The sequence below is a fragment of the Thalassophryne amazonica genome, chromosome 15, assembly GCF_902500255.1.
Source record: "Thalassophryne amazonica chromosome 15, fThaAma1.1, whole genome shotgun sequence".
Classification (NCBI taxonomy): Eukaryota; Metazoa; Chordata; class Actinopteri; order Batrachoidiformes; family Batrachoididae; genus Thalassophryne; species Thalassophryne amazonica.
Genome location: NC_047117.1, coordinates 40,207,081 through 40,279,169, shown reverse-complemented (window position 1 = coordinate 40,279,169; position 72,089 = coordinate 40,207,081). Strand labels below are relative to the sequence as shown.

The following is a 72,089-nucleotide window of genomic DNA, read 5'->3' as shown; positions in this document are numbered from 1 at the left end:
TGCAGAAATGACTTTCTTACAGTGAGTTAAATGAATCCATGTACTTCTTTCCCCAATTTTCAAAGCTGTGGGTGTTGTGAGTAGTACTTGATGGGGCCCTTCCCACTTAGGTGAATGCCAGTGTTTTCTCTTGATGCTTCTTATCAACACCCAGTCTCCAGGTACCACTTTAGGGTCATCCTGTGGAGAAATGGGATCATCAGTGTTTGAAACTCTCCCTCGTCTTTCTAACATCTTCCTCATGTAATCTGCCAATTTGGCTTCCTCAGGTACATCCCAAATTTGCCCATAATATGGCAATCGGTATTTTCTGCCAAACAATGTTTCATACGGTGTCAACCCCATGGTACTAGTTATGTTTATATACATTTTTACCAAATCTACACAATGTGTCCATGGTCTGCCTGTTTCCTCCATTGTCTTCCTAAGTCTGTTTTTTACTGTCCCATTCATCCTTTCCACTAATCCGGCACTTTGTGGATGATAAGCACAATGATTTTTGAGATTAATCTGTAGCGCTTCTCCTACGTATTGCACTATTGTATTAACAAAATGCGCTCCATTATCTGAATAGACTGTTTCTGGTATTCCAAATCGTGGAATGATGTCTTTGCACAATGCTTTTGCCACTGTAAGTGCATCTGCATGTTTTGTGGGGAACAATTCTACCCATTTTGAGAACGCATCAATTATGACTAAACAAAATTCTTTTCCTTCATGTTTACTCAGCTGTATATAATCCATATGAATCACTTGAAAGGGATATTGTGGTGTTGGAAATTTGCCTCTTTGGGGTCTCAAATTGCCTTGTGAGTTGTGTTTTGCACATGTCATGCATGCTCTACAATGCTGTTTTGCATATGCATCGAACCCATAAAGACAAAAAATAGATTGCAATTGCGATATCATACCCCCTGATGAGACATGCGTCACGCCATGGCTCATAATAGCTGCCCATTTAAACATATTTTTTGGCAATATGGGTTTCTTTTGTGGTCATAAGTACAAATCATTTGCGAATGTAGCTCCTTTGTGTAACCACATCTGCCTTTCTTTCTCAGGTGCCTGCTGTTGCATCTCAGCAAGCAGTATGTGAGCTAAGTGCAAATCTGGAGTGGTTTCCTGTACAACAAAAATAGAAGAAGCTGCTGCTGCTGCCGCCTTCGCAGCTCTGTCAGCAAAATCATTTCCTTGTGAAACTATATCAGAGCCTTTGGTGTGAGCCGCACATTTGCATATAGCAATTTGTTTAGGCAATTTCACAGCTTTCAGTAGTGCAGTTAGGAGAGTGGCATGAGTCACCGGCTTTCCAGATGATGTCACCATTCCACGCTCTTCCCACAGTTTTGCAAACACATGCACTGTGCTGAAAGCGTACTGGCTGTCTGTATAAATTGTTACAGCCGTACCTTTAAACAGATAGCAAGCTGCAGTTAAAGCAACTAATTCAGCTGCTTGTGCTGAAAATGACGATGGCAATGAAGCAGAATCCAATACTTCTGAATTTGTGACAACAGCATATCCAGATTGTGTTTGTCCATAAGCATTTTTAGTGGAAGAACCATCCACATACACAATTGTACTGTTTGGGATGGGTGTGTCCTGGAGGTCTGGGCGTGCTTTCATACAGACTGTTGCTACATCAAGACAATTGTGCGGCTCACCATCCTCAGGTAAAGGTATCAATGTGGATGGATTCAATGTTGTACAGCGCTCTACCGTAAGGTGTGGTTGTGATAATAGCAAGGACATGCACGAAAGATGTCTTGCTGGGGACAAAAAGCTCATGTTTGTCTGCAACAGGAGTGCAGAAACTGCATGTGGAACTTTCAATGTCAGCTGATGGAATAGAACAACATTACTGCTACTTTGAACAGCCATAGAGGCTGCAATTACAGCTCGCACGCAGTGAGGCAATGCACTTGCTACTGTATCCAATTTGGAAGAATAGTAAGCCACTGGTCGTAATTTTGTACCATGTGACTGTACTAAGACACTTGTCATGAAATTATTTTTACAATCAACTGTTTGAGTAAATGGTTTACTATAATCTGGTAGTGTCAAAACTGTAGATGACACTAACGTTTGTTTTACTTTTACAAAAGCTTCCTCAGCTTCTTTGTTCCATTCCAACACGGTTGACATTGAAATAACATCTTTGTACATCAAATCAGAAAGTGGACTAGTCAATTCTGCATAGCAGGGAATCCATGCCCTGCAGTAATTAGTCAGTCCAAGAAATGACATCATCTGTCTTTTAGTTTGTGGTTTCGGAGCATATAAAATCGCTTCCTTCCTGTCAGACAGGATAGTACGCCCTGTGGCTGATAATTCATGTCCTAAATATTTTACGTTATCCCTACACAACTGAACTTTGTTTTTACTCACTTTGTGGCCATTATTAAATAAGAAACATAATAATGCTACCGTGTCAGTTATGCAGTTTTCTCGTGTGTCAGAGGCAATCAAAATGTCATCAACATACACTAATAGTTGGCTATCTGCCGGTGGAACGAAATTGGCTAAACATGCTGACATGACTTGAGAATAAATAGTTGGACTCTCTGCGTAACCCTGCGGTAATCTGGTAAATGTATATCGTTGTCCTTTAAAGGTAAAAGCAAACCAGAATTGACTATCTGGGTGTACTGGCACAGAGAAAAATGCATTACTTATGTCAATTACTGAGAAACTATTAGAATTTGGTCTCAGCGAATTTAACAAGGTGTGTGGATCTGGAACACATGGTGCTCTTTTAATCACAGCAGCATTTACTGCCTGCAGATCTTGAATCATTCTCCACCCCACTGAGGGCGGAACCTTTTTTACAGGAAATATGGGTGTGTTACATGGTGAATCTGGGCATGGCACTATTACTCCTGCTGTTAACAAATCCTCTATTACTGGCCTGATTCCTTCAATTGCATCAGGTTTCAATGGATACTGTCTTACACATGGTCTGTATTCTGTTTTTGGTCTTATAACTACAGGTTGTGCATTTTTAATCAGTCCTACGTCTGAAGGACCTGTTGTCCACAATCCTGATGGTACTGAAGAAAGAAGATCATCTTCTTCAGGACTCAACTGAAACACTCAGGATTGTGAAGTGGACACATCAATATGTGTTCCGGCTGTCAGCACTAATGAGACATTAACTGGGACTTTATACAATTTAGTTGATGGGCTGAACTCCGTTCGTGGTCCAACTCTGCTCCAATCAGTGGCTGACAAAGCTGTCATGACTGTCAGTCCCAAATCTTGCCATTCTGTCAAATATGGTTTACAAAGTGACACATGTAATGGCATACCTGTGAATCTCAATTTTAAAACATCTTCAGTGGCACCTGTCACTGTTATGACAGCTGTTGAGTTGCCATCATGAATCAAATCTGTCATTGTCAGCTTCACAGGTGAAATGTTTTTCAATTTGTTTTCATAGTCACCATCCGGACCTGGAGTGTCTTTGTGCCACATTGTGACATGCAGGTCAGGTGGCGTGTATAATAAATGTTATTGTGCTGTTTTGCACCTGTCTTAACGTAACCCTGAGAATGTATTTGTTGTTTAATTTTGTTTTAGCACTCTGGGGTCAGTCTGAACTGGGAGCGAAGAGCTGGATGTACTTGTTATTATTACACTGATAGCACGACTTTGTTTTCGTAGCCACTAACGACTGGGAGTGAAGCATGCTGGGATCATTCTGAACTGGGAGTGAAGAACTGCTTTTATTATATCTTTGAAATAACTTTCAGATGCCTGTTGATTAAAGAAATTATGTGCGCCAGGGAGGTTGAGTTGGCCACTCACCCTCCCTTCGCGGACACACTAGAAAAAAGGGAGTAGAACCATGCTTCAACAGAGTCTGCTGCGGGTTAACGTACGAACGCCCAGCCGGTTGACAGGCGCACTCTGCTGAAGGTGTTGGCTCTCCACCTTAAAGGCGTCACGGTAAGAGAAAAATGCGCTGCAACCACTTGTGTTTGATGTAACTGCTTTTGTGGGGAATAAATATACGCCTTTTTATTCTAGCAAAATGCAGTCTGTGTGATCATTTCTGTGTGCCGATCTGACCGAACCTTGTGTTTCAAAACATTTTTGGCGTTGTCGGCATGATACGGTTACGCTCAGACTACACACAGAAATGTCTTGCTTTAGATTGGGAAAGAGAGATGCGGAGGTGGCATCTCAGCAGGAGTCTTGCTTTAGATTGGGAAAGAGAGATGCGGAGGTGGCATCTCAGCAGGAAGAAGTGGTCCCGGGGTGGGATGGGATCACTTTTAAGGAAATAGGCCAGCTTCTACGGCGACGTGGGGGACGCCCTGGGCCGTGGACTGGAGCGATTCCCACCGCGACTCCGCCAGTTTTATGTGAAATGTTAAAACGGGTGGAGGTTAAAGAGAAAGCTCCGTTGGGAGGTATTCATGAAATGATGTGGATTTGTGCAGAAGCCTGGAAAGAGCGGGTTTTAACTTTAGATACAGTCCGCTCATCAGAATGTGCTAAATCACAAAAGGTGACAAGATTAGAACAACAAGTGAAGCAATTGGAAATTCAAGCCGAAGAAATAGACGGTGTACCAACTTCCTTCTTGGCTGAAAAATGTAAACAAAAAGGATTGAAAGTGACTTGTGTGTCAGGGATGCGCCCTGATATGTTTGAATTGGCCTCATTGTTGAAAGAAATTGTGCAGGGAGAAAAGAAAGGAGTGAAACCTAGTGCCCCTCCCCTACAGGAGGAGGAGGAGGAGGACTCTGATGATGATCAGCTGCAAATAGCTGCAGTCCGGAAAGGAAAGAAAGACAAAAAGAAGGGGAAAAAATAAAGAAAGGCGTTCTTGGAGCTTTGACCCTTGCGAGGAAGATTAGGATGATGGTCAAACTCTTGTGGCCCGCCGAGAATTAAAACAATGGTTCACAAGTGATATTAGACCCCATGTGTGATTAGAAATATTTTGGAAAAAATCAGTTCAAGTCACCTCGGCTTTAGTGGACACAGGAGCGGAGGCCTCATTGATTCATGGAAATCCAGAGAAAATGAAGGGACCTATAGTTCCCTTAACTGGATTAGGCGGACAATTGGTGTATGGAAAAAATATATCGATACCGCTTAAAATTGGAAATATGCCAATTAAAGTGTACACTGTAATAGTGACTCCAATTAATGAATGGATAATTGGCATGGATATTTTAGCTGGAATGACTTTGCATTTAGAACAGGGTAAATTTCAATTTGGGATAGCAAACATAAGAATGATTCTGGTGGGAAAAGTAAAAATGAAACCTTTTCCCATTCCAGAGGCTACATGTGTGATTAATCAGAAACAATATTGTATTCCTGGAGGACAAGCAGAAATTACTGCAACCATAAAAGACTACTTGGAGGCAGGAGTTTTGAAACCAGTGACAACAAAATGGAATAATCCATTGTGGCCAGTCCGTAAATCGGATGGTACATGGAGAATGACTGTAGACTTTAGAGGTCTAAATAAACACACGCCTCCATTAACTTCAGCCGTGCCTGATGCTGTGAGCATAATTGAACGAGTGCAACATCACAGCGGCACGTGGTATGCTGTTATAGACTTGGCTAATGCATTCTTTACTATACCAATCCCAGAGGATAGGATGGAACAGTTTGCATTTACGTGGGAAGGACGGCAATATACATTCACAAGATTGCCACAAGGATATTTACACAGTCCCACTATTTGTCATAGAGTGGTGGCGGAGCATTTGGAACAGTTCCAGGTTCCAATGAGAATGATGATCTCACATTACATTGATGACATTATGCTTCAAGGAGATACAGAAGCAGAAGTAGTGGAATATCTACCGAAATTAGTGACTCATATGAAATCATTTGGCTGGGAAATTAATCCAGCAAAGATTCAGGGACCAGCTCAAACAGTGAAATTCTTAGGAATAGTTTGGAATAAAGGAGAGAGGGAAATCACACAAAAAGCTAAAGAGAGAATAGCTAACTTTCCAGTACCTCACAGTAAGACAGATGCACAACGATATATTGGTTTATTTGGATTTTGGAGACATCATATTCCACATTTAGGACAGATTTTGCAGCCTTTATATCGATGCACTAGAAAGAAAGAAGAGTTTGTATGGGGAGAGGAACAACAATGCTCATTTGATATGGCAAAGGAAGCCATACAGCAGGCTGTGTCCTTAGGAAAAATGCAATCAGGACCAGTAGAACTTCAAGTGTCTGCTCTAAATGATTATGCTAATTGGAGCTTATGGCAAAAACAAAACAGGATACGAAAACCTTTAGGATTCTGTTCGAGAAAACTCCCGGACGCAGGTATGCGTTATACACCTTTTGAAAAACAGCTTTTAGCATGCTATTGGGCGTTGATTGAAACTGAATCACAAACGGTGGGACATGAAGTAATGATGAGGACACAGATACCTATTCTCTCATGGGTGATGAGTAATCCCACCACTCACCGAATAGGGACAGCTTAGGAGGCTAGTGTGATAAAATGGAAATGGTATGTGTCAGAGCGTGTAAAACCAGGTGAAAAAGGGGTGTCATTGCTGCATGAACAAGTAGCTGATGCTCCTGAGGAAGATGAGGAACCTTTTGAAGTTCAACCATTGGAGGAATCTCCTGTTAAAGCAGGAAAAAGGTGGGATGATTTGTCAGATGATGAGAAAAGTCGAGCATGGTTCACTGATGGTTCCTGTCAATATCAAGCAGGAAAAAGGCGATGGAAAGCAGGAGCTTTTAACCCACAATTAGGTCAGTCTCTGGAAGAATTAGGAGAAGGAAAAAGCAGTCAGTGGGCGGAGTTGAAGGCCGTGCATATGGTGGTCATGCAGGGAGGACCACAGGGCCTCCATATTTATACAGACTCATGGTCAGTGACCCAAGGACTACTTACCTGGATGCCTACATGGCATGCCACTAATTGGAAAATACATTCTAAAGAAGGTTGGGGAAGAGAATTGTGGGAAGACATTTGGGAAAAGGCTAAAACAATTCCTATTACTGTGATGCATGTAGATGCACACACTAATGGACAAGACTCAGAAGCTTTATATAATAAAGCTGCAGATCAATTAGTAAAAGTAATGATTGAATTAAGACAATCCAGCCCAGGATTGGCTAGATGGGCTCATGTCAAAGCAGGACATTGGGGGGTTCAAGGTACCCTAAAATGGGCCAGAGATCGAGGTATTGATCTAAAATTGGATGATGTGAAAACAGCAATCACTGAGTGTGAACAATGTCAACACCACCGGAAGGGTGTTCCTCAACATTTGCATGGGCAGTTAAATCGTGGTAAAAGTCCCGGTCAAATTTGGCAGTTAGATTTTATTGGACCACTGCCCATGTCTAAGGGATGTAGACATGCATGCACTGCTGTAGATACATTTTCTGGGGTCTTGGTAGTGCATCCATGTAAATTTGCAAATCAAATGGCCACACTTAAGTGTTTGAAAATAATACAGCAGTATTATGGTTTGCCAGTACTCATTTTACAGGAAATAAAGTGAAAGAGTGGGCCCAAGAACATCATGTTGAATGGATTTATCATATTCCCTATTACCCGCAAGCGGCGGGGTTAATAGAGCGAATGAACGGGCTTCTTAAAGAGACCCTACGGAAGCTGTCAAAAGATCGCACTATGCGACATTGGAAACAGGACTTGACTACTGCTGTGGATCAGCTGAACAATCGACCTTTAGGGTCGGGATCCACACCCTTGATAAGAATGATTTCAGGAGAAATGATAGAGCATACTACAGAAAGCATCAAAATGTGGAAAATTGATCCACAAGCGGAACTACCTGTCAGAGCAACTCCAGGCTCAGCAGGACTAGACTTAAGAACATTGACTACTGTCACATTGGTACCTGACCAAATTCAAGTGGTAAAAACAGGACTAGGCCTACAGTGTCCGAAGGGCACATATGGGCATGTCCTGCCACGTAGTGGTCTATCACTCAAAGGGCTTACTATTCAAGCCGGAGTGATAGATGCAGATTATCAAGGTGAGATTGGAGTGGTTTGTAGATTGTTTGGAGAACAACCCCTGATATTGAACAAAGGGGACAAAATTGCTAACCTTGTGAAATGGGGTTGGTACAGGCCTCAGATCAAGCAGGTGCCAAAGTTTGGGTGAAACAACCTAACGGACCGCCTAAGGCGGCAGAAATTATAGCTCAAGGGAATGATGCAACTGTTAGTATACTCTATCAGGGTGAAGAAAAATGGGTAAATGTGCCTGTATCAAAGTGTTATGTAAGAGAAGACTAATCGTTGTCATTCTACCCGTAGTTACACTTGTGTTGTCTAGGCTCGGATTGATGCCCTGCTGGGAGTTGCTGATCGGGCGATCGAGGACCACAAGAGGCGGGCGTCGCTATGGCAACCAGTGGAAGCCCCGGGATTGGAGGTGTCGGCTGCTGGGTCATACTCCTCCTTGTAGGTGGTGCCATGGTCTCCGGTTGTTGGGGAATGACGGAAGGACATCAAGTGAGAGAAGTCCAACCACGAGTGGAGCTCGTCTGGAGAAATCTCACTAAAACAAGTCAACAGGACAATTTTACTTGTGCCACAAGCAACAGTGAAGACAAAGGTATATTGGCAAGTTACCTTTCCAAAAATTCCAATTTGCAGAAGACGTCGAAGGGCGTGGTATGACACTCTATTAGGAGGAACAGGAACTGTCCTGGGGGTGTCGAATACAGTAGATAATGAGGTAACCAGAACACTCGTCCCAAGTAGTTCATCAGGTTGGAGAGTGGATGCCCACAGCATTGGTAGGACTAATTTGTGGCAAAAGAATTTCAAATGGCAATTGGCATTCAGCGTATAGTTACAACGGGGAGCTATCATGATTGGAGAAGGATTTGGAACATTAGCAACACCTTATGGTTAAAGCTACATCCAGAATATACACAATGTAATGAAACAGTATGTACTGGGTATTGGACCCAGTACAATGTGACACAACCAAAGGTTGTTTGTAAATATCAAGTGTTACCTGTGATAACGACTAATGGCTATTGGTTCTTGCATATGGATGGAGAGTGGTTAGAACCAAAAACTAATACGACTTTTGATACCAAAATGTGTGACAAAACAGATAAAGGTATGGCCTGTGTGCTGCAAACGGGATATGCCAATCCATGTCTAACCGACTCAGAGGTTGTACTTTGTGACTGGACTAGGGAAACACCAAGAGAAATGTTGTGGCAGATTGGCCCACATGCTCTGTGTGTTGCAACAATGAAAAATAATTCACAAGTACCTTCGGTTCCGTTTACTGGCTGCCTGAACAATGTGCACTTATGGCATTGGGGAAACCGGACGTATCGTTTGACTAATTATTCTGTATCGAGTCGGCTGACTTCGGTACAGTGGGATGTATTGCATTCCCCATGGAGTCTTTCCCTGGAGCGTTTCAAATGCGCATTGGAACAATCTACGGAAATTCAGCAATTAATAGAGTCACTTACGTCCAACATCTCCAGTCTCATGGTGTCTACATTGATAGCTAGTGACCGGGTAAAACATGTGGCAAAATTAGTACAGCAAGCATCAGCACATCATTGGTGGGATATCTTTTCAGGGATGTCTGTCACTGCCAGGAGTACCTTAGTGCCACCTTTGATACTATTAATTATAGCAATATGTGTGATGACTTTTTGTAACACTTTTACATGTATCTATGTTATACGTTTAAGGCGAGAGGTGGAATGGGTAATATTTCAACGAATGCGATGAAATTGACACTGTTAATTCATGATCCTTTTGGAGTAAATCGGGTTTTGTATGAGTATATTGTTTGGGACAGGTATAATCACGACTATATTACTCAAAATTTTGTTTGTGAATCACTAGAAGAAATGTGGGAAATGCTATGGCAGGACATAATCGTTGGAATAGGCTGGAGCCCAGCCTTACCTGAATCTGTTGGTGGTTACATAAATTGACTGGTGCAAAACACCAAGAGTGGAATGTATAATAAATGTTATTGTGCTGTTTTGCACCTGTCTTAACGTAACCCTGAGAATGTATTTGTTGTTTAATTTTGTTTTAGCACTCTGGGGTCAGTCTGAACTGGGAGCGAAGAGCTGGATGTACTTGTTATTATTACACTGATAGCACGACTTTGTTTTCGTAGCCACTAACGACTGGGAGTGAAGCATGCTGGGATCATTCTGAACTGGGAGTGAAGAACTGCTTTTATTATATCTTTGAAATAACTTTCAGATGCCTGTTGATTAAAGAAATTATGTGCGCCAGGGAGGTTGAGTTGGCCACTCACCCTCCCTTCGCGGACACACTAGAAAAAAGGGAGTAGAACCATGCTTCAACAGAGTCTGCTGCGGGTTAACGTACGAACGCCCAGCCGGTTGACAGGCGCACTCTGCTGAAGGTGTTGGCTCTCCACCTTAAAGGCGTCACGGTAAGAGAAAAATGCGCTGCAACCACTTGTGTTTGATGTAACTGCTTTTGTGGGGAATAAATATACGCCTTTTTATTCTAGCAAAATGCAGTCTGTGTGATCATTTCTGTGTGCCGATCTGACCGAACCTTGTGTTTCAAAACATGGCGACATCTTTTGTTCAGGATGTTTCAGTAGGGCTGTTGCTTGCAAAACGACATCTTTACCCCATCCTGCAGCATCTTCTTCAGAAATGTCAAATGTATAGTAATAGTGGAATGTGGGGTCATCGCTTTCTTCTCTCACCATGTTAACACCACCTGTGCGCTTAACAACTAATTTCCCTTGTTCCACAATTATGGACAAGCCCAATGCAGTCAATCCGTCTCGTCCTAGCAGATTTACGGGACACTGTGGCATGTTCAACAATGGCATTGTACACGCCATTCCAAAGGGATCTTCCAAGGTTATGGGTTTAGTAATAGGGACGTCTGATGTTTGTCCATTTGCAGAGCGACCCCTGAAGGTTTCGTTGCTTAGTTTATGGACAGGTATGTTGTTATTACATGTGGTTCTACATGCTCCTGTGTCACAAAGAAATACCACTGGTTGTCCATTTACTAACAAAGTCACTTCCGGTTTTGGTACTGGATTTCCCAGTAAGGCACATAAATCCATATCGCACTCAGATTCGTTGTCTGAAGTGGTGCCATGGATTATGGAATCTAGTCATTGTGGATACTGTGGTTGTGGAGGATTATTCCGTTGTGGAATTCTTCCTGCTGCGCCATCAGCAGGTGGATTCGAACAATTTCTAGACATGTGTCCCTCTCTTCCACAGTTCCAACAAATCAGGGGACCACGTGGTGGCCCTCCCTGTCTGCGCTGCTGTTGCGGTTGCCATGGTCCTTGACGTTGTGGCTGTCCACCTTGTCTGTTCTGCCATGGCTTTTGGGGGCGTTTCCACTTCTTCTGCTGTCTTAAGTTACCCTGTTGGTAATACACTCAACAAAAATATAAACGCAACATTTTTGGTTTTGCTCCCATTTTGTATAAGATGAACTCAAAGATCTAAAACTTTTTCCACATACACAATATCACCATTTCCCTCAAATATTGTTCACACACCAGTCTAAATCTGTGATAGTGAGCACTTCTCCTTTGCTGAGATAATCCATCCCACCTCACAGGTGTGCCATATCAAGATGCTGATTAGACACCATGATTAGTGCACAGGTGTGCCTTAGACTGCCCACAATAAAAGGCCACTCTGAAAGGTGCAGTTTTATCACACAGCACAATGCCACAGATGTCGCAAGATTTGAGGGAGCGTGCAATTGGCATGCTGGCACGGGTGTGGATGGAGTTTCATCAGTTGACTTCCTGTTCCGGAGCACAGCGGTGTTCTGCTGTATCTGTTAGCTGTTTGAACTGAGCTGTTTGAGTTCTTTGAATTAACAGTCTTTTTCAAGACTTTTTTACTTTTTTTTACTTTTTCACCATGCTCCAACGCCTAAGGAAGACCTCTAACGGTCGAAGCATCGCGACGGAGCTCTTTTATCAGCTGGCCTTCATCAGCGTTGGCAGGCTAACTAGCTTGCTAACGCTTTCGTTTTTATTTTTGTTTTATTTTTTAGCACTGTTGTCGTGCTGCTCCACAGCTTGCCTAGTGGATTTTTATTTTATTTTAGCACTGTTGTCGTGTGTTACCTGTGCTGCTCCACAGCCTGTCCAGTGGATTTTTATTCTATTTTTTAGCGCTGTTGTCGTGTGTTACCTGTGCTGCTCCACAGCCTGTTCAGTGGATTTTTATTTTATTTTTTAGCACTGTTGTCGTGTGTTACCTGTGCTGCTCCACAGCCTGTTCAGTGGATTTTTATTTTATTTTTTAGCACTGTTGTCATGTGTTACCTGTGCTGCTCCACAGCCTGTTCAGTGGATTTTTATTTTATTTTTTAGCACTGTTGTCATGTGTTACCTGTGCTGCTCCACAGCCTGTTCAGTGGATTTTAATTTTATTTTTTAGCACTGTTGTCATGTGTTACCTGTGCTGCTCCACAGCCTGTTCAGTGGATTTTTATTTTATTTTTTAGCACTGTTGTCGTGTGTTACCTGTGCTGCTCCACAGCCTGTTCAGTGGATTTTTATTTTATTTTAGCGCTGTTGTCATGCGTTGCCTGTGCTGCTCCACAGCCTGTCCAGTGGATTTTTATTTTATTTTTACCACTGTTGTCGTGCGTTACCTGTGCTGCTCCACAGCCTGTTCAGTGGATTTTTATTTTATTTTTAGCACTGTTGTCGTGCGTTACCTGTGCTGTTCCACAGCCTGTCCAGTGGATTTTTATTTTATTTTTTTACCACTGTTGTCGTGTGTTACCTGCGCTGCTCCACAGCCTGTCCAGTGGATTTTTATTTTATTTTTTTACCACTGTTGTCGTGTGTTACCTGCGCTGCTCCACAGCCTGTCCAGTGGATTTTTATTTTATTTTTTGGCACTGTTGTCGTGTGTTACCTGTGCTGTTCCACAGCCTGTCCAGTGGATTTTTATTTTATTTTTTTACCACTGTTGTCGTGTGTTACCTGCGCTGCTCCACAGCCTGTCCAGTGGATTTTTATTTTATTTTTTGGCACTGTTGTCGTGTGTTACCTGCGCTGCTCCACAGCCTGTTCAGTGGATTTTTGTTTTGTTTTTTGGCACTGTTGTCGTGCGTTACCTGTGCTGCTCCACAGCCTGTCCAGTGGATTTTTATTTTATTTTTTGGCACTGTTGTCGTGCGTTACCTGTGCTGTTCCACAGCCTGTCCAGTGGATTTTTATTTTATTTTTTTACCACTGTTGTCGTGTGTTACCTGTGCTGCTCCACAGCCTGTTCAGTGGATTTTTATTTTATTTTTTGGCACTGTTGTCGTGTGTTACCTGTGCTGTTCCACAGCCTGTCCAGTGGATTTTTATTTTATTTTTTTACCACTGTTGTCGTGTGTTACCTGCGCTGCTCCACAGCCTGTCCAGTGGATTTTTATTTTATTTTTTGGCACTGTTGTCGTGCGTTACCTGTGCTGCTCCACAGCCTGTCCAGTGGATTTTGATTTTGATTTTATTTTTTTTTTAGCACTGTTGTCGTGTGTTACCTGCGCTGCTCCACAGCCTGTTCAGTGGATTTTTGTTTTGTTTTTTGGCACTGTTGTCGTGCGTTACCTGTGCTGCTCCACAGCCTGTCCAGTGGATTTTTATTTTATTTTTTGGCACTGTTGTCGTGCGTTACCTGTGCTGCTCCACAGCCTGTCCAGTGGATTTTGATTTTGATTTTATTTTTTTTTTAGCACTGTTGTCGTGTGTTACCTGTGCTGCTCCACAGCCTGTCTAGTGGATTTTTATTTTATTTTTTACCACTGTTGTCGTGTGTTACCTGTGCTGCTCCACAGCCTGTCCAGTGGATTTTTTTTTAGCACTGTTGTCGTGTGTTACCTGTGCTGCTCCACAGCCTGTCTAGTGGATTTTTATTTTATTTTTTACCACTGTTGTCGTGTGTTACCTGTGCTGCTCCACAGCCTGTCTAGTGGATTTTTATTTTGTTTTAGCACTGTTGTCGTGCGTTGCCTGTGCTGCTCCACAGCCTGTCCAGTGGATTTTTATTTTTATTTTATTTTATTTTTTAGCACTGTTGTTGTGCGTTACCTGTGCTGCTCCACAGCCTGTCTAGTGGATTTTTATTTTGTTTTAGCACTGTTGTCGTGCGTTACCTGTGCTGCTCCACAGCCTGTCCAGTGGATTTTGATTTAGCACTGTTGTCGTGCGTTACCTGTGCTGCTCCACAGCCTGTCCAGTGGATTTTTATTTTGTTTTAGCACTGTTGTCGTGCGTTGCCTGTGCTGCTCCACAGCCTGTCCAGTGGATTTTTATTTTTATTTTATTTTTTAGCACTGTTGTCGTGCGTTACCTGTGCTGCTCCACAGCCTGTCTAGTGGATTTTTATTTTGTTTTAGCACTGTTGTCGTGCGTTGCCTGTGCTGCTCCACAGCCTGTCCTGTGGATTTTTATTTTTATTTTATTTTATTTTTTAGCACTGTTGTTGTGCGTTACCTGTGCTGCTCCACAGCCTGTCTAGTGGATTTTTATTTTATTTTAGCACTGTTGTCGTGCGTTACCTGTGCTGCTCCACAGCCTGTCTAGTGTCGGATTCCCTGTTTGGGAATCCGCTAGCTTAGCGTAGCTACTAGCTCTTAGCCGTTTTAGCATGGCGGCTTCTCCTGTCTCTCCCGTACTTTTCTGCTCTGGGTGTGAAATGTTTAGTTATTCCTCGGCCTCTTTTAGCAGTAACGGTACTTGTAATAAGTGCAGCTTATTCGTAGCTTTGGAGGCCAGGCTGGGCGAATTGGAGGCTCGGCTCCGCACCGTGGAAAATTCTACAGCTAGCCAGGCCCCTGTAGTCGGTGCGGACCAAGGTAGCTTAGCCGCCATTAGTTCCCCCCTGGCAGACCCCGTGCAGTCGGGAAGGCAGGCTGACTGGTTGACTGTGAGGAGGAAGCGTAGCCCTAAACAGAAGCCCCGTGTACACCGTCAACCCGTTCACATCTCTAACCGTTTTTCCCCACTCGACGATACACTCGCCGAGGATCAAACTCTGGTTATTGGCGACTCTGTTTTGAGAAATGTGAAGTTAGCGACACCAGCAACCATTGTCAATTGTCTTCCGGGGGCCAGAGCAGGCAACATCGAAGGACATTTGAAATTGCTGGCTAAGGCTAAGCGTAAATTTGGTAAGATTGTAATTCACGTCGGCAGTAATGACACTCGGTTACGCCAATCGGAGGTCACTAAAATTAACATTGAATCGGTGTGTAACTTTGCAAAAACAATGTCGGACTCTGTTGTTTTCTCTGGGCCCCTCCCCAATCAGACCGGGAGTGACATGTTTAGCCGCATGTTCTCCTTGAATTGCTGGCTGTCTGAGTGGTGTCCAAAAAATGAGGTGGGCTTCATTGATAATTGGCAAAGCTTCTGGGGAAAACCTGGTCTTGTTAGGAGAGACGGCATCCATCCCACTTTAGAGGGAGCAGCTCTCATTTCTAGAAATCTGGCCAATTTTTTGGGATCCTCCAAACTGTGACTGTCTAGCGTTGGGACCAGGAGGCAGAGCTGTGGTCTTATACACCTCTCTGCAGCTTCTCTCCCCCTGCCATCCCCCTATTACCCCATCCCCGTAGAGACGGTGCCTGCTCCCAGACCACCAATAACTAGCAAAAATCTATTTAAGCATAAAAATTCAAAAAGAAAAAATAATATAGCACCTTCAATTGCACCACAGACTAAAACAGTTAAATGTGGTCTATTAAACATTAGGTCTCTTTCTTCTAAGTCCCTGTTGGTAAATGATATAATAATTGATCAACGTATTGATTTATTCTGCCTAACAGAAACTTGGTTACAGCAGGATGAATATGTTAGTTTAAATGAGTCAACACCCCCGAGTCACACTAACTGTCAGAATGCTCGTAGCACGGGCCGGGGCGGAGGATTAGCAGCAATCTTCCATTCCAGCTTATTAATTAATCAAAAACCTAGACAGAGCTTTAATTCATTTGAAAGCTTGTCTCTTAGTCTTGTCCATCCAAATTGGAAGTCCCAAAAACCAGTTTTATTTGTTATTATCTATCGTCCACCTGGTCGTTACTGTGAGTTTCTCTGTGAATTTTCAGACCTTTTGTCTGACTTAGTGCTTAGCTCAGATAAGATAATTATAGTGGGCGATTTTAACATCCACACAGATGCTGAGAATGACAGCCTCAACACTGCATTTAATCTATTATTAGACTCTATCGGCTTTGCTCAAAAAGTAAATGAGTCCACCCACCACTTTAATCATATTTTAGATCTTGTTCTGACTTATGGTATGGAAATAGAAGACTTAACAGTATTCCCTGAAAACTCCCTTTTGTCTGATCATTTTTTAATAACATTTACATTTACCCTGATGGACTACCCTGCAGTGGGGAATAAGTTTCATTACACTAGAAGTCTTTCAGAAAGCGCTGTAACTAGGTTTAAGGATATGATTCCTTCTTTATGTTCTCTAATGTCATATACCAACACAGAGCAGAGTAGCTACCTAAACTCTGTAAGGGAGTTAGAGTATCTTGTCAATAGTTTTACATCCTCATTGAAGACAACTTTGGATGCTGTAGCTCCTCTGAAAAAGAGAGCTTTAAATCAGAAGTGTCTGACTCCGTGGTATAACTCACAAACTCGTAGCTTAAAGCTGATAACCCGTAAGTTGGAGAGGAAATGGCGTCTCACTAATTTAGAAGATCTTCACTTAGCCTGGAAAAAGAGTTTGTTGCTCTATAAGAAAGCCCTTCGTGAAGCTAGGACATCTTTCTACTCATCACTAATTGAAGAAAATAAGAACAACCCCAGGTTTCTTTTCAGCACTGTAGCCAGGCTGACAAAGAGTCAGAGCTCTATTGAGCTGAGTATTCCATTAACTTTAACTAGTAATGACTTCATGACTTTCTTTGCTAACAAAATTTTGACTATTAGAGAAAAAATTACTCATAACCATCCCAAAGATGTATCGTTATCTTTGGCTGCTTTCAGTGATGCCGGTATTTGGTTAGACTCTTTCTCTCCGATTGTTCTGTCTGAGTTATTTTCATTAGTTACTTCATCCAAACCATCAACATGCTTATTAGACCCCATTCCTGCCAGGCTGCTCAAGGAAGTCCTACCATTATTTAATGCTTCAATCTTAAATATGATCAATCTATCTTTGTTAGTTGGTTATGTACCACAGGCCTTTAAGGTGGCAGTAATTAAACCATTACTTAAAAAGCCATCACTTGACCCAGCTATCTTAGCTAATTATAGGCCAATCTCCAACCTTCCTTTTCTCTCAAAGATTCTTGAGAGGGTAGTTGTAAAACAGCTAACTGATCACCTGCAGAGGAATGGTCTATTTGAAGAGTTTCAGTCAGGTTTTAGAATTCATCATAGTACAGAAACAGCATTAGTGAAGGTTACAAATGATCTTCTTATGGCTTCGGACAGTGGACTTATCTCTGTGCTTGTTCTGTTGGACCTCAGTGCTGCTTTTGATACTGTTGACCATAAAATTTTATTACAGAGATTAGAGCATGTCATAGGTATTAAAGGCATTGCGCTGCGGTGGTTTGAATCATATTTGTCTAATAGATTACAGTTTGTTCATGTAAATGGGGAATCTTCTTCACAGACTAAAGTTAATTATGGAGTTCCACAAGGTTCTGTGCTAGGACCAATTTTATTCACTTTATACATGCTTCCCTTGGGCAGTATTATTAGACGGTATTGCTTAAATTTTCATTGTTACGCAGATGATACCCAGCTTTATCTATCCATGAAGCCAGAGGATACGCACCAATTAGCTAAACTGCAGGATTGTCTTACAGACATAAAGACATGGATGACCTCTAATTTCCTGCTTTTAAACTCAGATAAAACTGAAGTTATTGTACTTGGCCCCACAAATCTTAGAAGCATGGTGTCTAACCAGATCGTTACTCTGGATGGCATTTCCCTGATCTCTAGTAATACTGTGAGAAATCTTGGAGTTATTTTTGATCAGGATATGTCATTCAAAGCGCATATTAAACAAATATGTAGGACTGCCTTTTTGCATTTACGCAATATCTCTAAAATCAGAAAGGTCTTGTCTCAGAGTGATGCTGAAAAACTAATTCATGCATTTATTTCCTCTAGGCTGGACTATTGTAATTCATTATTATCAGGTTGTCCTAAAAGTTCCCTAAAAAGCCTTCAGTTGGTTCAGAATGCTGCAGCTAGAGTACTGACGGGGACTAGCAGGAGAGAGCATATCTCACCCGTGTTGGCCTCCCTTCATTGGCTTCCTGTTAATGCTAGAATAGAATTTAAAATTCTTCTTCTTACTTATAAGGTTTTGAATAATCAGGTCCCATCTTATCTTAGGGACCTCGTAGTACCATATTACCCCATTAGAGCGCTTCGCTCTCAGACTGCGGGCTTACTTGTAGTTCCTAGGGTTTGTAAGAGTAGAATGGGAGGCAGAGCCTTCAGCTTTCAGGCTCCTCTCCTGTGGAACCAGCTCCCAATTCGGATCAGGGAGACGGATACCCTCTCTACTTTTAAGATTAGGCTTAAAACTTTCCTTTTCGCTAAGGCTTATAGTTAGGGCTGGATCGGGTGACCCTGGACCATCCCTTGGTTATGTTGCTTTAGACGTAGACTGTGTTTCATAATTATTGTATGGCCTTGCCTTGCAATGTGGAGCGCCTTGGGGCAACTGTTTGTTGTGATTTGGCGCTATACAAGAAAAAAGTTGATTGATTGATTGATTGATTTCTCTACCATAAGCCATCTCCAGCCCAGGACCTCCACATCCAGCATGTTCACCTCCAAGATCATCTGAGACCAGCCACTCAGACAGCTGCTGAAACAATCGGTTTGCATAACCAAAGAATTTCTGCACAAACTGTCAGAAACCGTCTCAGGGAAGCTCATCTCCATGCTTGTCGTCCTCATCAGGGTCTCGACCTGACTCCAGTTCGTCGTAACCGACTTGAGTGGGCAAATGCTCACATTCGCTGGCGTTTGGCACGTTGGAGAGGTGCTCTCTTCACAGATGAATCCCGGTTCACACTGTCCGGGGCAGATGGCAGACAGCGTGTGTGGCGTCGTGTGGGTGAGCGGTTTTCTGATGTCAATGTTGTGGATCGAGTGGCCCATGGTGGCGGTGGGGTTATGGTATGGGCAGGCGTCTGTTATGGACGAAGAACGCAGGTGCATTTTATTGATGGCATTTTGAATGCACAGAGATACCGTGACGAGATCCTGAGGCCCATTGTTGTGCCATACATCCAAGAACATCACCTCATGTTGCAGCAGGATAATGCACGGCCCCATGTTGCAAGGATCTGTACACAATTCTTGGAAGCTGAAAATGTCCCAGTTCTTGCATGGCCGGCATACTCACCGGACATGTCACCCATTGAGCATGTTTGGGATGCTCTGGACCGGCATATACGACAGCGTGTACCAGTTCCTGCCAATATCCAGCAACTTCACACAGCCATTGAAAAGGAGTGGACCAACATTCCACAGGCCACAATTGACAACCTGATCAACTCTATGTGAAGGAGATGTGTTGCACTGCATGAGGCAAATGGTGGTCACACCAGATACTGACTGGTATCCCCCCCAATAAAACAAAACTGCACCTTTCAGAGTGGCCTTTTATTGTGGACAGTCTAAGGCACACCTGTGCACTAATAATAGTGTCTAATCAGCATCTTGGTATGGCACACCTGTGAGGTGGGATGGATTATCTCAGCAAAGGAGAAGTGCTCACTATCACAGATTTGGACTGGTTTGTGAACAGTATTTGAGGGAAATGGTGATATTGTGTATGTGGAAAAAGTTTTAGATCTTTGAGTTCATCTCATACAAAATGGGAGCAAAACCAAAAGTGTTGCGTTTATATTTTTGTTGAGTGTATATTTCATCATCTCCTTGTGCTACATACACTCCTTTGTCGCTGTTACCTGTCTTTTTCTGCTTTAAGACTTCTTCTGCATGACAACAGTGGGTGTGTGTTTCTTCCAATGTGCCTGTAGGCAGTCCAATCCAATGTTTCTGTATCCAAGCTTTTATATCCTTGTTGGATTGCTGGATCAGAGCGTTTTTCAATTGTTGTTCATACACTGGTGTTCCTGGCATTATGCCACTGTGGACCTTAAATACACTCTCAAATCTGCATCTAAACTCTGTCCATGGCTCTCCTTCTTTCTGAGCTGTCCTGGTAATTTCAGTATAATTTATTTTTGGTCCTACTGCTAAGTCATAATGCTGTGGTTCGTCCTCTACCTGAGGATATAATGATTTTCCAGACGGTCCTGCCGCCTGTTTCTGAGGTTCTTGTAGTTCTTGTTGTACTATTACATCTTCCTCTGCTTTCCCTACTCCTTTCTTTTTCCTCATTTTTTCTAGTCTCCTTTTCTCTGCTTCCTCCTCCCAAAACGCCACTAAATCTGCCCCTATTGCTGTTTTTTTTTTTTTTTTTCTCTCATCACCTTTATGTTCCTTTTCTAACCTTTCCTTCAACTTCTGAATACTAGTCAGGTTCAGTCGTCCGTCAAAGTCATGTTTATTTATCCAGGTCTCCAATTTCTTTGTTGCTTTTGGATGTTTTGCTTCCATAAATTTCCAGTCGTCAGTTGATAAATTTTCCTTATTTTTAGACGTCTTACCCCCCATTTTTATTATCCCTTGTTATAATTTGGACTTCAGACGGGGGCACACCTAGGGTGTTCTAAATCTGAAGTTTTCACTTTCTTTGGACGTGACAATTAATTTGCCGTCGTGTGGTTGATTCCTTTCACCTCCCCGTAGGAAGCGGAATCACTTGCCTTCACTTCCACACACAGTTGTCACTAACGTTGTCCAAAGTATTACACTCTCACACTTTTATTCTCAAAAACCGGTATTACTTCGTATTTAAAACAGAGGAGTCCGTACCCTCCTTCCGGAATTTCACTACGTGCGTCCTTCGCTAACCGTAGAGGAGTCCGCCCTCCTCGCGGAGTTTAACTGCTTTACATTAACAGACGATTCCACGCCATCGTTTACGGAGTTTAACTGTTTATGTGATCACACTTTTATTCCCTACCGGTACGCGTATATAAACAGAGGAGTCCGCACCCTCCTTCGGAATTTAACTACGTGCGTTCCTCGCCATCGTAGAGGAGTCCGACCTCCTTACAGAGTTTAACTGTGTTTCATTAACAGACGATTCTGTATCATCGCTTGCGGAATTTAACTGTTTATGTGATCTGATCACCACTCACTCAGTACTGTTACAAAGAAATTCTACTCACTGACTCGACTTCCTGTCTGTCTTCTTCGGGAAAATCTCGTCAACCAGACGATGCCACCGGCGGTCGACAATTGCAGACACGATCAATCGATCAGACCTTGGCCAAGGATTTACGTCTGGACTTGGCGACCCCCGCCGGACACCTCCGGTATTGTTGAGATCCCGGACGAGCCCCCAGTCAATGTTGGGTATTTTCTCCTCCAAACATTCTTAAAACCTTTAACAAGACAAACAGAGTCAAGAACCACCAGTGAGACAGAAAGTCAAATTTATCTCGCGAGGAGTGCAGTCAGGCTGTACACCAAAGCTACACTAAAGTCTGGCCTGCGCTCCTGCTCTTTTTATTGGAGAAGCCCTAACCACATCATAAAACTTGTCCTAAGGGTGGGGGGGACAACGCAAGACAAGTTTCTTCCCGTGACATAAACACATACGTCAATAAGTGCAGCTGTAAGGAAAAACAGTTTCTTTCCTTTAATCTTATCGTTGAAGGTCAGCACATCCCGTTCGTTTGTTGCACTTATCATCTGTTCTGCATCTGCCTAGAGTGTCCTGTTCTTCACACTAAGCATCACATATCACAAGGCCATAAATTCACAACGGTCAAAATAACCTCCAGTTCTTTACTCCCAGTTCAGACTGACCCCAGCATGCTAAAACAAAGTTGAATAATATGTGCATTCTCAGGGTTATCTTAAGACTGGTGCAAAACAGCACAATAACGTTTTCATAAGAAAGAAGACAAAGGTACAAATGTTTAACAGTGATAAAAATATATATATATATAAAATCTTTAACATTAATAATTTCCAACACAGTCAGCCCAGGAGTGGGCCACAGGTCCTTAAACAGTTTTGTTGGTATAGGATCGAATAAGCAGGTTGTGCTTTTGGTAGACGTTACGAGTTTCGTCAGCACACCTAGTAAGATAGTTTTAATTTCTGCCTGTAGGTAGGAATCAGGTGGACCATGGTGTGGTCAGAGTATCCCAGAGTGACATATGCGGCATTATGATAAGCATTATTCATAGTTGTGTAACAGTGATCCAGAATTCTGTTCTCTCTTGTCAGACATTTGATTAGCTGTCTGTATTTGGGAGGTTTGTGGGAGAGATTTTCATAACAACCATGACGACAACAACTAAACAGTTAGTTCTCTTGACACTCAGTATCTGGTTGAAGAGTGTGCCTTGTCCTTTGTGCACATTCGCCAGCGGTGTGATGTAAGTATGAGCCAGGATGAAGGAGGTGAACTCATGTGGTGAGTAGAATGGTTTGCAGTTAATAAAAAAGTTTCCAAATCAGGAGAGCACTACTGTTGGATCACTGTTATATTGTTACACCAGCCACTGTTGATGTAAAAACAGATTACACCATCCTTCGTTTCGCCGGAAAGTGCTGCGTCTCGGTCCGCTCTGAAAACTTGGAAGCACAGAGTCTAGTATTGATCCACAGAGCCACGTCTCTGTGAAGCACACATCAGCAGATGTGGTGAAATCTCTGCTTTTCCTCACCAAGCAGAGTTCAAATAAATTGGAATTCATACAGTTTATTTTGCAAAGAGTGCACATTGGAGAGGAATATTCCTCGTAGCTGTGTACAAGTGCTCCGGCTCGTCTCCTCCTCCTGCAGCATTTCACTGCATGGGCCAAGGTGAGGACACCTTTGGCCAAAATGCCCAATAAGGCTTGAGGAAAAACAGGAAACAAATCAGCTGGTACTATTCCCCTAATCTTTATGAGCACAGTACAAGTGAAAGAAATCTGGGAACCGTTGCATGACACAGGAGTAACACACAAAAATAAAGAAATGCGCATCAAAACATAGAGGCAGCCGTCCACAGTGCCATCTTGCGTCTTTACCATCTCTGATGGTACAAATTAAAACTCTAATGGTAAATTTACTGAATATGTCTTGGACTTTATTTACATCAATTATGAAGAAATACAAACAGTACAACACTCTATGATAAATCTGCACGGAGTAGACAGTTCTCAAAAACTGAGTGAGGAAAGCCACCAAGACACCCAGGCTTATGTGGCTGTGATCGGAGAAATTGTACACAGTGCAAATTTTGCATTTTGCATCATCACGCTTAGCTTCATGGTGGAGTAGAGCGGAGAAGGATATTCTTTCACCAAAACAGATCAAATGTAGGCTTTCATCTCAGATGTACCTTCTGGCAATTTGTAGCTAAACTTTCAGGTCTTATTTTTAATATTTAAGAAAATCCTCATCTATACCACTTCATCATGACGCCACCACGTTTCAAGCCCTCGTTAATGGCGTCTTACGGAATATTCTCAATCGCTTTGTGTGTGTGTTTTTTATCTTGATGATATTTTGATTTTCTCTCAGAATCTGCAGCCTGGTTCTTAAATGGATGTTAGAGAACCATCTTTTCGTTAAAGCCGAGAAATGCGCCTTTCACCAATCCTCCGTATCCATCATGGGTTTTGTTTTCCAGCATAATCAAATCAAGCCTGACCGCTCGAAGATCACCGCTGTTTCTGAATGGTCTACTCCCTCTACTGTTAAACAACTGCCGCAGTTCTTAGGTTTCAAGAATTTCTTTCATAGATTTATCTGCAATTTCAGTCTGATAGCTGCTCCCTTTCACAAGCTCACTTCGTCTAAGAATTTGTTCTGCTGGACCCCTGCCGCCAACCAGGCTTTTCAGACCTTAAAACACCGGTTCACCACCGCACCAGTCCTCATTCAATCTGACCTGGATCGCCAGTTTGTTGTGGAGGTTGATGCTTCCAACATCGGGCTCAGAGCCATCCTCTCCCAGCGGGCTGAGGGTAATAAACATTTTGTGCTTACTTTTCACAGCATCTGACTCCTGCTGAGTGCAATTACAATGTGGATAACTGGGAACTCCTAGCTGTGTAGGAGGCACTGGAGCAGTGGAGGCACTGGTTAGAGGGTACATCTGTTCCTTTCATAGTGTGGACTGATGACAAGAATCTTGCATATATTCAATCAGCTAAACATCTCAACTCACAACAGGTCGATTTAACTTCTCATTGACTTATAGGCCAGGTACCAAGAACACCAAACCAGAACCTCTGTCTCAACAGCTTACATCACCAGATCTGAACCTCAGAACAGATTCTCTCTGATCAGATGATTATAGGACCATTGACATGGGACATTGAGAGGGTTGTCCAGCTAAGAAGACATCCCCAGACACTGGAGGGGGTCCCACCGGACCTCCTGATCCACCATGTTTTCCAGCTGCATAGTATCCCTATGGAAATCATGTCGGACTGAGGACCTCAATTGACGTCTCAGGTGTGGAAGACCTTCTGTTTAGTGTTGGGGCCTTGGTCAGTCTCTCGTCCGGTTACCATCCTCAGACCAATGGTCAGGCAGAACTGGAGGTGGCTCTGCATTGTGTTTTGTCTTCTCACTCGTCTTCCTGGAGTACGCACCTTCCCTGGATAGAATTATGAACACAGCTCCAAGGTGAGCATCACTACTGGACTGTCCCCTTTTGAATGTTCACTGGGTTACCAACCCCCTCTGTTTCCAGACCAGGAAGAGGATCTTTCTGTTCCATCTGTTCAGGCCCATCTGAGTCGTTGGCAATGGGTGTGGAGGACCGCCCGTACCACTATTCATTATTCATTTTTACAATAAATTGTTATTCCTTCTACCCTGACTGTTCCCTGCTGTTTGGGTCCTAATCTCTCGCTGGGGCTTTCAAACCTTAACACGCACGCTTTTAATATAGAGATGATTTACTGCCCCCTGTTGAAATGTTGTGAGTCCAGTGGTATAATTTAAATATGGATTTACTGCCTTTCAAACATCATCACTATATTCACAATCACCTTCACTAATGCCAAGTTATCCTGACACATTAGGGGTGTGGCCGCGTTGAGTGACAGCTCATGTCTTGTTGCTGTGGTTGGTCAGAGGCTGCTGCCGTGAGGACTGTACTTTTTTGAGTATTTTATTACCAACATCTGTAATAACATGGCTTGTTGTGTGGTTAATCTCTGAATGAATCATCTAAGACATATGTGCAGCAGTATTTGCATCAAGTGAAATTATCATGGGCAGTGGTGGTTCTACATTGAATTACTCCCCGGGTGAGACCCCCTCCAAGTGCTCCTCTCAAAACAATTTGTACAAAGCCATTTTTATTATACCAATAAGGTGTTGAGTCTCCTCCCACTTCCAACATTCTGTAAAAGCAATGAGAATTCTGCACAAAACAGTATAAGTTATCAGAACTTAAATAAATATACACTTAATACATAAAAGTGGCAAACATAATCTGACTCATCATTCAGATGGGAAAAATATATGTATTTTCAATCAAAATTATGGTGAGGCAGGTTTAGCAAGCATCACAGCAGCAAGGCTAACAAACGTAAGAGTTATACCACCAATTAACATTTGTCCTTCATTCATGACATGGATACCTGAGAGGTAGGTCTATGAGTATAAGCTCCAATATCAGATTGCTTGTAAAGAGATATTGTTTGTTTTTTTTTTAAACTGAGCACCAAATAAGAAGTGAGGAGATTGATGACTATGAATACATGTAATTATCCATAATACTAGCAATAATAATTTGGGTTATGTCACGATGCTTGGAGAGAATTTGAACATATTGTAATGATTTCAGACTGGACGAGGCAGAACACAAATGCAGGACTCAAACAGTCCAGTTTTATTGCCAGTCTGAAGGAAACTGGCAATAAAACTGATTATTATTTACAGGTATTATACCAAAGTGTAGCATTACTTATATAACCCATCATCTTGGCTTTTAATTACTCAAGTTTTAGAGAATTGCTTTCAGTTTGAGTTTAACAAAGATAATTTTAGAAATCTTAATTTTTTAATATTTTTGGTATTTCTTGTATTTCTGAAATGGCAGAAACAAATTAAAATGTGTGAAATACCAAGTGTTCCAATACTTTTGGAGGACACTGTATCCTAACCTTATGATGAGTGCAAAATGAGTGTGGTATTATGACTGTTTTGTCTAAGAATGCATAATTTTCCCTGTTGCTGCTCTTTGTGTGAAATCATAGTCATATCTTATGTCCTATCTTATATCTGTCTCGTTTTTTTTTTTTTACTTTGCTTCTGTCTCAGCCCTGTGAACTCCTTGACGCCATGTATTTTGAACTTTGCTTGTTTTTTGGACTTTGCCTCAGCTTGCTTCCTGCCTGTACCTCCAAGACATTGACTGATACCCTGTGTACTGAACCTGTTGCCTGCTTAGCAGATAAAGCCCTTTTTGTTAATGCTACACCTGTGTTTGTGAGTCTGCATATGCCTCCTACAACCTTCAGGGCCAAAGCACCATGCATCATGACACTATCATATTGATAGCGCTATAATATTTTGCTTCAGTATTGAGATCTGATAATTTGGCCATATTGTGCAGCCCTACTGTCACCCAGCTTAAAAGTTTGAATATTAATTTACATCTACATTTTTAAAAATGCTTAAAATTGCAGGGGGTTAAGCGGGCTGTAGTTAGGGGGTCTTGGGTTGCAAGCCATGCTAATGCTCCTCAGAAGCATTTACTAAAAAAGTCTGAGGGACCTAAATGACATGGTGAGATGCTGAAGAGCTTCGCTCATTCATGTCTGCGACATATTAATAATAACTGATGAGCAAAAGAGTTTCTGGGAAAAAAAATGACAGATATAGGTACAGGTACTAGTGTTTAGTAGCTATTGCCAAAATGTGAACCCATGTGATTTCCAGCTAGTAAGCAGATCTTTGCCAATGCAAACAAACATCTCAAAACCAACATAACTAGATTAGCCATTGCTGGTTATTTCTTGGGCCATTCAGAGGTGGACAGATATAGTGAACACAACTGCAATGCGACAGAGACATTTCTGAAAAAAACTGCTGACATTACTGAATTTGCATGCTGTTGGAAATCCAAGAAGAGTAAGTTTTCTGTGCACATTTATGTATCACTGAGAGTGCCTCTGTGGTTTGACTGCGTGTTGACTCACCAAGCTAGAGCAATATAATATACATTGTGCACAACTGATTTTAACAAATCCATTCTCTTCATATTTTTGTTTGTATTATGTAGCTTGATATGGCTGTCTGAATCATACTAAACAAGTTTGAGGTCATCTTCTGAGTTTTAGCAGCAGCAATACTTCAGATTGCACCACATATTGATTATTTTTGTCAGGCTTGGTGCAATATTTATTTTGATGTCATCACTTGCAAAATAAACTTCAATCATGTTGTAAATAGCAAACCTCTCTCTTTCTACCCTCTTTAGATGAAATATCAGGCCATATTTTGTATTTTCCTGCAGCTAACGACTGAGGTAAATTCAGCTGGGAACAGTACAATCAGACCATTATGCTTCATTCTGAGTACCTGTAATATTTATTGTTTGACAGCACTCATTCTTTACTGCCAGCATTTAAATTTTACAGCTTTATGTGGCATGTTACATGTTTGTGTCTCTATTCAGTTCTCTTCATGTACATATCTCCGGGTGTTATCTGGTTCCACACTGGAACTTCCATGTCTTTCATACCAGCCAGATTTCACAGAAACAGCAATCACCTGGACACATAACGGTTTTCTTATATTTCATTATTTCCATTGGATTTCCATTGTATGCATATATATATATATATATATATATATATATATATATATACCGTATATGTGTGTGTATCTATCTATCTATCTATCTATCTATCTATTAACAGGCAAAAATGTTGTCAGCACTCAGTCCTCTACTCAGTCCCTGACCTCTCCCGTAATTAAAAAGGAAGTCTTGATCCTGTCTATACCTCAAGTAACTGTTGCCAGTGAGGGCGAGTATGTGTGTTTGGTGAAGAAAAACAACATGGAGACTAGAAGGACATACACCGTCACTGTCATTGGTGAGGAATTACGTTATCAAAAAAATTATACTTTCTACTTTATTTGCTCATTAACACTACTCAGCATTTTGCATTCAGATATTCAGATGGATTTGGAATGGATATACAATATTTTACTAAAATATCTAAATGTAAAAGAATGGCACTCTTCCTGCAGCTCCAGTGGACTATGCAACTGAAGTGAAGGAGGGTTCCACCATTCACCTCCCATGCCATTTTCCACTTTCTCGTCAAGTCTTGGCCAATGCACTTTGGTTTAAAGAGATGAAAAGTGGTGAAATGTCACCGCTGAATTTTTCTGAGGATTCATCGGGTGTTGAAAGGCAACTTGAAAGGCTGTATCCATTTGACAATGATCAAACCATTATACTCAGAAACACTGTCCTGGAGGATGCTGGAGTTTACCACTGTGAATCTGCTGAGGGTGAAAAACTCAGCATTGTACACCTTACTGTCAATGGTAAGGTTGGGAACCATCTTTATTGTTAAGAGTACAGTCAGTACATTCTGCTCCTACTGGCAATTAGGATGGGTTAAATGCAGTAGACACATTTCATTGTGCAGGGAACATGTTCTTCTGTGCATATGACAATAAAATTCCTTTGAATCCTTTGAATATGTTACAACCCCAATTTCAATGAAGTTGGGACGTTGAGTAAAATGTAAACAAAAACAGAATACAATGATTTGCAAATCCTCTTCAACCTATGTTCAATTGAATACACCACAAAGACAAGATATTTAATTTAGATATATAAACTGATAAACTATATTGTTTTTTGTGCAAATATTTGCTCATTTTGAAATGGATGCCTGCAATACGCTTTTAAAAAGCTGGGACAGTGGTATGTTTACCACTGTGTTACATCACCTTTCCTTCTAACAACACTCAATAAGCATTTGGGAACTGAGGACACTAATTGTTGAAGCTTTGTAGGTGGAATTCTTTCCCATTCTTCCTTGATGTTCAACAGTTCGGGTTCTCCGTTGTCGTATTTTGCGCTTCATAATGCACCACATTTTCAATGGGCGACAGGTCTGGACTGCAGGCCACACTAGAACCCGCACTCTTTTACTACAAAGCCACACTGTTGTAACATGTGCAGAATGTGGCTTGGCATTGTCTTGCAGAAATAAGCAGGATGTTCCTGAAAAAGACTTTACTTGGATGGCAGCATGTGTTGCTCCAAAACCTGGACATACCTTTCAGCATTGATGGTGCCATCACAGATGTGTAAGGTGCCCATGCCATGGGCACTAACACACCCCCATTGTTATGTGTTGACGCGGGTTGAGGAGCGGACCTGCGTCAGACGGAACCCAGCACTACAAAATAACCAGAAAGCGGTTCCAATAACAAAAACAATTTATTTATTTCACCTGCTGGTGCACAACAAAGTGTAAAAACCAAAATAGCGTCCTTCTGGTGGAGTGAAGGCTGGCACGCTCTCCAGCGCCCAAAAGGATCGAAGCCCGGCGCTCCTGGACCCACTACCACTGCCAAAAACCCCCCAGGTGGACACGACAAACCGACTCTCTGCGAAGCATTGAAGAGGTGAGGTAAGTCAGCAGTTACAACTAATATCCTTCAAAAGACACACACTATCAGCAACACATTCAGGTCTGTATTTTAAGCTTTATGCAAATGAGCAGCTTCTCACAACAGGTGGAGGATCACTTGTCCGCACGCCACAGCAGTGAGAAGCAAGCTGCACAATTCTCATCACAATTCAAGTATACTGCGTAACAAAATACCAAGTTACTATCAACAATTAGTCAAACACTTAATCACCGCTGATGTGTGCTGACAGCATGTGTCCCTCACCCTTCCTGCTTCACGGGCTCGATGTGTCAAACCCAGGCGCGGTCCTCAGCGTCTCACAAAGGAACATCACAAAGTCGAGTTCCCGGCAGTTCTGCTTGAATCACACATGACTTAAATGCAGAACGCCATCCAATTATCTGCTTCAGCTGAAAGTCTTTAAGGCTGCACGTGAGCACCATTCACAGGTGCTGCACATGATGTTGATGAGGGTGAAGGACTCTTCAGCCAGCACCTTCTCCACAGACAAATCAGTTTTCATGCCACCTGGAGAGCAAAGAAAAGAAAAGAACACCAAAATGTCCAGCCACACCCCCCAACACACAACACCCATACCATCACAGAAACTGACTTTTGAACTTTGTGCTGGCAACAATCTGGATCGTCTTTTTTCTCTTTTGTTCAGAGGACACAACGTCCATGAGTTCCAAAAACAATTTGAAATGTGGACTCATCAAACCACAGCACACTTTTCCACTTTGCTTCTGTCCATCTCAAATGAGCTCGGCCCAGAGAAGGCAGTGACGTTTCTGCATGTTGTTGATGTATGGCTTTCACTTTGCATAGTAGAGTTTTAACTTGTACTTGTAGATGTAGCGATGGACAGCGTTAACTGACAATGGTTTTATGAAGTGTTCCTGAGCCCACGCAGTAAGATCCTTTAAACAATGATGTCGGTTTTTAATGCAGTGCCGCCTGAGGGATTGAAGGTTACGGGCATTCAATGTTGGTTTTCAGCCTTGCCGCTTATGTGTAGAACCTTCTCCAGATTCTCTGAATCTTCTGATTATATTATGGACTGTAGATGATGGAATCCCTAAATTCCCTGCAATTGAACGTTGAGCAATGTTCTTAAACTGTTGGACTGTTTTTTCATGCAGTAGTTCACAAAGTGGTGATCATCGGCCCATCTTTGCTTGTGAATGGCTGAGCCTTTTGGGGATGCTCCTTTTGTACCCAATCATTACACTTACCTGTTTCCAAACAGGTGTTCTTTGAACATTCATCAACTTTCCTAGTCTTTTGTTGCCCTGTCCCAACGTTTCAAAATGAGCAAATATTTGCACAAAACAATAAAGATTAACAGTTTGAATATTAAATATCTTGTCTTTTTGGTGTATTCAATTGAATATAGGTTTGAAGAGGATTTGCAAATCATTGTATTCTGTTTTTATTTACATTTTACACAATGTCCCAACTTAATTGGAATTGGGGTTGTAGTTACAGTACATACACTGTAAAATCACCAGTGTAAAACAAACACTGATAGTGTTAAATTAACACTGCCAGTGTACATATAGTCCTACTCTATGTTCACTGGCAATGTTAATTTAACACTGGTGATTTTACTGTGTACAACCAACCACCTTTATGATTCTTTTGTGTAAAATATCGTAAATATGTTCAATCTTGACACTGACGTTTGCAAAATTCCAAAAATACTGAACACCAACTAGAAAATCCCATAGCTTGTAAATCATTTTAGGATATTCATCTAAAAATATGAAAAGCATGTATCTAGATTTTAATCATCTGCTAAACTTTCTTTCAGTTGATCCTGCCTCTGTTCCACACTCCTGCAGTAACTTTCCTTCAGAATGGGAGCCTTGTCCAAATGGAAGCAGCCACATATCGAAAATCATGCTGGAGGAATCCATTGCAGAGTTTTCCATAAAGCTATTTTCCTATCTTAGAGAATCACATCACGTTACCAACTTACTTTTCTCTCCTATGAGCATCAGTGCTGTGCTTTCACACTTGTTGTTAGGTATGAGAAGTGAAAAGGTTATTCATTTACTTTGGAGAATTTGAAAGAGATCGGCTGAGATTTGAAATTCGTGTTGTTCAGATTCTTTTGTCAACAGGTCACCAACCCTGTTGCTGCAGAACTACCTGCTCTCCAGGTTTTCCATCTTTCCATCAAAATACTCATACTAGCTTACCATTCAGAAGGCAAAAAACAGTATGTCACAATACTCTATAGGTACAGTGTGCATCTGTCTACAGTACGCTATCTCATAGGGCAACTGGAGCCTGGTAGACAATGAAGAACTTTACAGGAAAATTAAAAGAAGAAAGCAGACATAGATGAGAATAGTAGTGGAGTCCAGGGTGCCATGGGATTGTCCAAATATACTTTAGCAACTATTAAAAAAAAAAAAAAAACTTTTGTGGCATACATGTGCAGCTGCACATGCGTCATCTGTAAAATTCTTGGTCAAAGAACAAGTAAGATGGCAGTGACATTGTACACATCTGCATTGTGCCCCTACTACTCACTCACTATTATTTACTACAGTAACAGCTGTGTAGTAGATGCTTAATGGACATTAGTACATATTAAGTCTGCTTAGTATGACTAACTATTTAGATTTTTCAGATGTAGGGCTAGTATACATGCTGGAACCTCAGCTGGTTAGTCACGTTTGATATTTCCTGGCTCTTGACTGGTTGAACAGTAACTTATTTAATTTGCAGTGGGTGGAGCAAGGAGAGTTGTAAAACATACAGGGCAACTGATCTCCAGAAACAGTGCTGGTGACTACTGCGTTAGTCTTGTAGTGGAGACATAGCCATCTGCCACCTCAACACAAAACAACAAAGACAAACAAACCTTACAATCATAGGATTTTCCCTCTACATAAAAGAAATGTCTGTTTATCTTTCTGTTGTTCTTTTTCTTACTTTATTACATCCAGGTGCAAGGGGTGACACCCGTAGAGCCCTTGAGTCAGCAATCTATGTGCCCCATGACTTCCACTGTGTGCATTTCCAGATGAAGAAATTGAGAGAGAAATTGGCTAGCTCTTTGGAGATAGCATCGCAGATCTACTATAACCAACGTATTATATGCAGAAATGATCACAATGCAGAGACCACTGCATTTAAAGGTCAGAGTATGTATTCAGTGCATATTTTGTCTGCTGTTTTCTGTTGTATTCCTCAGGCATGAAACTGAGTAAAGCTTTTGTTCAACAATCGATTGAGTTCTATGAAGCAGAGCCCATCAGGTTGCTGAATAACAGTGAGGAAAATACACAAATGATCAACAGCTGGGTGGCGAATAAGACCAACAACAAAATCACAGATTTGGTTGGGTCTGTACCAGCTAATACCCAGGTCATCTTAGTCAATGCTGTCTCTTACAGTGGTAAGTAATGTGCATATGTATGAACATAATGAGACATATCTCAATACAAAATTTGTTTCGGGGTGGGGGGTGGGGAATACATCTAAAAATGGTGGTCACAGATATACTTTGGTGTATATCACTCCAAATACCTATGAAAGAGACCAACCCTCTAAATAGCTTGCAATGCTTCATGATGAAGAGACACAGTGATCATCCTGAAACTGTGGCACTAACTTTGTGTAAGTTAACCATCAGCTGAGAAGAAAGTTTAAGTTCTTGTCAGGAATGAGACTCAGTGAGGTGAACTCAAATGCTTTGAGGCAGCAGGTTAAAATGACAAAATAATGGCAGTAGTTGGTGAATTGCTGGATCAGTTGCAGAGGCATGGAAAGAGGACACCAGTTGTCGGGAGGGAAGCCAGAACTTGGAATAGAGCCCTTGTAGCTGATGGTGGTAGGGAACTAAGAGCAAAGAAAGACAAAATTACTAACAGTTCAAAAGTAACTAGACATAGAAAAACTGGAGATTTGCAGCTACAGCACAGAGGCCACTTAGAGGGTATAGTGAAAAGCCAGGATTTAAATATTGCAGGGATGATTAGTTGCATGAGTCTCAGCTGCCACAGGTGTACCCAATGATCAGCTCCAGTGACAAGACAAAGAGGGAAGGGAGAGAAAGAATACAGCAGTAGCACAGCCAAACACAACAGCTCATGGTGATAAATGCAGAAAAGTGATGACATGGCTATCTCAAGAAGCCATGAAATATGGTGTGTGATAGAACATATTAGAAAATGGCAAATGCAAAAAGGCTGTCTTAGCAATGCTAACATTCAGAAAAGCTTACTGAAAAAAGAAATGAGGGGCTTCCCTAAAGCATGAATTTATTGGCAATGAAAGCATGGTCTTCATGAAAAAAAAGGCTTTCAGAAAGCTCCCCCTGCCCACAGAAATATATTTTGAAAAGGATGGGTCATCTTATAATCAGGGTCATGTTAATATTTTTAGCTGAGTCAAGAGGAACCCAATATGCAGGCAGTGTGGACACGGGGAATTTATATCAATCAAAGGGATTTTCTATAAGTTCTAAATGTGCAGAGGTGAACAACAGTCCCAAAAATCCCACAAACACAGTGAAGCAAAAAAAAAAAAAAACTTACAGAGGCAGCAAGGAGAACAATCAAAAACTGGGCTAGAGTTACAAAAGACTTTGATTTGGTAAACATGGGGAACTGGTACTTACACACAGGGAAACAAGAGAACCAAGGTGAGGAGCAAGACATAGGTAAACATTCATAATGAATCGGCAACTAACTGTCAAACAAGAAAGAGCTTAAATAACAAAAGTGGAATAGACAACAGGTGTGAGACAAACACAGGGGTGGGAACTAAGGGCCCCTTCACACATAACATGAAAGAAGCAGAAACCGGAAGAAAATCCATGAACCAAAAACAAAATGGGGAACCACGAAACATTCCATCTGCTGTTGAGAGGGACACATGTTCAGACAGGCATGCATGATACCGCGGTGACGGTTTGCACGAACACAGTGCAACCACGTGGAAAGTCATGCACCCACCCGCAGAGCAAAAAAAATGAATAAAACACCACAGTTTATAATACTTAATTCCTGCAATAAAGAGCAGAGTTAGCCTCCACGTACACTAGGAAGTAATGAAATGGCATGGATTACTGTTCTCCCTTTTATGGTTAAATGAATTACTTGATGCGCTCCACTCATGAAGACATCAGCCGGGCTCTCGTTCATGAAGAGCCGGCTCTTGCATCATGAACGCATCAGCCAGGATGGTGTGTCCACCGTGCAGTGTTCCGCTGGTGACCACGTTGTAAATGTGATATGTGTTTTAATTATTACAATGTGGGGAAATCCCTCAGTGACACACACCTCGCCACTCCAGGTCGCAGGGACACGCCCCCTTTGTCCGCGGACATCACTGCTGTGGGGAAAAAATAAAATCCACATACCATAAAAACACACCACAATTTATTGAATCCCTCTTATGTATGAAGCTTCTGTTCCTCTGTAGATGACCCATGGTCATAGACATACAGTCATGAAATGACATGAATGACAACAGTGCATGCTTATCATGTCCACATCTGCTGGCCTCACATGTCCAGTGAGCGGTGTGTCTAGCGAGCGCCATGCATGTCCACAAGCGGCGCGCTGGAGGAGAGACACTACGTCACTTGGACCAGAGCTCACATGGGTGACATTCAGATCACCAGCTGAGTGTTCACATGAGCAGACGGTCCTTTTCACATGGAGCACTCTGCCAGTGTGTGTGTGCTGAACAGTCGCTCCAGCCTGTGGCAAAGGTGATATATGTTTTATGTATTTCTACATGAGGACAACAAGCACACACACATGCCTCATGGAGTACAGTTGTCATATCTTGTCCTTCAAAACACAGTACATGTTCTCCAGCTGTGAGCTACTTCCAACAGCAGCGGCTCGCATGGACACATCCACTTTTTTCAATCACCCCACAATGTTACACACTGAGGTGCCTCGCTGTTCTGTGCGTGCTCAGACATGGTTGACCTGCCCTTATGTGATCATGTCTGTACATACATATCAGAATTTCATGCAACTGCCCCCCCCCCCCGCACGTCACGTGTTGGGTGGGCAGGGCGGCGCATGTGCGATATGCACGCAGGCCACGTGTTGAGGGGGAGCCGACACTCTGACATGCCATATGTGTATTACTTGCCGATGCCACAATCATGGGGCAGTTAAGATCATTTTCACAGCCAGCTTGAAAGTAGTTGCCTGCTCTCTGTTTTCATGCTAACTGCGCGAATTGCACCCCAGTTCCTAAGTATTCCACGAGTGGTATTGGATGTTCATGTGTGACACCTGGAATTTGGCCGGCACCTGTCGAGAGAGGGATTGAATGGGCACGCACAGGGTATTCGCTGTCTTTCTGCCACTTGTGTACGTGAATGGTTGTAGTGACAAGTGCATGAGGCATTAGAGGTGGCTTTGATTTTTCACAAATGGCATGCAATTCCTCCTTCGTGCACTAGTTGGCTTCAATCGTGTTATGTGTGAAGGGGCCCTAAAGGGCACACGTGAAAGAACCAAACACAAGGAGATAAATAACTGAACAGACACTAACCAGTGATCAAATAATAACGTGAACCACAACGGTGAGTAGAAAATAAATACAACCAACAAAACCCGCAGAAGAAGAGAATTACAAACAAATAAACAAACAAATGACAATCACAAATGACAATAAAGAATGAAACATAAATGACAATCCAAGCACAACTATAATAAAAACCAAAACCTGAATAACAACCGAACAAAAATGTGAAAAAAAACCATGTGAACACGAAGCCAGTAGATGACTGACACATAATGAAAAACCGATCAGCAAGTGCAGGGGAATGGAACACACAAGACACAAAAGATGAACGGGTAACACACACACCCACACAGACCCACCCACACACACACACACACACACACACACACACACACACACACACACACACACACACACACACACACACACACACACACACACACACACACAGGATACAGGGAGACAGGTGCACATGATTGACTGTGGGAGAAACACACAAACACATACCAACCTGGTCTCACGGCAAGTCATGCTTCAGCACCACGAAATATACATTAATCTACTGGTTCGTGATATTGTGACAAAAAGCGCCTCATTTTTGTCACAGCAGCACGAATTCATTGTAATTCATTCCGTAATGGCCACACGAAATTAAAAGTGAAGCGGGGGGGGGGGGGGGGTGTCGGTGGTGGTTATGGTTAGGGTGGGGGGAAGGAGTAAAGATTAGGTTATAGTTAAGGTTAGGGTTGGTGGTGGAAGTAAGGTTAGGAATAGTGAGTTCAAAAAAGCTCCGTCACAAAAATTTGACTCATTTTGGCACGGGAGCACGAAAAAAAAAAATAAATGTGAGACTGGGCTGCACATACACACCGGCGGCAGACGGAAGTATGCACAGCAGACTGGGGAGACACACCCATACACATACACACCCACATGACAGCGGCCGGGGAAGTACACATAATAAACAAGGAGTGGACACACTCACCACAAGACGAAATCAGAACATAATATATAAGACATTACAGAAAAACTGACAGATGAAAAATCAAAAACATGCAAAGAACTAAAAACCAGTGCTGGGTGGAACCGCCACAGGTCATCTTGTATTTGGAACAATATGGACAAGATATTCAGATTATGCAATTTAACAAATGATCTCTATGTGTGTCAGGTCAGTGGAAACTACAGTTTGAAAAAACCGTGGAAGGACAATTCACAAAACTCAACGGAGACATAGTAAATGTGACTGTCCTCCACCACGAGAGTTATTTGATGACTATGACATACGTCAGTCAGATTATGGCAGAGGTAATGAACATGTCCTTTAACACCTTAACCCTGAACCCACTCATCATATATTAAATTTTTTAATCCACATTTTCTTTTTGCCAACAGGTAGCAAGATTTCCTCTCACAGGTGAAAACAGTCTGTATATTTTGTTGCCTCTCAGCAACAAATTATCTGACCTGCAGACAGTAGAGGAAAAGATAACAGACAAAACCTTGTGGAAAATGATAACATACATGAAAACATTACGTCCTCAGCAAGTTGAAGTCACTATCCCTAAACTCGAACTGGATGACGAGGCAGATATGAACACACTTATGAAGAAATTAGGTTTGTTCAACTTTCAGCTTCCTTGTTGGTCAGACAGTAAAAACTTATATATATATATATATCAGTGGCAGTGCTGCTGGTCTTTCAAGGAGGGGAAGCTCAATTTCGGCCTACATCATAAAATGTGTCGGTTTATTTATTTATACGTAAATTCTACCCTCCATTCCTTTTCAAGAAAATGATCTGTGACCCTGTCGTACCAACAAGGCGTCTTTTCCAGGGCCTTGACTAGTGTTCTCTCAATGGCCAGCAGAGCTAGGCTGCTTAAACGGCCTTGGCCCATGGTGTTGCGGGTGTAAGACTTGAGCCGCTTTAAACAGGAGAAGCTCCTCTCTACACCTGCAGATGTAGCTCCAATCGTTGCCACTAATGACAATAGTTTGTACACCTGAGGCATTGCACTGTCCAACTCCATGTCTTTCAGAAACAGCAAGAAATCACATAGCTTTCCCCTGTTGCCCTGCAAGTCCTGGTTTGAATATAGGACTTGAAGTTCAGACCTCAGTCTCCCTGAATCAAAGAACTGGCCAAAACGTTTCAGGACACTCTGAAATGCCTCCTCTGGAAACACCTGTCTCATCTCATCAAATTTCCCTGGATTGACCAATTCCAAGAAGCGCAGACTTTCCAAATTTGCAAAACGCAGAGGTAGCTGCTCTGTGAGATTGTCTAGGATGGCCATGTACAGATTTCTGTAGCGCTCCTTGGGATCCTGTAGTTATGACAGACGACGTTTTCTCACGGGCTCAGTTTGTGGGTCTGATGTGAGATCTGCTGCTTTGGCATAAACAGCTTGGAAAGCCCCCTCTGACCTCTTCTCTTTGACAAAAGCAAGAAGAGACTCAATTCTTGTCTTGCAGTACAGAACATCCATAGCTCTCTGCTGGACAATGTCAAACACCACATCAGTCTCAGAGAAGATTTGTTCATATGTGTACAACATGAACACAAACTCAAAATCCTCCAGTTTCAACAGAAGGCCTTTGGCACAGTCTAATGTGTCATCATCCATGGACTTATCTGCAATGATCATCTCAAAAGTTTGCAGGAGGGCATCATAATTGTTTGCCCCACTGCTCACTGTCCGTGATGTGAAATTCCATCGAGTAGGAGCATTTCTGGGCAACCTTGAGCAGCCTGCAGACTCAAGAAAAGACATCCTCTTTGTGGATTTTGAGAAAAATGTGGCAAACCCAGAGTGATGCAAAAAATATTCTGCACTCAGATAAGCATTTAACCCCCTGAGACAGAACCAGATTCAGTCTGTATGCATAGCAATGCACAAACATTGCACTGGGGGCTATTGCTTTAACTTTGGCCTGCAAACCATTGAGAGCTGAAGCCATGACAGCAGCCCCATCATAGGTTTGCGCCACAAGTTTCTCCCTGAAATTGTAGCCCTGCATGTTCTCATTCAAGACTTCAAAAACAGACTGAGCATCTCTTCCCCCAGAAACATCAAAAAATCCAGTAAAGCGCTCCTGAATTTTACCTGCCCTATCCACATAGCGAACAATGACAGAGAGTTGAGCATGGCAAGCTATATCAGTTGTTTCATCCACCTGCCATGCAAAAAAGGGAGCAGTCTGGATTTCATCCTTGATCTCATCAGAAACAGTGGCTGAAAGAGCAGAGATCAAGTCATTTTGGATTGCATGGGACATACCAGAAAACACAGCTGATGACTGGAATTGTGTGGCCAGGACAGAGTCATATTTAGATAATGTTTCATTAAACTCCCTGTAATTCCCCTTGTTGGATGATTCAACACTCTCATCATGCCCCCTAAATGACAGCTCCTGACGGCCAAGCAAGGAAGTCACATCAATAAGGCGGTTTAGGAAAGCTCTGTTTTGTTTAACTGCTTCATTATGTTTTGCCACTTGAATGCGAGCGCCTTCATTGATTGCATGCTCAACCCTGACTCTGCCCAGGCAACTTAACCTTGCACATGCACTCACATGTTCATTGCTTTTTTTCATGCCTTTTGTATGTCCTGTCAAAGTTGGACAGATCCCCAAAACCCACTTTTGACCAGACAACACATCCCTGAGATGGTTTCATCAAGAGGCATGGCCAACAGTACATTTTATTTGTTACAGCACTTCCAGTCAGCCAGATCACTTTGTCATATCAGGACAGCTGAAAAGACCTGTTACTTTTCCCCACCTTTTGCACCAAATTAATCTGAGGAGTTGATCTGCCCTGCTGTTTAACTCTAAGTTTTTCTTCATAAGGAAGACTATCAAATGGCTTCACCAAAATCCGGTCCACAACATTCTAATTGTCTGCCATTTTGTGCAGCTTGCTACCTAGCTAGCTCGCTAGCTGGGACTGGCGTGAGGCTAGTGTGAAGTGTGTCCGCCTGTGAGTGCTTTGTGACGGTGGAGGAGCTCAGCAGCACCCGCTGCTCGGTAGGGACAGAAACTGCGATAGAAGTCAGAAAGAGTGATAGAAGTCAGTCTCCAAACACAAGCAGCTACAAAAAAAAACAAACAAACACCAGAAATAGAAGGTCGATTTGTCGCTAGTCGTTTTTAACAAAGAAAATGCCGCTAAGAGGATTAGGAAAGTCTCCGGTTCAACTCAGAACAGAATGAAAATTAAAAAATGCTCCTACGGATGTTTACACCAAAAGATCGCTGATTCGCTCATTTCGCTGTGAATCAAAAAGGGATTCAGCCTCAGACAGATCATCCAATCATCATGCAGAAGCTGAGCGTCCGGGCCAGCCGAGGCCCGCCCACTGCCCCATAGACCCCCAGAGATGCTGCGCATCTGATGGGCGGGACAAAGCCCAGCATTTATCCAATGACTCGTCTCGTTTCGCTGCACTCTTTGCTTCACTATTGAACTCTGTGGACGCTCAGCGTCCACATTGTTTAAAGCACTGTGAAGCTGCGGGTTTGAGTGAGAGGAAATCCGCATCATTACCAGTGATAAGAAGCTGATTCTGAACAAAAGTTGAGTGCGTTGTAGCGCATATTTAGTCAATGACGTACACACAACAGTATATATATTTGACAGTGTTGTGAAAAGTAACTTTGACAAGTTACTTTTTTAGTTACTTTTTTAGTTGCTTTATACAGTTGCTTTATGCAGTTACTTCATTAGCAGCATCATGCAATTACTTTATAAGAATCTGCCGAAAACTTGCAACTAATAAGTAATGTAACTAATAAGGTAACGAGTAATGTAACTTGGTTACTCGTAAGATTGAGCAATCAGCAAAGTAACTCATCAGCAAAGTAACTAATAGTTACTTTTCTGAGTACTAAATCTTAAAAATAACCTAATTAGATTATGAATAACTTTATTAATTACATTCAGCAGCTGCCGACAAGGTGTCCGCAGCTGCTAATGAACTAACTGTATGAAGTAACTGTAAAATATAAATGTATAAATTAACTAATGAAGTAACTTTCCAAAGTTACTTTCCCCGACACTGATATTTGATCACTTATTTTTTGACATTTTAGGGGAAGCTGCGCTTCCCTTGCAGTCTTAGAGCAATCGCCTCTGATATATATATATATATATATATATATATATATATATATATATATATATATATATATATATATATATATATATATATATATATATATATATATATATATATGCACACACCCAGGTGTTTGTCGTCCACTCATTTTGATTTCCTCCCTTGTTTTTTTCCTTCCATCATTCCTGTGGGTGTTCCAATCCTCTCTCAGGACTGTCATCACTCTTCGAAGGTGCCAAGCTGTGTGGACTCGACTCTGAAGACATGGTGGTTTTGGATGATGGCAGACACAGAGCTTTCCTTGCACTGACTGAGTTTGGTGTAGAGACTGGAGCTGCCACCTCGCTGTCATTCTCTCGCTCCTTGCCTTCCTTTTCTGCCATGCATTCTTTTATCTTGCTGCTTTGGAGTGATGAGGCCAATGTGCCACTTTTTATTGGGAGAGTGACTGAGCCATGAATGAGTGAGACAGACAGAATGAGCAGGAAGAAACAAACACTGTTAATTTGGAAACATCACATATGTAAAACAAGGTAAAATCTAAATTCTCACCAATTTTGCTGTATTTCTGTTAAGTGAACAATGACCTATTGTTTCTGTCACTATTGCAGTGACAGAAACAAACAGATGGAGGCTTGAGTTTTTGAATCTTGCACATGGTTTGTTTTAAATTGTGATAGTCAATAAATGAATATACATATAGACAATTCATGTCATCTATGGATAAACATACTCACTGCACTGATAGTGTAGGGTTTGGAATACAAAGACATAAATGAGTCAGTGATTTAAGCCCTATTTGGAGGTGGGTGTGGTGGAAAATCTGAAATGGCAAGCCCAGGTTACAAATGTGGCAGCTTTATTCAAACAAAACTCTGTACACAGGTTCAAAGCCAGTCTGTTGCTTCTGTGGAGACATAGTCTCTGTCTGGGGAGACATAGTGAAATTTCTCCCATAGCTGACATGTTTAACATTCTGTGGACAGGCACAAAGATCAGTCAGATACCCCCCATTGCTACGACAGCTGGCCCCAGGAACAAACAAATCAAATACAAAGATCAATCGGGTAAATCATAGGTCACCAGGATATCTCAGTCAATAAAGATCACTCAGGTGCTGATAAACTGAAGAGACCAAATGTCTGAGTGACCCCCAAAGTAGCCATAAACCAAAAAGACAGGATGCCTGGTTAACCGGGGTGAAAGTAAGCCGGAAAGCAGTGGTACGTCGTACTGGTAAGAGATACGCAGTCCTTTACAGCCGGGACGCAGCCGGTACACCTCTGAAGATCAACTTTAACTCCTGTTTATAATCAGAGAGGAAAGAAAAGAGAAACTTCTTGCAACAACAGCCAAAAAAAGGTAGGTTGCTTTGTGTCTGTGTCCGGTTAGTTTTGCATTTTTAAAGAGCTGGAAGTTTGATTCACAACACCAAATGGAAATGCGTTTCAGAGAGCATGAACGCTGCGTTATTCCACCTTCTGAATTAGCACCTGCACACACACATGCATCCTGTGCAGATTACATGAGGGGGGGAAGGCAAAAAAAAAAACCCTTTGTGAAGCCGATCATGCTCTGCAGACTCAACGGGAGACCCGATGGAATCGCTGCAATGGTGCCGCTGGTGCGCGAGCCTGTTCAATTTTAAAAAAAAAATTCTCTCAGTGGCAATTCTAGACCACTTTTATTGAGGGGACCTGGCTGGGGCCAAAGCATTTGTCAGAGGGGCACATTCAACCCAGGGCAAAAAGACAAAGATTTGAAATCTTATTCAATTTATTTTTATTTTCATAAAACTAGTGATTAACCATTGTAACCAAAGTGAATGCTTCAAAATATCAGATTTGAGACATGAATTTAAAATATTCAAATAATGAATGTTTATAAGTTCAATGATACGAATATTTCATGAGGTGAAAGCTGGAATGGTATGTTTTCACATCACTCATTGTGAACTCCATTATGACCTTATGTCATATATGTTTCCGTCAGATAAGGCAAAGACAGCATACATGATATCATACCTGTCTGGCCGGGCTGCTGCGTGAGCCACCACGGATTGGAGCCATCAGTCGCTATCTTGCTCCTCCCTTCAGGTGTTCATCACTGCATTCCAGAAGGTGTTTCAGCACACATCTTCAGGGCGGGAGGCAGCGCGCTCACTCCTGAGGCTGAAGCAGGCCACTCGCCGACTGGCAGACTACACTGTAGATTTCCACATACTTGCCACCAAGAGCGAGTGGAATTCCATCGCCCTCTTAGATGTCTTCTTCCAGGGGCTGGCCTCCGATGTTCAAGATCAACTCATCGCAACTGAGTTTCCTGGATGAATTCCTGGATGAATTGATCGCTCTCACAATCCGGATCGGCCGACGATTGGCAGAATGGCCACATCATGAGACGCACTACTCTGCACGATGCGCCTCCACTCCCAGCCACAGTTCCGCCTCCACCCACCATGCCAAGCCCGACTCCTCACACCATGGTTCCTAGGAACCCACGCAGTTGCATCGCACGCGGCTGTCCCAAGAGGAAGGATGCCACAGACAGAACAACAGACTCTGGTTTTATTGTGGACAGTCTGGTCATTTAATTTCTTGTTGCTGGGTCAGGGGTCTGCTAAGCCTCAATCATCTTTGTGGGTGAGTCAAAAATTCTATTTCTCCCTCGGCTTCTCAGAATTTAATTCCTGCTAAACTGGAATCTGGACAATATACTAAGTTGATGCACACATTCGTGGATTCTGATGCAAATTTGATGCACCCTAGATTATTTCGCCTCTCATGACCCCTGGTGGTCATGGCAGTGGATGATCATGAATTGGAACAAATCACACACCGAACTCAGTCTGTACGCCTTAGTATTGATGAGAACCATATCAAATCCATTAGTTTCTTTGCCTTTGATAAAATGACTAATTCTGTAATTCTGGGGCAGCCCTGACTGCAACAGCACAGCCCTAATTTCAATTGGGCAAATGGGAAAATCAGTGAGTGGGGTTCAGCTTGTTCAGGGAAATGTTTGATTAAGGCCAAGTCACAGCTGTCTCTGGTTCTTCCTGATCTAATTGGAGTTCCACCCTGTTACCACAATTTGGCACCTGTATTTAGCAAAGCTAAGTCTCTTCCACCTCACTGTGTGCAATAGATCTGTTGCCTGGATCCAGTCCGCCTCGGGGAAAAGTATATTAGATAAGATGCTTCATCCCTGTATCGATTACCGTGAGTTAAACAACATTACTGTTAAGAACCGGTATCTGTGTCCTTTGATTTCTTCCGCCTTCGAGTCACTTGAGGGTGCCAAAGTATTTTCTAAACTTGACCTTTGTAATGCATATCATTTTGTCAGGATTAAGCAGGGAGACGAGTGGAAGACGGCTTTCAACACACCCACAGGTCATTATAAATACCAACTCCTGTCATTTGGTCTTACTAACACTCCAGCCATCTTCCAGAATGTTGTTAATGATGTTCTACGGGAGTATTTAAACAAATTTGTCTTTGTCTATTTGGATGACATTTAGATTTTTTGCCACGATCTCAAAACCCATACTCAACACGTCCGGACGATATTACAGATGCTCCTGTGGAATGATTTGTAGTTTGTAATTACAGAGAGTAGTATTCTTCAGATGGATCCAGACAAGGTGGGGGCAGTACGTGAGGGGGCGGTGCCCAGTAGCCATAAAGAGGTCCAGAGATTTCTGGGATTTGCAAATTTCTATCGTAAATTCATCCAAAATTTCAGCTCTGTTGCCGCTCCACTTTACAATGTCACCTCATTCCTTCATGCGTTCAAGTGGACGCCGGAGTGTGACGAGGCATTCAGGGTCCTAAAACAACACTTTACGGCAGCCCTTGTGATACTCCTTCCTGAACCCGCTCGGCAGTTTGTGGATGAGGTTGATGCTTCTGACATTGGTGTGGGAGCAATCCTGTCTCAGATGTGTCCCACAGACAGAAGGTTACATCCGTGTGCTTTTCTGTCCTGTAAATTGTCAGCTGCAGAGCGCAATTACAGCATCGGAGACTGTGAAATGCTGGTGGTTAAACTGGCCTTGGAGGAGTGGTGACACTGGTACGAGGGGGCACAGCGGCCATTTTTAGTATATACGGATCACAAAAATTTGGCGTATTTATACACAGCTAAGCGTCTCAATGCTCGTCAGGCCCGTTGGGCAGTTTTCTTTAATCACTTCAATTTTGCCATTATCTACAGACCGGGTTCAAAGAATGGTAAGCCAGGCGCGCTGTCCCAACAGTATGATGGTCCCGATGCCCCGGTAGATGCCGGCAATATATGTACTACCAGATACCTCATCTCTCATCTCTGTGCTTGTCCTGTTAGACCTCAGTGCTGCTTTTGATACTGTTGACCATAAAATTTTATTACAGAGATTAGAGCATGCCATAGGTATTAAAGGCACTGCGCTGCGGTGGTTTGAATCATATTTATCTAATAGATTACAATTTGTTCATGTAAATGGGGAGTCTTCTTCACAGACTAAGGTTAATTATGGAGTTCCACAAGGTTCTGTGCTAGGACCAATTTTATTCACTTTATACCCAGCTTTATCTATCCATGAAGCCAGAGGACACACACCAATTAGTTAAACTGCAGGAATGTCTTACAGACATAAAGACATGGATGCCCTCTAATTTCCTGCTTTTAAATTCAGATAAAACTGAAGTTATTGTACTTGGCCCCACAAATCTTAGAAACATGGTGTCTAACCAGATCCTTACTCTGGATGGCATTACCCTGACCTCTAGTAGTACTGTGAGAAATCTTGGAGTCATTTTTGATCAGGATATGTCCTTCAATGCGCATATTAAGCAAATATGTAGGACTGCTTTTTTGCATTTACGCAATATCTCTAAAATTAGAAAGGTCTTGTCTCAGAGTGATGCTAAAAAACTAATTCATGCATTTATTTCCTCTAGGCTGGACAATTGTAATTCATTATTATCAGGTTGTCCTAAAAGTTCCCTAAAAAGCCTTCAGTTAATTCAAAATGCTGCAGCTAGAGTACTGTTGGGGACTAGAAGGAGAGAGCATATTTCACCCATATTGGCCTCTCTTCATTGGCTTCCTGTTAATTCTAGAATAGAATTTCAAATAATTCTTCTTACTTATAAGGTATTGAATAATCAGGTCCCATCTTATCTTAGGGACCTCATAGTACCATATTACCCCAATAGAGTGCTTCGCTCTCAGACTGCAGGCTTACTTGTAGTTCCTAGGGTTTTTAAGTGTTGGGAAAGTGTAGGAACACAGACCCACAACAGGGGGCGCAAACGAACGGACAATGGAGAAAGTCAAATCACAAAGTTTTACTGTTGTGAACTCACACAACAAACACAACAGATTACAAATACAGCAGTAACCGAATTCCAAAGGTGTCGTGTGGGCAGGCTCGACGATAGGAGACGTCTGTCCGAGTCGAACCGGAACCACCCGATTTCCTCTGCCACCGAACCCCGGGGATACTGGAGCCGCCAAGTCCCGAACCCCAGGTGGCCACTGCCTCCGCTCGTCGGATCCGGTACTGCTGGCAAGGAACAGAAACAGTCAGGTGTGGGTGCGGCTGCACCCAGCAACACACAGGGTGGAAACACCACCTCCACCTCTTGTCAGGAAAATACAGGTGAGTGCAGGAATGTGAGTACTTATCCAAAATACAGTCTCCTGCTGTCTTTTCTCTTTCTGTGTAAAGGCAAGAAGTATTTAATGGTCAAAAGATGATCTGTTTGGCTGGATACGTTACCTCCTTGGTAGAGCGATATCTCGGCAATGAGGTGGAGATGCCGTCCTGCTGATATACCTCCCTGTTGATTGATATCAGCTGTCTCGTCTCAGGTGATGGGTGACAGCTGTCACCCTGGCTGCTCCTGTGAGGCGGCAGCGCCCTCTGGTGCCTGGAGCCCGCACTCCGGTGGTGGTGGGCCAGCAGTACCTCCTCTTCAGCGGCCCACACAACAGGACCCCCCCCTCAACGGGCGCCTCCTGGCGCACGACCAGGCTTGTCCGGGTGGCGACGGTAGAAGTCGGCCAGGAGGGCCGGGTCCAGGATGAAGCTCCTCTTCACCCAGGAGCGCTCTTCGGGGCCGTACCCTTCCCAGTCCACCAGATACTGCAAACCCTGGCCCATCCGTCGGACGTCCAGGAGCCGGCGTACAGTCCAAGCCGGCTCGCCGTCGATGATCCGGGCAGGAGGTGGTGCCGGACCCGGAGTGCAGAGGGGTGAGGTGTGATGAGGTTTGATTCTGGAAACATGGAACACTGGAGGGGGGTGTTTCTCCTGGGCCAGGTTTGTGTGGTCGCCGGGAGGCTTCCCGTGAGGGTGGGGTACTGTTGTATGGCTGGGGGGCCTGGCTGCCTTTTTGTTTCTGTCTTTTGTTTTTCCTTCCAGGTGGCTTGCATTTGGAACTGAGTGGCTGTGTTGCTGAGTTTATCAGGACCTCACCCTGATCACCTGAGGCTGATCACCTGCGGCTCATCAGGACTCACAGCTGTGATGCATCTGCATGGATTGGAACATGGTGGCATTTAAGACTGGAATGCACAGTGTGTATTTGCCAGAGACTCGACCTTGTGACCAGACGGGTGAGATCGTCGTCTCGGGAGCCATCTCATCATCAGTGGATGCAGAGAACGTCTAGGGTTTGATGCACGGTCTGTGAAAGAGGAGGGGGTGAGGTCTCACGCTCGTCAGCACACTTCCTGAGGTGCGTTAGATTTTGTGACTAACATTTATACAGTCAGTAAATGTGGTGTCCCTCACACCTTTTTATATTGAGCTGTATGTTAGTCATGTATCGGCTTCCACTGCAGTGGAGTTATGTGAACTGGATGTTCCATGCCTGCAGGTTGGGAAGTTGATTAGTAATCAAGCCAGGAAGTGTTTGCTGTTTGTACACCTTTAAGTGTTCTCTCTGTGTGTAGAGTGTGGACTCACATAATGGTTCCTTCTTTCACAGACTCGGTTTGTTGCGGCCACCTGGGGGGTGTCGGCGGGGTCCTTGGGTCCGAACAGCTTCTGGCTCTGGACCGTTAGCGCTGCTGGGAGCGCACCACGCCAGACCGCACCTTCTGTTATTTTTGTATCACTGTTATGTATTAAATTCAGTTAGCCTTTGTACCGTGCTCTGCTTATTTCATACTGGGTCCTTCAAATGCTGGTCGGTTCTCCGAGCTGCGTCCGACACATAACATTAAGAGTAGAATGAGAGGCAGAGCCTTCAGCTTTCAGGCTCCTCTCCTGTGGAACCAGCTCCCAATTCGGATCAGGGAGACAGACACCCTCTCTACTTTTAAGATTAGGCTTAAAACTTTCCTTTTTGCTAAAGCTTATAGTTAGGGCTGGATCAGGTGACCCTGGACCATCCCTTAGTTATGCTGCTATAGACTTAGACTGCTGGGGGGTTCCCATGATGCACTGAGTGTTTCTTTCTCTTTTTGCTCTGTATGCACCACTCTGCATTTAATCATTAGTGATTGATCTCTGCTCTCTTCTACAGCATGTCTTTTTCTTGATTCTCTCCCCTCAGCCCCAACCAGTCCCAGCAGAAGACTGCCCCTCCCTGAGCCTGGTTCTGCTGGAGGTTTCTTCCTGTTAAAGGGGAGTTTTTCCTTCCCACTGTCGCCAAGTGCTTGCTCCCAGCGGGTCATTTTGACCGTTGGGGTTGTATGGCTTTTGCCTTACAATATAAAGCGCCTTGGGGAAACTGTTTGTTGTGATTTGGCGCTATATAAATAAAATTGATTGAAATTGATTGATTGATACCTGCTTTGTTTCAGCTATCACCTGGGAGATAGAGTCTTGAGCCACAGCTGCACTACAAAATGAGTCGGTTCCGTTCCCAATCAATAACCTCAGGGTGAAGTTTATTGATTGGGCTCACAGTAGTCGGTTTTCCTGCAATCCGGGCATTAAAAAACTACATTCGTGGTTCAACTACGGTTCTGGTGGCCTCGCATGAGTTCCGACATTACTGACTTTGTAAATACCTGTTAGGTTTGCACCATGCAGTCCCCCACCCGGCCACCAGCTGGTGCTCTTTGTCCTTTGTCTGTTCCCAAGCAGTCATGGACTCACATTTCAATGAAATTCGTCACTGGACGTCCGCCTTCAAAAGGTCATACAGGAATACTGACTGTTGTCGATCATCTGTCAAAGATGTGCCATTTTGTACCGTTGTCCAAGTTGCCTTCTGCGAAAAAGCAGCTGAGATTATGCTCTCTAATGTATGTCATCTGCATGGTTTTCCTCAGGATATCGTCTCTGACCAGGTTCCTCAGTTCGTGTTGGGATTCTGAGGGAATTCTGCCATCTCCTCGGGGCCACCTCTACTCTCACATTAGGTTACCACCCTTAAGCAAACAGTCAGACAAAATGATTTAAGCAAGAATTAGAAAAAGGCCTTAGAATATTATGTTCCCAGCATCCATCTACTTGGGCGTCACAGTTGTCATGGTAGAGTTAGCGCATAACAGTTTGCCATCAGCTTCACCTGGGTTTTTTGTCCGAGACCCCTAATGCAACGAAGAAGGTCTTCCAGAATTGGGATGTTAACTGGGGTCCCCGGTCCGATATGATGTTCAGAGGGTCGCCATGCAGCCGGAACACATGGCGGACTAGGAGGTTGGCGGTCTCCAGGGCCGAAGGAAGGGTTGCCAGGAAATGTGCTGCCTTTGAGAACCAGTCTAGGATGGTGAAGATGATGTGTTCCCACTTGAAGGAGGCAACCCGGTGATGAAATCCAAACAAATGTGTGACCATGGTTGGCCTGGCATGGGGAGAGGACGTAGGAGACTGGCTGGCTACTGGTATGATGCCTTGCTTCTGGCGCAGGTGGTAAACGCGTTGATGAACCCCGGACATCTTCTTGGATTGAAGGCCATCAGAAATGTTGCTGGACCATATGTATAGTTCTATGAATTCCGGGATGACAGGAGAACTTGGATGAGTGGATAAACTGCAGAACATCCTGACGGACTGAGGAAGGCACGAAGAGTCAGCCGGGAGGTCCCCCTCCAGGGTCAGGGTGTGTCTTCTGGACCTCCTGTACAACTCACTCTATGTCCCAAGTGAGAGCTCCTATGACCATCTGGTTTGGAAGATACAGTCTGGGGTAGGAGAATAATCCTGTGGAGGAAACTGTCGGGACAAGGCATCAGGCTTAATGTTTTTGGAGGCAGGCCTGTAGGTGAGAGTGAAATTGAAACGGCCAAAAAACAGAGACCACCTGGCCTGTCTGGAATTAAGTCTTTTAATCAATCAATCAATCAATTTTTTTTATATAGCGCCAAATCACAACAAACAGTTGCCCCAAGGTGCTTTATATTGTAAGACAAGGCCATACAATAATTCTGTAAAACCCCAACGGTCAAAACGACCCCCTGTGAGCAAGCACTTGGCTACAGTGGGAAGGAAAAACTCCCTTTTAACAGGAAGAAACCTCCAGCAGAACCAGGCTCAGGGAGGGGCAGTCTTCTGCTGGGACTGGTTGGAGCTGAGGGAGAGAACCAGGAAAAAGACATGCTGTGGAGGGGAGCAGAGATCGATCACTAATGATTAAATGCAGAGTGGTGCATACAGAGCAAAAAGAGAAAGAAACAGTGCATCATGGGAACCCCCCAGCAGTCTACGTCTATAGCAGCATAACTAAGGGATGGTTCAGGGTCACCTGATCCAGCCCTAACTATAAGCTTTAGCAAAAAGGAAAGTTTTAAGCCTAATCTTAAAAGTAGAGAGGGTGTCTGTCTCCCTGATCTGAATTGGGAGCTTGTTCCACAGGAGAGGAGCCTGAAAGCTGAAGGCTCTGCCTCCCATTCTACTCTTACAAACCCTAGGAACTACAAGTAAGCCTGCAGTCTGAGAGCGAAGCGCTCTATTGGGGTGATATGGTACTACGAGGTCCCTAAGATAAGATGGGACCTGATTATTCAAAACCTTATAAGTAAGAAGAAGAATTTTAAATTCTATTCTAGAATTAACAGGAAGCCAATGAAGAGAGGCCAATATGGGTGAGATATGCTCTCTCCTTCTAGTCCCCGTTAGTACTCTAGCTGCAGCATTTTGAATTAACTGAAGGCTTTTTAGGGAACTTTTAGGACAACCTGATAATAATGAATTACAATAGTCCAGCCTAGAGGAAATAAATGCATGAATTAGTTTTTCAGCATCACTCTGAGACAAGACCTTTCTAATTTTAGAGATATTGCGTAAATGCAAAAAAGCAGTCCTACATATTTGTTTAATATGCGCTTTGAATGACATATCCTGATCAAAAATGACTCCAAGATTTCTCACAGTATTACTAGAGGTCAGGGTAATGCCATCCAGAGTAAGGATTTGGTTAGACACCATGTTTCTAAGATTTGTGGGGCCAAGTACAATAACTTCAGTTTTATCTGAGTTTAAAAGCAGGAAATTAGAGGTCATCCATGTCTTTATGTCTGTAAGACAATCCTGCAGTTTAGCTAATTGGTGTGTGTCCTCTGGCTTCATGGATAGATAAAGCTGGGTATCATCTGCGTAACAATGAAAATTTAAGCAATACCGTCTAATAATACTGCCTAAGGGAAGCATATATAAAGTGAATAAAATTGGTCCTAGCACAGAACCTTGTGGAACTCCATAATTAACTTTAGTCTGTGAAGAAGATTCCCCATTTACATGAACAAATTGTAATCTATTAGACAAATATGATTCAAACCACCGCAGCGCAGTGCCTTTAATACCTATGGCATGCTCTAATCTCTGTAATAAAATGTTATGGTCAACAGTATCAAAAGCAGCACTGAGGTCTAACAGAACAAGCACAGAGATGAGTCCACTGTCCGAGGCCATAAGAAGATAATTTGTAACCTTCACTAATGCTGTTTCTGTACTATGATGAATTCTAAAACCTGACTGAAACTCTTCAAATAGACCATTCCTCTGCAGATGATCAGTTAGCTGTTTTACAACTACCCTTTCAAGAATTTTTGAGAGAAAAGGAAGGTTGGAGATTGGCCTATAATTAGCTAAGATAGCTGGGTCAAGTGATGGCTTTTTAAGTAATGGTTTAATTACTGCCACCTTAAAAGCCTGTGGTGCATAGCCAACTAACAAAGATAGATTGATCATATTTAAGATCGAAGCATTAAATAATGGTAGGGCTTCCTTGAGCAGCCTGGTAGGAATGGGGTCTAATAGACATGTTGATGGTTTGGATGAAGTAACTAATGAAAATAACTCAGACAGAACAATCGGAGAGAAAGAGTCTAACCAAATACCGGCATCACTGAAAGCAGCCAAAGATAACGATACGTCTTTGGGATGGTTATGAGTAATTTTTTCTCTAATAGTTAAAATTTTGCTAGCAAAGAAAGTCATGAAGTCATTACTAGTTAAAGTTAATGGAATACTCAGCTCAATAGAGCTCTGACTCTTTGTCAGCCTGGCTACAGTGCTGAAAAGAAACCTGGGGTTGTTCTTATTTTCTTCAATTAGTGAGGAGTAGAAAGATGTCCTAGCTTTACGGAGGGCTTTTTTATAGAGCAACAGACTCTTTTTCCAGGTTAAGTGAAGATCTTCTAAATTAGTGAGACGCCATTTCCTCTCCAACTTACGGGTTATCTGCTTTAAGCTACGAGTTTGTGAGTTATACCACGGAGTCAGACACTTCTGATTTAAAGCTCTCTTTTTCAGAACAGCTACAGCATCCAAAGTTGTCTTCAATGAGGATGTAAAACTATTGATGAGATACTCGATCTCACTTACAGAGTTTAGGTAGCTACTCTGCACTGTGTTGGTATATGGCATTAGAGAACATAAAGAAGGAATCATATCCTTAAACCTAGTTACAGCGAAAGACTTCTAGTGTAATGAAACTTATTCCCCACTGCTGGGTAGTCCATCAGAGTAAATGTAAATGTTATTAAGAAATGATCAGACAGAAGGGAGTTTTCAGGGAATACTGTTAAGTCTTCTATTTCCATACCATAAGTCAGAACAAGATCTAAGATATGATTAAAGTGGTGGGTGGACTCATTTACATTTTGAGCAAAGCCAATAGAGTCTAATAATAGATTAAATGCAGTGTTGAGGCTGTCATTCTCAGCATCTGTGTGGATGTTAAAATCGCCCACTATAATTATCTTATCTGAGCTAAGCACTAAGTCAGACAAAAGGTCTGAAAATTCACAGAGAAACTCACAGTAACGACCAGGTGGACGATGGCTAATAACAAATAAAACTAGTTTTTGGGACTTCCAATTTGGATGGACAAGACTAACAGTCAAGCTTTCAAATGAATTAAAGCTCTGTCTGGGTTTTTGATTAATTAATAAGCTGGAATGGAAGATTGCTGCTAATCCTCCGCCCTGGCCCGTGCTACGAGCATTCTGACAGTTAGTGTGACTCGGGGGTGTTGACTCATTTAAACTAACATATTCATCCTGCTGTAACCAGGTTTCTGTAAGGCAGAATAAATCAATATGTTCATCAATTATTATATCATTTACCAACAGGGACTTAGAAGAGAGAGACCTAATATTTAATAGACCACATTTAACTGTTTTAGTCTGTGGTGCAGTTGAAGGTGCTATATTATTTTTTCTTTTTGAATTTTTATGCTTAAATAGATTTTTGCTGGTTATTGGTGGTCTGGGAGCAGACACCGTCTCTACGGGGATGGGGTAATGAGGGGATGGCAGGGGGAGAGAAGCTGCAGAGAGGTGTGTAAGACTACAACTCTGCTTCCTGGTCCCAACCCTGGATAGTCACGGTTTGGAGGATTTAAGAAAATTGGCCAGATTTCTAGAAATGAGAGCTGCTCCATCCAAAGTGGGATGGATGCCGTCTCTCCTAACAAGACCAGGTTTTCCCCAGAAGCTTTGCCAATTATTTATGAAGCCCACCTCATTTTTTGGACACCACTCAGACAGCCAGCAATTCAAGGAGAACATGCGGCTAAACATGTCACTCCCGGTCCGATTGGGGAGGGGCCCAGAGAAAACTACAGATTCCGACATTGTTTTTGCAAAGTTACACACCGATTCAATGTTAATTTTAGTGACCTCCGATTGGCGTAACCGGGTGTCACTACTGTCGACGTGAATTACAATCTTACCAAATTTACGCTTAGCCTTAGCCAGCAGTTTCAAATTTCCTTCAATGTCGCCTGCTCTGGCCCCCTAAGACAATTGACTATGGTTGCTGGTGTCGCTAACTTCACATTTCTCAAAACAGAGTCGCCAATAACCAGAGTTTGTTCCTCGGCGGGTGTGTCGTCGAGTGGGGAAAACGGTTAGAAATGTGAACGGGTTGGCGGTGTACACGGGGCTTCTGTTTAGAACTACGCTTCCTCCTCACAGTCACCCAGTCGGCCTGCTTTCCCGGCTGCTCGGGATCTGCCAGAGGGGAACTAATGGCGGCTAAGCTACCTTGGTCCGCACCGACTACAGGGGCCTGGCTAGCTGTAGAATTTTCCACGGTGCGGAGCCGAGTCTCCAATTCGCCCAGCCTGGCCTCCAAAGCTACGAATAAGCTACACTTATTACAAGTACCATTACTGCTAAAGGAGGCCGAGGAATAACTAAACATTTCACACCCAGAGCAGAAAAGTGCGGGAGAGACAGGAGAAGCCACCATGCTAAACCGGCTAAGAGCTAGTAGCTGCGCTAAGCTAGCGGATTCCTAAAAACACGCAAAGTGAATAATGTGTAAATAATTTAGAGGTGATTCAGCAGAAGGACTGCTTTAGTTAAGGCACGTGAAGATTACACTGGGAAACAAATCGTAATCTAGATAACTAGATCAATCTAACTGCGCAGATTAAACAGCTAACAGATACAGAAAAACACCGCTGTGCTCCGGAACAGGAAGTGATACAATACCGCAGTGAGAGCCAACCACCAGTAGAGGCAAACAAGCCTGTATGTAGGCCAGGCTTTTGTGATCAGTCCAAACTACAAAAGGAATTGACGTACCTTCCAACCAATGTCTCCAGTCCTCCAGTGCTTCCTTCATGGCCAAGAGTTCTCAGTTGCCAACATCATAGCTGCACTCAGTGGGAGAGAGACATTGTGAAAAAAAAAGCACAAGGGTGCAATCGCTTCTCACCCTCAGCCCGCTGGTCGATCCCGATGCCTCCAACATCGGGATTGGGGCCTCCGACATTGGGATTGGAGGCATCGACCTCCACGATGAACTGGCGATACTGATCGGGTTGGATGAGGACAGGAGCAGTGGTAAACCTATGTTTCAGGGACTGGAAGACATGCTCAGCCTTGGGAAACCAGTGAAAAGAGGTTTTGGAGGAAGTGAGTTTATGGGGGGTGCGGCTATTTGACTACTACTGAGACCTTGGCAGGATAGGGTTTAATCTGGTTGTGGTCGAAAATAAACCCAAAGAAGGACACGGAGGAGTGGTGGAAGGCGCATTTCCCAGCCTTAATAAAGAGACGGTTTTCTAGGAGTCTTTTCAGAACAAGTTGGACATGTTGAATGTATTCCTGCAAGTTTGTGGAGAAAATGAGAATGTTGTTTAAATTTACAAAGACAAAACAGTACAGAAAATCCCAGAGGACATCATTGACTAAGGCTTGGAAAACGATGGGAGCATTAGTGAAGACCGAAGGGCATGACGAGGTATCCACACTGAAACTGTACATTCTTTGAATGTTCATTGAACGTTTGCATGAGAATGTTTGCAAACATTGCATGAACATCATATGAACAAAGAATGAGGACAGGTAATGTTTGCATACAAACATTCAATGAACATTATACAAATGTTCACAAATGTTCACAAACATCATATGAACAGCTGAACCAGAACATTAAATGAACATTTGTAGATTGTTCGAATGCGAACATTACCTGTCCTCATTCTTTGTTCATATGATGTTCGTGCAATGTTCTTGTTCAATATATCTACAATTTTCGTGATTTTTCCTATTGAGAACTAAAAATGACGTAAAACAAACTTTATAAATGTTTTATAATTCAAGAGGTTTTATTTCAGTAGTAACTTGCAATGTATTTATGGAATTCACATATAAAATCAATAATGCAGAATCTTTTGAAATCACTTTCAGATTAAATGATGGAATTCATCTTTACAGAATTAAACATCATTACTCAAAAAACATGAGCATTTTGAAAAGAATGACATATATGTACAGGAAAATTTCAAATAGAATTAATAAGCATATTGAAGATGAGTATATAATCTCCATATATGAAGTTTCCAAAATAGTTCATCAACTGAAACATGGTAAATCTGATGGAGAAGGTACGCAGTCTGATCATATAATATATGCTCCACACTGATTTACAACCCCAATTCCAATGAAGTTGGGACGTTGTATCAAATGTAAATAAAAACAGAATACAATGATTTGCAAATCCTCTTCAACCTATATTCAATTGAAAAGACAAGATATTTAATGTTCAAACTCATAAATTTATTGTTTTTGTGCAAATATTTGCTCATTTTGAAATGGATGCCTGCAACATGTTTCAAAAAAGCTGGGACAGTGGTACGAGGTCTGTTAGAACAGTATCGGACCTTTTTATTTTTTGCAAAAACCTGATGGATTTGAATCACGTGTACTTGCATGAGCAAACCTTGAATCATCTGAATGGTTTCCACCTGGCTGTCGCCCAGTTTCTGGCAAAATTTGATGCGGCGCTGCTCCAGTCGTTCCGTCTGTTTCCTTGCAATGAAAATCCGCTGAGCGCACAACACATGTCCTCACACAAAGGCTGGTTACCAGAAAATTATGCAATCGACAGGCGTGAAAACGTTCACGCATGCGCACAAAGGTTCAAGGTTTGCTCATGCAAGCACACGTGATTCAAATCCACCAGCTTTTTGCAAAAAAATAAAAAGGTTCGATACTTTTCTAATAGACCTCATATGTTTACCAATGTGTTACATCACCTATCCTTCTAACAACACTCAATAAGTGTTTTGGAACTGAGGACACTAATTGTGAGTGTAATGAATGGATATAAAAGGAGCATCCCCAAAAGGCTCAGCTGTTCACAAGCAAAGATGGGGCGAGGATCATCACTTCGTGAACAACTGCGTGAAAAAATAGTCCACAGTTTAAGAACAATGATTCTCAACATTTAATTGCAAGGAATTTAGGGATTCTATCATCTTCAGTCCATAATATAATCAGAAGATTCAGAGAATCTGGAAAACTTTTTATACATAAGCGGCAGCCGAAAACCAACATTGAATGGAGCATGACCTTCAATCCCTTAGGCGGCACTGCATTAAAAACCGACATCATTGTGTAAAGGATCTTACCGCTTGAGCTCAGAAACACTTCAGAAAACCATTGTCAGTTAACACAGTTTGTCGCTACATCTAAAAGTGCAAGTTAAAACTCTACCATGGAAAGCGAAAGCCATACATCAACAGCATCCAGAAATGCGGCTGCCTTCTCTAGGCTCGAACTTATTTGATATGGACAGAGAGAAAGTGGAAAGGTGTGCTGTGGTCTGATGAGTCCATGTTTGAAATTGTTTTTGATAATCATGGACGTCGTGTCCTCCAGACAAAAGAAGAAAAAGACCATCCAGATTGTTACCAGCACAAAGTTCAAATTAGTGCCCATGGCATGGGCAACGTACACATCTGTGATGGCACCATCAATGCTGAAAGTTACATCCAGGTTTTGGAGCAATACATGCTGCCATCCAAGCAATGGCTTTTTCAGGGATGTCCCTGCTTATTTCAATCAATCAATCAATTTTATTTTTTATAGCGCCAAATCACAACAAACAGTTGCCCCAAGGCGCTTTATATTGTAAGGCAAGGCCATACAATAATTACGTAAAAACCCCAACGGTCAAAACGACCCCCTGTGAGCAAGCACTTGGCGACAGTGGGAAGGAAAAACTCCCTTTTAACAGGAAGAAACCTCCAGCAGAACCAGGCTCAGGGAGGGGCAGTCTTCTGCTGGGACTGGTTGGGGCTGAGGGAGAGAACCAGGAAAAAGACATGCTGTGGAGGGGAGCAGAGATCAATCACTAATGATTAAATGCAGAGTGGTGCATACAGAGCAAAAAGAGAAAGAAACACTCAGTGCATCATGGGAACCCCCCAGCAGTCTAAGTCTATAGCAGCATAACTAAGGGATGGTTCAGGGTCACCCGATCCAGCCCTAACTATAAGCTTTAGCAAAAAGGAAAGTTTTAAGTCTAATCTTAAAAGTAGAGAGGGTGTCTGTCTCCCTGATCCGAATTGGGAGCTGGTTCCACAGGAGAGGAGCCTGAAAGCTGAAGGCTCTGCCTCCCATTCTACTCTTACAAACCCTAGGAACTACAAGTAAGCCTGCAGTCTGAGAGCGAAGCGCTCTATTGGGGTGATATGGTACTATGAGATCCCTAAGATAAGATGGGACCTGATTATTCAAAACCTTATAAGTAAGAAGAAGAATTTTAAATTCTAGAATTAACAGGAAGCCAATGAAGAGAGGCCAATATGGGTGAGATATGCTCTCTCCTTCTAGTCCCCGTTAGTACTCTAGCTGCAGCATTTTGAATTAACTGAAGGCTTTTCAGGGAACTTTTAGGACAACCTGATAATAATGAATTACAATAGTCCAGCCTAGAGAAAATAAATGCATGAATTAGTTTTTCAGCATCACTCTGAGACAAGACCTTTCTAATTTTAGAGATATTGCGTAAATGCAAAAAAGCAGTCCTACATATTTGTTTAATATGCGCATTGAATGACATATCCTGATCAAAAATGACTCCAAAATTTCTCACAGTATTACTAGAGGTCAGGGTAATGCCATCCAGAGTAAGGATCTGGTTAGACACCATGTTTCTAAGATTTGTGGGGCCAAGTACAATAACTTCAGTTTTATCTGAGTTTAAAAGCAGGAAATTAGAGGTCATCCATGTCTTTATGTCTGTAAGGCAATCCTGCAGTTTAGCTAATTGGTGTGTGTCCTCTGGCTTCATGGATAGATAAAGCTGGGTATCATCTGCATAACAATGAAAATTTAAGCAATGCCGTCTAATAATACTGCCTAAGGGAAGCATGTATAAAGTGAATAAAATTGGTCCTAGCACAGAACCTACCGGCATCACTGAAAGCAGCCAAAGATAACGATACGTCTTTGGGATGGTTATGAGTAATTTTTTTCTCTAATAGTTAAAATTTTATTAGCAAAGAAAGTCATGAAGTCATTACTAGTTAAAGTTAAAGGAATACTCGACTCAATAGAGCTCTGACTCTTTGTGAGCCTGGCTACAGTGCTGAAAAGAAACCTGGGGTTGTTCTTATTTTCTTCAATTAGTGATGAGTAGTAAGATGTCCTAGCCTTACGGAGGGCTTTTTTTTTTTATAGAGCAACAGACTCTTTTTCCAGGCTAAGTGAAGATCTTCTAAATTAGTGAGACACCATTTCCTCTCCAACTTACGGGTTATCTGCTTTAAGCTGCGAGTTTGTGAGTTATACCATGGAGTCAGGCACTTCTGATTTAAAGCTCTCTTTTTCAGAGGAGCTACAGTATCCAAAGTTGTCTTCAATGAGGATGTAAAACTATTGATGAGATACTCTATCTCACTTACAGAGTTTAGGTAGCTACTCTGCACTGTGTTGGTATATGGCATTAGAGAACATAAAGAAGGAATCATATCCTTAAACCTAGTTACAGCGCTTTCTGAAAGACTTCTAGTGTAATGAAACTTATTCCCCACTGCTGGGTAGTCCATCAGAGTAAATGTAAATGTTATTAAGAAATGATCAGACAGAAGGGAGTTTTCAGGGAATTCTGTTAAGTCTTCAATTTCCATACCATAAGTCAGAACAAGATCTAAGATATGATTAAAGTGGTGGGTGGACTCATTTACATTTTGAGCAAAGCCAATTGAGTCTAATAATAGATTAAATGCAGTGTTGAGGCTGTCATTCTCAGCATCTGTGTGGATGTTAAAATCACCCACTATAATCAGCAATACAATGCCAAGCCACATTCAGCACATGTTACAACAGTGTGGCTTCATAGTAAAAGAGTGCGGGTACTAGACTGGCCTACCTGCAGCCCAGACCTGTCGCCCACTGAAAATGTGTGGCGCATTATGAAGCGCAAATTATGACAACGGTGACCTCGGACAAATGTGCGAGGTTAATTTTTGCAATAATACTGCTCAAGTTAATGGCACGATAATTGTTTGAATTGGAGATCTTGCTCTTATTTTTTGGACTTCAATAATACAACCCCAGTTCCAATGAAGTTCTGACGTTGTGTAAAATCTAAATAAAAAACAATACAATAATTTGCAAATCCTCTTCAACCTATATTCAATTGAATACACCACAAAGACAAGATATGTAATGTTCAAACTGATAAACTTTATTGTTTTTGTGCAAATATTTCCTCATTTTGAAATGGATGCCTGCAACATGTTTCAAAAAAGTTGGGATGGGGCAACAAAAACTGGGAAAGTTGAAGAATGCTCAAAGAACACCTAATTGGAAACAGGTGAGTGTCATGATTGGGTATAAAAGGAGCATCCCCAAAAGGCTCAGCCATTCACAAGTGATCCCACTCCCAGGTACCCCCGTATTGCAGGAGACACTTGGACCAGCTCTCCGTCACAAGGGTCCGACCCTCAATCTCCCACGGGTATTACCCGGCAGGTAATACCCAATGGTGGCGAGGAGATTCGTGTAGCTGCTCACTGCCTCCATCCAGGCATCCATCCCGCTGAAACTGGACTCGCACCCCAGCCGAATAGCCCTGTGGCCAGGATACAAGCCGGTCACGCCCGTTAACAGCAGCTCTCCTCTAAAGGATCGGGGCTCTTGTAAGTTGCTAGATTTAGATTTTATTGATCCGTACAGCGGACCCCAGGGATGCATTAATTTTGTTAAACTAGACCAACCCTTCAGAACTATTTGCTGTTAGACACCTAGTCACCTTACTTTTTACACCCTGTGAAGATCCAATAATCCACTGTCCACAACCAACACTTTAACTACAGGTTAACTTTTTATTGCAGAATTGGCAAGTGCTGGTAAGCAGTTTGAAATAATTTTCACTCAATCACTTTTTGATTAGATTGACTAAAATAAGGAATAATCACATTAATGATGATTAAAATGATGATTCAACAATACTTGAATATATTTCTGATCATAAAATTCTAAAACTGATCACTCATTTCACTGGGTCAGGTGTAAATCAATTATAAGGTCCGATTGGGAGAGAGAGGGAAAGTCCACTGGCCCTGTGGGCTTATCCTTTGATGCCGAACCGTGATCCTCTTCTGGTTACATCCAACTTTGTCCAAAGAACTTGTAATCCACAAGGATCCTAAATAGTTGTTAGGTGGTGGAACTGAGAAAGTCTTCAATCTCAAGATTCCACCCTGGCCGAGGAGTTGCTGGTTATCCTCCATCGACTGATCCTCTTCTTTAACATGTTAGCATCGCGTAGCATCGGGTGTTGTATGAAGTGTCTTCTCTCATAATGAAAAGTGTTCCAAAAACTCTCTCTTCTTCAGTTGTTAATATCCTGGGTCCAGCAGCTCGGAGTGGTCGATCCTGCAGCCACTGAATCCAGAGGAGGACAGGAGAGGAATAACCCAGCTCTTCTCAGTTTGTCTGCTTTTATATCCATATTCCAGTGGGTTTGTTCTTTATCTTTATTTGGCCATTAGTTGATATGATGTTCTCATCTGCTGGTGTCTTGTATTTGGACTTGTCCAGACAAGTTCAGCTCACACAAGATAGAGCAGCAGCCCAGAGCATTTTGGTCAAACGAACAAGGTACCAATATCTGAGTACAGGATCATGCACTGTGTAACCAAACATATACAGATATTAATGTCTGGTTGGAAGCCCCTGCTGCTTTTGGCCCCTGGGACCCTGAAGAAGGGGCAAAAAAATGTGCTGGGTCAAACATTGTGGGTACCACATAAAACCAAGTTTTTCAAAATGGGCATACTTCACAGACTTTTGAATATGCCCTGCCAGACATATTGTCCTCTGCGTAAGGGTCACCAGACCCCCTCGAAGGGGTCCCTAAATATGGGCTGGATTAAACATTAAAGGTACCACACAAAACCAAGTTTAAATGAACAATTACACTCCACTAAGTATAAAATGACCAATGCCAGACAAATTGTCTGCTGCATTGGCCCTGCCAGACACCCCCAAAATTGGACAGTTTTTACAGCAGTGGTTGAATTTAGCTAGGCGAAACCTTAAAAGTACCACCAAAAAGTAATGTCAATTGAAAAGGTACTGCACACAAAACTCAGAATGACCTTTGCCAGACAGATTGTCCTCTGCATAAGGGTCGCCAGACCCCCTCGAAGGGGTCCCTAAATATGTGCTAGGTTAAACATTGAAGGTACCACATGAAACCAAGTTTAAATGAACAATTATACTCCACTAAATATAAAATGACTAATGCCAGACAAATTGTCTGCTGCTTTGGCTGTGCCAGACACCCCCAAAATTGGAGAGTTTTACAGCAGTGGTCTCTGCTGGCTTTGTTCAGTAAGAAATCTGATAGGTTGCAGAATACGTGTAGTAGGCCTAGGCTGTACATGGTTATTTCTATGTTTCAGGAGGTTAGAATTTGAAAGCTGCAATTTTAATGAACATATTATTATGTGTCCTACAGTATTATAATATAGGCCTAGGTTATTTATGCCCCACTGAAACACTGATACCCATCAATAAGGCATACACCCACCTGTACCTCTTTTATCACATAGGTGAACTACATCACGAATAAAAGATTGAAGATGGGCCCACTTGATATGATACAGGATTTATTTTACATTTTTGCTCTACACTTCCTCTTGAACATTTCCAGCTGTGACAGCCACATGAGCCACATATTAGACATAATATTTTAGGCTTAATGATCAGGGTGAAGGAGACAAACATGTTTAAGGAATGGTTGAGGATTCAGAACAGACAATATTGGAGGACACGAATCAGAGGATGATTTAAAATTGTAATTGCAGTTTTCAAGGAGATATTTTATTTGAATACTGTATGTGGTTAATACTGGCGTATACACATTGCTACTTAAGGTTCAAATGAAAATTTGGCAAATCAACCTTTCTTTATATTCAGGTACTAAATGTAGGTCCTGTGGATAAGCCCATGATGAACTCTGAGCATATCACTACCCTCACTGATCTATCAATCAACTTCAACTTTTTTTTTATATAGCGCCAAATCACAACAAACAGTTGCCCCAAGGCGCTCTATATTGTAAGGCAAGGCCATACAATAATTATGAAAAACCCCAATGGTCAAAACGACCCCCTATGAGCAAGCACTTGGCTACAGTGGGAAGGAAAAACTCCCTTTTAACAGGAAGAAACCTCCAGCAGAACCAGGCTCAGGGAGGGGCAGTCTTCTGCTGAGACTGGTTGGGGCTGAGGGAAAGAACCAGGAAAAAGACATGCTGTGGAGGGGGGCAGAGATCGATCACTAATGATTAAATGCAGAGTGATGCATACGGAGCAAAAAGAGAAAGAAACAGTGCATCATGGGAACCCCCCCACAGTCTACGTCTAAAGCAGCATAACCAAGGGATGGTCCAGGGTCACCTGATCCAGCCCTAACTATAAGCCTTAGCGAAAAGGAAAGTTTTAAGCCTAATCTTAAAAGTAGAGAGGGTATCTGTCTCCCTGATCTGAATTGGGAGCTGGTTCCACAGGAGAGGAGCCTGAAAGCTGAAGGCTCTGCCTCCCATTCTACTCTTACAAACCCTAGGAACTACAAGTAAGCCTGCAGTCTGAGAGCGAAGCGCTCTAATGGGGTAATATGGTACTACGAGGTCCCTAAGATAAGATGGGACCTGATTATTCAAAACCTTATAAGTAAGAAGAAGAATTTTAAATTCTATTCTAGAATTAACAGGAAGCCAATGAAGAGAGGCCAACACGGGTGAGATATGCTCTCTCCTGCTAGTCCCCGTCAGTACTCTAGCTGCAGCATTCTGAACCAACTGAAGGCTTTTTAGGGAACTTTTAGGACAACCTGATAATAATGAATTACAATAGTCCAGCCTAGAGGAAATAAATGCATGAATTAGTTTTTCAGCATCACTCTGAGACAAGACCTTTCTGATTTTAGAGATATTGCGTAAATGCAAAAAGGCAGTCCTACATATTTGTTTAATATGCGCTTTGAATGACATATCCTGATCAAAAATGACTCCAAGATTTCTCACAGTATTACTAGAGGTCAGGGAAATGCCATCCAGAGTAAAGATCTGGTTAGACACCATGCTTCTAAGATTTGTGGGGCCAAGTACAATAACTTCAGTTTTATCTGAGTTTAAAAGCAGGAAATTAGAGGTCATCCATGTCTTTATGTCTGTAAGACAATCCTGCAGTTTAGCTAATTGGTGTGTATCCTCTGGCTTCATGGATAGATAAAGCTGGGTATCATCTGCGTAACAATGAAAATTTAAGCAATACCGTCTAATAATACTGCCTAAGGGAAGCATGTATAAAGTGAATAAAATTGGTCCTAGCACAGAACCTTGTGGAACTCCATAATTAACTTTAGTCTGTGAAGAAGATTCCCCATTTACATGAACAAACTGTAATCTATTAGACAAATATGATTCAAACCACCGCAGCGCAGTGCCTTTAATACCTATGACATGCTCTAATCTCTGTAATAAAATTTTATGGTCAACAGTATCAAAAGCAGCACTGAGGTCCAACAGAACAAGCACAGAGATAAGTCCACTGTCCGAAGCCATAAGAAGATCATTTGTAACCTTCACTAATGCTGTTTCTGTACTATAATGAATTCTAAAACCTGACTGAAACTCTTCAAATAGACCATTCCTCTGCAGGTGATCAGTTAGCTGTTTTACAACTACCCTCTCAAGAATCTTTGAGAGAAAAGGAAGGTTGGAGATTGGCCTATAATTAGCTAAGATAGCTGGGTCAAGTGATGGCTTTTTAAGTAATGGTTTAATTACTGCCACCTTAAAAGCCTGTGGTACATAACCAACTAACAAAGATAGATTGATCATATTTAAGATTGAAGCATTAAATAATGGTAGGACTTCCTTGAGCAGCCTGGCAGGAATGGGGTCTAATAAACATGTTGATGGTTTGGATGAAGTAACTAATGAAAATAACTCAGACAGAACAATCGGAGAGAAAGAGTCTAACCAAATACCGGCATCACTGAAAGCAGCCAAAGATAACGATACATCTTTGGGATGGTTATGAGTAATTTTTTCTCTAATAGTCAAAATTTTGTTAGCAAAGAAAGTCATGAAGTCATTACTAGTTAAAGTTAATGGAATACTCAGCTCAATAGAGCTCTGACTCTTTGTCAGCCTGGCTACAGTGCTGAAAAGAAACCTGGGGTTGTTCTTATTTTCTTCAATTAGTGATGAGTAGAAAGATGTCCTAGCTTTACGGAGGGCTTTTTTATAGAGCAACAAACTCTTTTTCCAGGCTAAGTGAAGATCTTCTAAATTAGTGAGACGCCATTTCCTCTCCAACTTACGGGTTATCTGCTTTAAGCTACGAGTTTGTGAGTTATACCACGGAGTCAGACACTTCTGATTTAAAGCTCTCTTTTTCAGAGGAGCTACAGCATCCAAAGTTGTCTTCAATGAGGATGTAAAACTATTGACGAGATACTCTATCTCCCTTACAGAGCTTAGGTAGCTACTCTGCTCTGTGTTGGTATATGACATTAGAGAACATAAAGAAGGAATCATATCCTTAAACCTAGTTACAGCGCTTTCTGAAAGACTTCTAGTGTAATGAAACTTATTCCCCACTGCAGGGTAGTCCATCAGGGTAAATGTAAATGTTATTAAAAAATGATCAGACAGAAGGGAGTTTTCAGGGAATACTGTTAAGTCTTCTATTTCCATACCATAAGTCAGAACAAGATCTAAGATATGATTAAAGTGGTGGGTGGACTCATTTACTTTTTGAGCAAAGCCAATAGAGTCTAATAATAGATTAAATGCAGTGTTGAGGCTGTCATTCTCAGCATCTGTGTGGATGTTAAAATCGCCCACTATAATTATCTTATCTGAGCTAAGCACTAAGTCAGACAAAAGGTCTGAAAATTCACAAAGAAACTCACAGTAACGACCAGGTGGACGATAGATAATAACAAATAAAACTGTTTTTTGGGACTTCCAATTTGGATGGACAAGACTAAGAGACAAGCTTTCAAATGAATTAAAGCTCTGTCTAGGTTTTTGATTAATTAATAAGCTGGAATGGAAGATTGCTGCTAATCCTCCTCCTCGGCCCGTGCTACGAGCATTCTGACAGTTAGTGTGACTCGGGGGTGTTGACTCATTTAAACTAACATATTCATCCTGCTGTAACCAGGTTTCTGTTAGGCAGAATAAATCAATACGTTGATCAATTATTATATCATTTACCAACAGGGACTTAGAAGAGAGAGACCTAATGTTTAATAGACCACATTTAACTGTTTTAGTCTGTGGTGCAATTGAAGGTGCTATATTATTTTTTCTTTTTGAATTTTTATGCTTAAATAGATTTTTGCTGGTTATTGGTGGTCTGGGAGCAGGCACTGTCTCTACGGGGATGGGGTAATGAGGGGATGGCAGGGGGAGAGAAGCTGCAGAGAGGTGTATAAGACCACAGCTCTGCCTCCTGGTCCCAACGCTGGACAGTCACAGTTTGGAGGATCCAAGAAAATTGGCCAGATTTCTAGAAATGAAAGCTGCTCCATCCAAAGTGGGATGGATGCCGTCTCTCCTAACAAGACCAGGTTTTCCCCAGAAGCTTTGCCAATTATCTATGAAGCCCACCTCATTTTTTGGACACCACTCAGACAGCCAGCAATTCAAGGAGAACATGCGGCTAAACATGTCACTCCCGGTCTGATTGGGGAGGGGCCCAGAGAAAACTACAGAGTCCGACATTATTTTTGCAAAGTCACACACCGATTTAATGTTAATTTTAGTGACCTCCGATTGGCGTAACCGAGTGTCATTACTGCCGACGTGAATTACAATCTTACCAAATTTACGCTTAGCCTTAGCCAGCAATTTCAAATGTCCTTCAATGTCGCCTGCTCTGGCCCCCGGAAGACAATTGACTATGGTTGCTGGTGTCGCTAACTTCACATTTCTCAAAACAGAGTCGCCAATAAGAAGAAACATCTCATCAGCAGGTATGTATCACCGGAACATTAAAAAAAAATAGTGTGGTTAAAATTAGGCACAAAAAATAAATACCCTCATTCAGTGACTGTTAACCACCCCAAGACAACAGCTTAGTGTGTTGCACAATTTATAATTTGTAGGTGTGTCACTTATTTATTTTCAACCTCCCATCTGATATGTCAAATTTATATTCTAGCTGTAAGAGAGAAAACTGACCCACCTTTCGTCAAAAAAGTGACAGCTGCCAATCAAAATCGGCCACGTCACTAAGCCCCGCCCCCTCTATGACGTCATAGCCAATCAGAATCGATGACGTCACTATGTCCCGCCCCTAAGCCCCTCCCCTAGTCCCGCCTCCAAGCCCCGCCCCTTATGACGTCACAGCCAATCATAATCGATGACGTCATTATGCCCCGCCCCTAAGCCCCGCCCCTGATCCCGCCTCCGAGCCCCCGCCCCTTATGACGTCACATCCAATCAGAGTCGATGACGTCAGTATGTCCCGCCCCTAAGCCCCGCCCCCAGCTCCTCCCCTAGTTCCGCCCCTGGCTCCTCCCCTAGCCCCACCCCCAAGCTCCTCCCCTAACCCCGGCCAAGCACCGCCTCCAAGCCATACCTCCCCTCCCACCCAGGGTCTAATATTTTAATGTCATTTTATTTCATGAATTAAAGAACGATTAAAAATACCTAGATCTTTTTAATGTATTAAAGAATTAACTAATTCTGAAATAATTAAACATAAATCACTGTCTATTATTTAATGACCCTTTAATATCTTTAATTCTTAAATTATTACGTTTCCTTTTCTGTTTTTTAATTCGTAAATTAAAGAAGGGGAACAAATACCCGTCTCTCTCGGCTGTAAGTCTTTGCAGCAAGACGGTCAAATACCCACGCATAGAGCCGCTCGCGGAAACATGACCCCACGGCTGTAAAACCTGTTGCAGACGCTGTGTCTGTGTGAGTGCGTGTGTGTGTGCGTGTGTGTGTGTGTGTGTGTGTGTGTGTGTGTGTGTGGCGGGACACCCGCTGAGCGGAGATGCTGCCCCGAGGTGATGAACCCGAAGAACAATAAACAATGCTCCTTATCACTCACGCCAGATGATGTTTTCTTTTAAGATATTAGCCGATCGATCATGGGGCGCGGGACACCCGCTGAGCGGAGATGCTGCCCCGAGCCCGAACAATAAACAATGCTCCTTATCACTTACGCCAAACGGTGTTTTTAGAGCAAAAGGTAAGGAATTACGCCCCGCGGACGAAGAAGGGTTTAAAAAATCCCCTTTCGACGATAGAGTGACATACAGCATTCACCATGGCGAGACGAACTCCGATCCTCCGCTACATCTGCGAGACCCCGGTTAACATCACCATGACAACAGAAGGCTCGCTTGCCCCAAAAAAAGCGAGAATGTACGTCAGCCGTCTGAGCCAGCCGATACCGGAGGAAGATCTGACGTACAGCCTGGAGGGGCACGAACGTTTAACTTACACGTTCGACCCGTATTATGCCCAAGTAAGTTTCTTCACTCTGGCCGAGGGTGAGACTGCCACTCGAGGAACCCCACGGGTGGCACTTACTTCCGCCGATTGGGGTGTCTTCTCCGCGGCGGCGGGCTCGATGATTCGCGACACGGTCAACCCTGAACCTCCAGGAGATCGGACGCCGGAAAAGAAGAAAACACGCTTCCAACTCACCTGGCTCAGCGCCCAGGGGCCTCGCTATAGGGTGATATTCCAGCGTGGACCTCCTGACACTGTCTCTGAGGGTGAAATTAAGTTGGAGCGGGTTAGTGCCAGCGGCCACGTCAGAAGCGTCACAGCTGCGGCTGAGAGCTGGCATGAGATGTTCAACACCTGCAACGACAGGATTACGGGCCTCTTTACAAGGTGCCTGGCCTGGAGGGACGTTATCGAAGTCCGAAAAAACTTGGCCCCTCTTTTTACTTAAAAAAAATAAATAAAAAATAAAATAAAAAATAAAATAAAAAAAAATAAAAAAAAAATAAAAAAAACTCTGACGTAGCTCCTCCCCGCATGCACGGGGATTTCTATAAAAACCAGGGGACCACATCTCATTCAAGCATCGGACGACGAACCAGCATGAGCTCCTCAACCTCTCCCATTGCAGCGGCCGACGACATCGCTTGTGACTGCGCGCTCGACTGTGGAAGAGACCGGCCCTCCCTGAGCCAGGCTTCACGGACCCGCGGTGGGTACGAGAGCCCGTGGGGAGTTCAGCTTGAGGCGGTCTGGGGCGAGATCCATCCTTCTCACGCGCTTTCCAGCCCGGGAGGTGTGGGGTCTCTTCCCGCTGTCACGGAGGCCGCGAGTCCGCGGGAGGTACAAGACCTCGAGCCGGCTGAGAAATACGCCACATCTTTCGCATCTGACCGGCCTGACGGGTTCCTGTCAGAGGAATTCCTGAAAACGGTGAAAGTCGGCGTGGCACACTTACTTTTGGCTGTGATCAAAAGTTACAGACAAAAACTCTGTTACGGGTGTGAGATCGATCACCCCAGCCAGCGCCAGCACGAGTGCCTGGACCCGTTAAATGAATATTTCTTTACCGGACATTTTGAGAGATTAATGGTGAGACTCTGGAGACCGACCTTCATCCCGGCTGTGGTAAAGCTCCTAGCCCAGCGCTTCCTCAACCCATCGGCTGCGAGGGTTCAGGGGGTGGTAGAAAACATCCTCACTGAGCTGAAATACACTGATACTTTTGAAGCAAAGATCAACGAACTGTACACATGTTTCGGTGAAGACGCAGATCTCGACCTGGAGGAGATGGTAGCCGTCTATAACCCAGACGACTGAAGAAAAACCTGCTTTTTTTTTTTTTTTTTTTTTTTTTAAATATTATTATATTGTTTTATAGTCATGGGTAATTGTGTGATGATTCTCTTTCAAAGCTTGCGGGAAGTTTATATTATACGTGGACTCTCGTATAAGCTGGAGCGGGCAGTCATTCGCAGGCTGGAGATCCCAGACGCCCCGCCTTTATGCGCTATGGAGAGGGTTTTCGACGTTATCAGACGTCGCCCCGGGCCCGGAGTCTGGACAGATCATATCTACAGCGCGGCTCTCCATTCATCTGAAAAATCTCTGTACAACGTATTACTGAAAATCTCTGTTTTGACCACTGACGATTTTACACGGTGTAATACGATGCATCTGCTTACATTATACACTCTGTTTGTGGATGTGATAGCGTGCCGGGTGAAACAGATGGGGGTGTCCAGAGGGGAGATTGTTCCTACACTTTTACAGCTGAATACTGAAATAAACCGTAAATGCGGGGGAGATGTATTACTGAGAGTTTTCCAGTTTTGTACGTGAACGTATGCTTTTTTCCTTCACGTATGCTGTGTTTAATAAACATGAACAATTGCTTTTTTCTCTGTGTGTGACTTTAATGAATGTAATAAAGCACATATTCTAAACCTTATACGGCCTGTGTTCTTTCCTATAATATTGTTGAAAAAGGGTGAAATGTTTTTCATATTGCAAGACAGAGTCATACAAACGAGGTTTTGGTGGAAAAAAGGTGCTCGTATGAATTAATGAGGGGTTTTAACACGGTCTCATTAAAAGCTCGAGGCTGCTCTGTGAGCGCTCTCCGCGGTGCTGAATCAGAGTTCAATTTAACGTTTCCAAGAGCTCCTATTTAAAACGTATACTTTTTTCCTTCACACATGTTGTGTTTAATAAACATGAACAATTGCTTTTTTCTCTGTGCGTGACTTTAATGAATGTAATAAAGCATATATTCTAAACCTTATACGGCCTGTGTTCTTTCCTATAATATTGTTGAAAAAGGGTGAAATGTTTTACAAATCAAATTTATATAGTGCCAAAACCACAACAAAACAGTTGCCTCAAGGCGCTTCATATTGCAAGACAGAGTCATACAAACGAGGTTTTGGTGGAAAAAAGGTGCTCGTATGAATTAATGAGGGGTTTTAACACGGTCTTATTAAAAGCTCGAGGCTGCTCTGTGAGCGCTCTCCGCGGTGCTGAATCAGAGTTCAATTTAAAACAAAAGACTAATATTTATGGTCGCTAAAACATATAAAAATGCAAAAGGACTATCCGGTTCATCATTCTGAAGAGATCCGTCTTAAAAGATGGGTGATGAGGGTTTAATGAAGGATGTATATTATAGTCCGGTAAATCCGGGGAGTTTTGGAGGGCCGGAGCGTTTACGCAGGGCTCTGCATGATCAACACAGCTCTAAAATTCGTATGAAGCATATCAGAGATTTCCTGTCGGGGGAAGATGCATACACATTACACAAACCTGCCAGGACGCATTTTCCAAGAAATAGAGTATTTGTCACAAACCCGCTTAACCAATTTCAGGCGGATTTATGCGACATGCAGGGGTTATCAGATTTTAACGACGGGTACAAGTACCTGCTGACCGTTATCGATATCTTCTCAAAAAAAGCGTATGCCAGACCTCTGAAGTCAAAGCAAGGGCGCGAAGTCTCACAGGCCTTTGCCTCACT

The 72,089-nt window shown here is 42.6% G+C and overlaps 1 protein-coding gene across 1 annotated transcript; it reads left to right on the top strand.

The window, feature by feature from the left end:
• Positions 1–27,099: 27,099 nt before the first annotated feature.
• serping1 (serpin peptidase inhibitor, clade G (C1 inhibitor), member 1) lies at positions 27,100–41,904 on the top strand. Its single transcript, XM_034189123.1, has 11 exons — positions 27,100–27,229; positions 27,579–27,626; positions 27,777–27,885; positions 28,021–28,197; positions 28,355–28,657; positions 31,572–31,787; positions 32,719–32,862; positions 32,967–33,170; positions 37,440–37,576; positions 37,664–37,886; positions 41,603–41,904. Exons 2-11 carry the CDS (start codon positions 27,579–27,581, stop codon positions 41,848–41,850), a joined length of 1,809 nt encoding a protein of 602 aa, XP_034045014.1. The 5' UTR covers positions 27,100–27,229; the 3' UTR covers positions 41,851–41,904.
• The last annotated feature ends 30,185 nt before the right edge of the window (positions 41,905–72,089 follow it).

Coding starts and splice junctions, on each gene's coding strand:
- serping1 (XM_034189123.1), top strand. CDS start 27,579: ATGAAATATCAGGCCATATTTTGTATTTTCCTGCAGCTAACGACTGAG. Junction 27,627..27,776: donor TCCTGCAGCTAACGACTGAG/GTAAATTCAGCT, acceptor GTCTCTATTCAG/TTCTCTTCATGTACATATCT. Junction 32,863..32,966: donor GCAGATCTACTATAACCAAC/GTATTATATGCA, acceptor TGTATTCCTCAG/GCATGAAACTGAGTAAAGCT.